Source organism: Gopherus evgoodei, chromosome 1 (genome assembly GCF_007399415.2).
Source record: "Gopherus evgoodei ecotype Sinaloan lineage chromosome 1, rGopEvg1_v1.p, whole genome shotgun sequence".
NCBI classification, from domain to species: domain Eukaryota; kingdom Metazoa; phylum Chordata; order Testudines; family Testudinidae; genus Gopherus; species Gopherus evgoodei.
Genome location: NC_044322.1, coordinates 177841933 through 177911612, shown reverse-complemented (window position 1 = coordinate 177911612; position 69680 = coordinate 177841933). Strand labels below are relative to the sequence as shown.

General features: G+C 42.0%; 1 protein-coding gene across 5 annotated transcripts; it reads right to left on the bottom strand.

The window, feature by feature from the left end:
* Window positions 1-10910: 10910 nt before the first annotated feature.
* Window positions 10911-37181, bottom strand: C1H21orf91 (chromosome 1 C21orf91 homolog). Of its 5 annotated transcripts, none has more exons than XM_030579825.1 (5): window positions 37063-37181; window positions 35868-35998; window positions 19779-20312; window positions 12323-12385; window positions 10911-11824 (listed from the first exon to the last, which is right to left on the bottom strand). In XM_030579825.1, exons 2-5 carry the CDS (start codon window positions 35989-35991, stop codon window positions 11664-11666), a joined length of 882 nt encoding a protein of 293 aa, XP_030435685.1. In that variant the 5' UTR covers window positions 35992-35998; window positions 37063-37181; the 3' UTR covers window positions 10911-11663. The 5 variants fall into 5 exon arrangements, with proteins under 5 accessions (XP_030435685.1, XP_030435655.1, XP_030435664.1 ...); XM_030579795.1 differs by lacking the exon at window positions 37063-37181 and adding an exon at window positions 36910-37002; XM_030579804.1 differs by lacking the exon at window positions 37063-37181 and adding an exon at window positions 36890-37000.
* Between the last annotated feature and the right edge of the window lie 32499 nt (window positions 37182-69680).

The window sequence follows — 69680 nt, the reverse complement described above, 5'->3', positions numbered from 1 at the left end:
CATCCAATCTCTGCCCCCTCCCCTCATGGCTTCTTGTTCCAGTCTCTTTGCCCAGCCATTCCTAATTCTCCTACTTGCACACCCCACACCTCTTTCTCCCACCCTGTTGGTTCTTAGTCCCAGTCTCCTTACCCAGCCAGTCTAAATCTCTACCTCTGGCTCCTTATCTAGTCTCAGTCCCTACTGTTTCCCTTCCCAGCTCCTGGTCACTTTGCCCAGCCAGTCCCAGTTTTCCTTTCCCATCCCCTCCATCCTCAGGATCCAGTCCCAGTTTTCTCTCCACTTGGCTTCTTTGGGCTAGATCCACAAATGGAAGCTGTCCCCTCTGTTTTCACTCAGACAAGAGCTGGATTTGCACATAAAACAGAACTACAATCGCTGTTTTACAATTTAACTCTGGAGTCAATAGGATTTGCCTTCATAATAATAATTTAAAGAATACTAAATTTGAGCAGATAAAAACAAGAACTGACCTTCAGTATTAAGGCAAAATGAAACACTCCCACTACTATTCCTTAACAGGGCCTGATAAAGTCTTGTTAAAGATGAGTATGAACTGTGAATTCCTTGTTGTTACCAGCCCGTGCCACTACTGAAACATTTTTGAAAAGCAACTTTGGCTGGTGAATGCAATTAATGTATGGTTGATGTTCATACATAGAAAACTTTATTCTATTCACATCCAAATGTTAACTATTAGTGAGTTTAAAATACTTTTTTTCTTAATGAGATAAGCAGAAGTTTTGTATCTCCTGTGCCTTATGGCAGCAAGAGAAAAATCATATAATACAAAGCATGAAGAGTTGTGAGTTCTGTTTTGAAGAAAATTACTGTAAGGATTATAAGAACAAAGGAAACAAAAAGAAATTAGGTTAGAACATGATGTACCAGTAGGCATGCATTGTTTATACCAAGAAGCACAAATTGTAGCTAACATTTTGAAACCTGAGTAACTAAAGTTAGGTAGCTAAATATGATATATGTACTATACAAAGGCACAACTGATTACAGGGCAGAACCAGAACCCAAGATTTCTGGCTACCACTCTTATGGTGCAACTGTTAAAAGACATACCATCACAGTACTGGTATTGATGATGGATGGGATTTTCACAAACATCTAAGTAACTGACATGTATGTGACTTTCAATGGGAGCTGTGCTCCTAAGTTACTGTGGCACTTTTGAAAAATCCCACACACTGTTCTGATCTAACACAATTCCAGTTACCTACATTGATGTAGCTGAATGTTCTTCTGTTCAACAAGAAAGTAGAAATTCTGCTACAAGATTCTTTTCTTGATGGTGATTTACCAGTGATCTGAATAGGATATTCTTTTCCTTTGGAGTGAGTGCATTTGCATAAACCATAGTCCAAAACTCAACTTCTTTTTAACTTTGATTTGTTCATTATTTTAACAAGTACAAAAATATATGACCGGGTCTCACACAAAAACCAAATTGCTTTGAGTATTTGTCATAATGAAGGCAAAAATAATTGGCCATGAACAATAGGGACAATAGTACGGATTTGTGCAGTCTCTCCATGGAAAATCTTAAGTGATTCAGCTGTTTCTTTTGGAGTGCTCAGTTGTTGTATATTTGAGATCTCAAATTCTGAGAGTTACTGTGTGGCTCTCATTTCACAGAAAAACACATCCTTATACATTGTGATTCATGTCTCCAGCCTTCCCTATGAGTAAATCCTTCAAAATGCAGCTGACGTTATTAGAGACAACACTTAAAGGCGATGAAATTCTCTGTGTACATGGCTGTCACCTGGAAGGAAATGTATGTCTTTGTGTTTAATTTTGAAACAATTGTTGTCTGGTATTGGGCAAGTTCTCTTTCTATGCCGAGTTATTTCAACTTAAGGTTATGTCTTCACTGCACAGTTATAGCAATGTAAAAACACACCTTGTTATCTCCATTTAAAATCCTAGTGGAGACAAGGGACAGTAATTTTTTCCTCAGTGTGTAGCTAGGAGAGGACAACGCTAATCCCCCCACTTTAGGTTGACTGTGACAAGCTACCTCAAGCTAAAACCTCTAAAGTGCCTTGTCTCCATTAGGATTTCACATCAAAATAGCTGTCTTGGGGTAAAAACACACTGTTTGTGCATTGAAGACAAAGCCTAACTGTTGAAGGCAGAGCGCGCTCTATTGGACTGTAGCTGAACCCTCTTTTTTTCCAGCTGTTACTACTGCATGTGGCAGCTCAGCGTCTGCAGAATTGTAGTTGCCCTTTCTCTCTGGTTTTGGTTACACAATAGGAATCAGGATTATGCACTAGGAGACAGTCTCAAGTTCCAGCACTCAGAGTTGGTCAAAAAACAGGAACATTTTACACACACACATTCACATGCACTTTTTTTAAAATGTTTTTGACCAGCTCCACTCTGACTCCCCAGTAACACAGGCTCTATAGAAATGCAAAAGCATCTTTTGATGTCATTTATAAAATAAGTGGCCCCCATACCATTTGGGTGAGCTTGAACTGCTGGTTGATCACATGCTGATGTGCAGCTTTGATTCTGCAGTATGACTGCTCAGCTATTTTAAAGCCTTTGCTTTTCAAATAGCTGCGGGCATGTGACTTTCACAGAGCTTGTCCATTACTCTTAGGGCTGACACTGGCAGCAGCCTAGAACAATGGAAACTGACAAGCCAGGAATATTCTTGGCTGTTGAGGATCAGGATAGAATCTCTGCTCCAGCAAGCCAAGCAGGAATTTTGTTGATGGCTGCAGCAGCTACTGGGAAGGCTCAGCTACAGCCATCTCCTGGTAGATGACGTAGTTATCATTAAACAGATGAAATGTTCAGTCTTTGCTTACATTAGGGCATTTCCCAGATGCCATTGGGAGGATTCGGACCTGCAGATCCAACAACATTGGTAGGGCTATTACCAAACTCCTCTAACCCTGGGGATTTTGCATGTTCCAAGGTTAAGTACTAATTCAAATTTACACAGCTTTCCCCCATTGAAAAAGACTTGGAAATTACCACCATCATTCCTAAGGCCCATCAGTGAAGCGCTTAACCACACACAGAACTTTAAGCAATGGGGCTGCTCATGTGCTTAAAGTTACAGGCTTGTCTGTTTTGCTAGATTGAAGCCTGAGGAAAGATGTGTTCAGTATTAGTCTCTGAAACCATCTTGGCAAGGAAGCTTTGTGTGTTTTATTGCAGAGTCACTGCACAGCTATAAACACAGTAAATTGCACTCCATGCTATTTTTAATTCAAAGTATGAACATTTTGGAATTTGAATTCTAATTAAAATAGCTACTGGAGTCCCATAAACTGCTAGGGAAGAAATGCTAGCACTGACTTTTAGTGAAAATCTGACAGTCCGTGCTAGACTTATTTTTTTAGCTTGAAGATTAGCATGAAAGGTGGGAAAATTGACTCTATTTCCCAATAATTTCTTCTTTCCTTGGAAGGAGGATTAGGAAATGTCTTATTTTATAAACTGGTATTTGCCTTTACAGTTTACTCATTTTTGTGCTGCATTAGAAAGCTGGAGAAACATTTTAAAGGGAAATCATTACACGGAGTGCTATTCTGCACAGGAATTTGTACCAAGCAAGAGTTACTAAAAGTTTAGAAGTTTGGCAAATTGCATCAACTCCTGGTCTGTTGAAATTCCAAATTAGCCACTGCCAATATAATATACTATTTAGTGCTTTGTAACATGAATTTGCTTTGACTATATATCCTTTTAGGTGACAATCACATATTAGTTGTGCTCCGGGAAAGACAGCAATACCAAGAATCATTAGAAATACTGGCTGCATATGCTCTTATTGAGGCACCCTCCCCATTCCCCGGCCTTTTAAGGCATCAAAAACATTGAACTGTGTGTTAGTCTTGTGTCTAAGGTCTCTCTAGCCCTCCTCCAAACATTTGGCCAAAAAAGGGAGGGGAGTAGCAAGTATTTAAATATTTTCCAATAGAGTACGTCATTTAATAAAGAGGAGTTAGAAAGAGATCTTCACCAACTTGCTGTATTTTCAAGCATGCTTGCACATGTATCTCACATTGTTAATATATAGGCACACACACCTCCACTCACACAAATGTGTTGGTAAGAGCCATGTGTTAAATTACAGAACCCATAACCAATACAAATGTAGCAGATGGCTCCAAAACGTATCATGTACCTTTATAGCACCACGTGCCTCTGCTCACTAATCTGTGTCCATGGGGCCTTCTTCCAGCATTCCACCCCACCTTTTAAAATAATTAACTATTATTCCTTTTAAACCTTCTTTTGTTAAAAAAAAAAATGGTACAAGAGCTGTAAGGCTGCATGGTTAAACACTCAAACGTTAGCCAATGTAAAAGTTAAGATCATACACTACACTAACTCTTCCCCTTCGTGTCTATGAACTGAGGACGTTGCCTTTAGTGATATGATCACATGCTATTGCAGATGAAGCATCATCATTTTTCTACAACCTGAGATGCAAGAGTGACATCTTGCAATTTTTATTCTTGTATATTTACATAGTTTTCATTATAATAGTCCAATGTATCCCTGCTGATAGATTTTTAAAGTAATTTCACGTTAGGATATATAGCACCTTCAACTATGAACTAATATACATTTTCTCACCAATCAGCAGCACAGCCTTCCCTTCTTATTTAAGTCTTATTGCAAATTTTGTGGCCTGAAGCTCCTTAGACAGCAGAGAGCTTATTGTTGACAACTGTTGAACAGGGAGAAGCCTGCTTAAGAGCTCCAGATGGACAGACTACATAGGTGAAGGGGATCTCTGCTGACATCTGTTGGTGAGCAAATGATTGAAAGGGCCAGGCCTTATTTGCATTTCTGTTATGTGACAATTTGGGGCATTTTGGTCAAAATTCTTTTTAAGTTAACTTTTTAAGTTTGGGGAACTAGAACATTATTATCCCTGTTGTGTAATGAAAGGGTATGAGACCCGCATCAACTGTGCAGGGGGAGAGGAGTCACCTTGACCAAAACGTCAGTCTGATATGGTTGGGTAGTAGTGTGTTTGTTTGTGCTTTGTGATAAAGTGTATTTCTAGTGGTAAAGACTTGATCTTATATGCCATTGCTCTCTGTCTGAAGGGTGTACGGACACATTTTCATGAACATGAAGGGGGTAATGGTGAAAAGGTGGTTTTTGCTGAATTTGCAAAGGGTAGCAGCTGAGTTCTGGTGTGGGTTCCATTCCTAGCAATCATAGCTGTAATCACTTCAGCTGGGCTAGGACCAGACAACACTCCTGTTTGGGGCTGGAAAGGGATCTGGCTGGAGTCTCCTAAGGCTGGAAAACAAACAGCGAGTGGCATTGCAGCAGAGGAGGGAAGTAGCTATTTCAGAAACATATTGCCTTATTGGATACTTACAGCGTGAGCGGAGGTCTGAGTTTAAAACTGTTGTCTAGACCAGTGGTTCTCAAAGCTGGTCGGCCACTTGTTCAGGGAAAGCTCCTGGAGGGCCGGGCTGGTTTGTTTACCTGCCGTGTCCGCAGGTTTGGCCAATCATGGCTCCCACTGGCCGCAGTTTGCTGCTCCAGGCCAATGGGTGCTGCAGGAAGCAGTGCAGGCTGAGGGATGTGCTAGCTGCTCTTCCCGCAGCTCCCATTGGTAATTCTAAACAGTGTTCCCTCCAATGTATGTCCAGGTGCAGAATTAATTTTATGTGCACCAATATGGAGGTGATGTGTGACACGTCAACTCCATATTGGTGCATTTAAGAAAATTCATGTGGTGGTGGTGGGACTGAGGGGGCACTGGGCCGGGGTGTGGAGGGAATGAGTGTTGTGGCTGGGGGTGCAGGCTCTGGGATGGGGATGAGGGGGTTGAGGTGTTGGAGGGGGCTCAGAGCTGGGTCAGGGGGCTGGGTGGGGAGAGGGGCTTTGGGGTGCAGGCTACACTGGGGCTGCAGTGGGGAGAGAGGACTCTTCACAGCCCTCTTGCTGCAGCAGATTGGGGCCAGGGGAGGGGCACCTCTCTGCTGCAGCCCTGAGTCCCTGTGCAGGGCTTAATAGCTGCATGGCCACGCAGCTTAGAGGAAACTTAGTGGTCGGCTAAAAGAGTCATAGTCTCCTCAATGCAAAACTGTCAAAACCTGATCGTCTCTTGCCAGAGTAGCCTGGACTGTGCTCCTCTTTGCTTGTTCACATGATACGTTGTAGTAGTATTGTCAGTAAATATGTAAACAACTAAGCCCCTGATATGGACCTGAATGGCTCCAAGCACCAGCATATTGATATGCAGCAAGGACTTCTGCTCTAACTACAGACTTGGTCTTTCAGCAATCTCCCCAGCCCATCACAAAAGCATTACAGTGGCACAGCTGCATCAAAGAAGAAAATGCTGATGGATGTGTTCCTATCCCCCTTTGTTGCCAAAGAATGGACACTTGACAGATGAATGCCAGTCAGTTTTGATGACAGATGGTTAGAGCTGTCAGTTTGTGCTTTGTCTTTGAGAAACACATTGTATTTAAAAATGGAAATTATGTTTATAACTCTTAATATGCATTTCATACATACATTACACAAGAATATTAATGATCAATGTGGTAGTTTTTGTAGGATACCTCACAAGGCATACCTTGCACAAGCATTAATGTGTAGAGTGTGAATACAGCAGTGCTTTCATATGAATCTAATTGTTTTTGGTAATGGGGAAAACAGGATTAAAGACAGACCAGACCTGGAAATAAGCATTCAAGCTATACAACATGCTATATAGGCTCATGGCTTCTTTCTGGTCCTTGCTGGATTCAGCACTGTGGTGATGAATTACGAGAAGGTAAAATCAATGAAACTGTTGTCTACTTACTGTGTGTGGAGCACTTACCCCAATGGGATCCATCTCTGGGCTGCTGCAGTACAAAACAAAGCAGCATCATAATTTTGAACTGCAATGAATTTAATCTGCCTGGAAGACCTGGCATCTTCCGGCCACACACCATTAGTCTCTCTTTCAGCTCTCCCTTTGATTTTTAACTGTTAAATAGTCTCAGCTTTTTAAATGTTGATTTTGTAAGACTTTACTAAGACAAATGTTTTATTGGTGCAACATGGAGTGAATAGAAGCATATACAGCCCACAAGCAATGAACAGAAACTAGAATTTTTAAAAAGATAATTAAATAAAAATTACTTCTTGTTTTTCTGAAACTGACATGCTCTTATAGTGATCTAATTTTGGTGACCTTCTGTGACACTTTCTAAGCACAAATTTTATATGTTTAAGAATTTCCCTTTGGGGAGAAACAATATGGTCTCATCTCAATTTTATGCAATGGGAGCCTGGAGTGGGTGCCCTTGCAGGCAACTACAGGTGCAGTTGCATTGAACTATGACCTGTACCAGTCCAGCAGCATCAAATACCTGACCAAAATATACCTGTTTGTGTGTCCTCTTTTGCTTCCCTCTCTACCAAGATCCAACATGGATTAGTGGAGGCAGCTTTGATTTTTGTAAAGTCTTTGGGGGTGACCACTGCAGTCTAAAGATAATTTTATTAGTGAGTGAGACATAATTGTTAGTTGAAGTTCACTTCTCTAACTTCTCATATTGCTCTAGTCCACCAGAGGGTGTGTTTGTGTGAAACTTATAGCCAGTCCTTTTTTTGGTTCATGACATCTGTATTAACTCTTGGGGGGGTTCATTTGAACCACATACAGCAATAACTGCCCACCTAGAGGAAATAAATAGTATAATACTCTACTAAGTTTGAGAAGGCCAGGTACTTCAGAAAGTGCAAGTACTTCCAGGCTGAATTCTGAGCAGAGCAGATGATGGCTTTGAGTATTTGCAGTGTAGTGAGATAGCAGTAAAGGGTGTGGTTTTTGTCCTCAGTTATTAATTAGCTATATATTATACGGCATTCCATTTAGTTTTACTACATTAACACGCTCAACCAAAGCAACTCTACTGAAGACTATTTCAGCAGCTAGGCCCAAATGTTCAAAGATAGTAAGGGACCTAACTTCCATTGAAATCAATGGGCATTCAGTGCCTAAATACCTTTGAGGCTCTAGGACCTAGCAATTACGCTACCAGATGTTCCTCTGAGTGGTATGATATTGCAGTTGGATTGATTTAATAAAGCTGTCCTGGTTAGGTATATAACAACCTGCAGCAAGAATCTTTGCATCACTGTTTATCAGTGAAATGAGCCTGTAACTTATACTGTTGATGGGTGGCCAAGATACACAACCTCGTCAAAGAATTCATTAAAGGCTTCCATATGGGCTGTGTGTTGCATGGGGAAGGGCATCTGCTTTGTATAATTCTGAATAAAAAATATGGAATTATTAATGTCCTCCATTGTTGTATGTATTTTTGAGCATTATTACTAGTAAGTGTATTTATCTGTAGATTTTTAGTTTCAGCTTCTATTGGAGGAAGTTGCCTACCCTTACCCCTGGACTCCAATCATCTTGTTTAAGATCTCTCCTTTCTACCAGGATTTTGTCAGGAGTGGGTTCTTTGGCATAGCCTTAGTCTAAATTTGTTTCTTAGGGAGAGTTTGTTAGCTATTTTCTATAGCTATATGTGGCTGATGAGGCTGCAGGACCATTAGTTTTGTGAAAGGGCTCCAGCTCATTGGTGAAATCCACAAAGGTGGCATTGGTCAGGAGCGAGATGTTAAGTTCCCATGCCTCTGTATGAGCCTGAGCAGAGAGCGGTTCAGCTCGTACATTCACCTGGTTTTGCAGGTGAGTGCTCTAACCATCAGACTATCAAGAAGTTTTCTTTCATGCTCTGACCCTCTGCATATTTAGAGTGAAAATATCTCTATAGCCTAACACCACTCATCTAAGAAGTAGGAGACAGATGAGAGAATTGGGTCACCTACATTTCTGGAGACTACCCTAACTCCTGGGCTAAAGGTTATGGGGGAGGCCTCTTTCTTCCCACTCCCAGGCATTTTGGATAAAGTTAAGGTTGTTTTGCCACTCTTCTTGCAGGAAAGGGTTCAGGGCTGTGAATCTCAGGCCCTTAAGTCCTAATGAGGGACAGAGCTTAGGACATACCCCTCTTAACACTGCCTGCTGTTGGCTATTGTAGATTTACTTCCTGTTCTAGCTTTTGTGGATCTCATTCTCAGACACCTATGTCTCCCCCCATATTGTGCACCCATCTCTGGGTTTGTGAATACAAATTAGATGTTGCAAGACTTAGCCCTTTAGAGTACAGATATGCAATGGCAAAGTGTGACTGCAGCTTGAACTGATGCAGCTTAGCTAGCTTGGGTCCCAGCATTGAAGTTGCCTTAGTGTAGGCTTGCCCTGCAAGCCCTTACACAGGGTTCCAGGTTGGCTTGCACAGCTCACACAGCCACAGCTTCACTGGGATCCAAGGTACCTAGACTAAAAGCTTGCCCTCAGCTATGTCAATTCAACCTGTATAGACATTCTAAATAGAGGCCAGAGCTCTCCTCCACCTGCTGTGAATCGGATGGGGAGGCCACAATTGGTTAGCACTGGTAAGGCTAACCATTTACAGCATCAACATGGGTACTAAGTGTGAGAGAGGAACAAAGAGGGCAACTGGAGTTAAGTTTTGGGCAGATGTAGGTATCCTTCACCTATTAACAACCCACAAACTGGGTTATATGTTAGACTGCAAATTAAAAAGCTGCTTGGCTTCTCAAGCAGACAACTTTTCTCTCTCTCAAGTACACAAGAAGCACATACATCTCAGAAGGAGCAACAGCCTACTTTCATAGTGGTTATTAATGCCTCTCAAATCTTCTCCATCGTGCTGATGAAATATTTCAGACTGGTCAGTCTATATCAGGGATTTGCAACCTTTAGCACACAGCTCAGCAGGGTAAGCCCCCTGGCAGGCATGGCTGGTTTGTTTACCTGCTGCATCTGCTTGATTGGGATTCCCAATGGCCACAATTCGCCACCCCATTGGCTTGGAGTGGTGAACTGCAGCCACTGGGAGCCGTGATCAGCCGAATATGCCAACACAGCAGGTAAACAAGGGGCTTACCCTGGTGAGCCATGGGCTGAAGGTTGCCAATCCCTGATATACATAAAACTAACTGCAAAACTACTGCTTTGATTTAGATGAAGGCATAGGCTAAAACTGTTGAATTTAGTCTGCTCTAAAAGGGGAAATATTCCAACATGTAAACAAGTTAAATAACCAGAGACCTTTATCAATACACTACCAAAAAATCCCCTTGCTGAACATCCTATTCATGTTTATAGTTCTCAATATTACATTAAAAGAAGGTTTAAAGTGATCTTGTCTATAGAGAAGCCATAGTACCTGGTAGTTTTAGATACTCATGGATTAGCTAATGCACCACTGTACTTCTGGGCCTCATTTTGCATGCAAGCCATGTGATATTACAGATCTTCCTCCTTCCAATCACAAAATACCCCAGTGACACTAAACAATTCATAAGTTCCTAATGTGTGGTGTTCAGATTTAGCAGTTCTTTTCTGACAGGTGAAGGCCTCTGAACTACATGCGACAGTCATATTAGTATTCAAACCCTAGAAAACAATACTGCCCTTGAGTTTGTTCTGACAAGTATTTTCTCCCACCTCTCTCCTTCGCCCACGTACATTACTTCTGACTATGAAAGCCAGCACCATGCCATCTTAAATATGTGTGCATCAGTTTCATTTATTTCAGCTCTGGGAACAGCCTTTACTAGTAACTTTTGCTCATTCTGTTGCTACTGAAAAAAACAAAACAAACCACTTCATGTTTAGATGTCTCAGAAGAAGGGATCTAATATCTAACATCTAGGTAAAGAGAGACTGTGCCTTTTTAATAGTGGTAAGCACAGTAGTATTGGTGCTCCCAGCACTAGTTCCTCTTTAAGATACACAGTTATACTACAACCAAGTCTCTTCATTCCTAGACTATTTAAAACACTAGTATTGAGACAGTTAATGAGGTATTTCAGGTTTATTCAGTTTCTTTGAAGCCATATACTTTTATTAAGCATTGAAAAATATTTCACATATACAAAAATCAACTCCATACACTAAAACCATAATATGGAATTTCAAAAAAGAGGTGCTGTGCTTAAGTTTATTCTACCGGAAGATACAATCCATGCCTGATGAAATCACTTTCTTGAATTATAAAGTTGCTAAAAAGTGATACACCATCACAATTTGTTTAATGGGAAATAAATTTGTCTTTAGAAAACAGGGTTTTTTTAAACATCTGCATCATGAAAGTACCATACACAAGGCATAAATGTTACACAGAATCATTCAAACATTTTATAAAGAGATTTGAAAAAGTACCTAAAATAGTAACTTTTGTTCAGTATAAAATTTCAATAATAAAATATTGCTCATAATAAATAAGGAATTTCATGAATACTGCTATCCTTGTAAAGCTCTCTTGGTCATTCTGTTATTGAACAAATATTTCTGTATCAGTAAGACATAACACCTGCTTCAGGGGACACTGCCAATTGTGCATGAAAAACTATGTCCAGAGTGAACGAAAGCAGTAGATTTTAACATCTAAACACTTGCATTTGTTAGCATCCAAAAGCTGTTGCATACAAATTTTATTTAAGTTTGAAGAAAAATTTTGTTCATCATTTCCCCAAAAGCTCCTAGAAGTCTGTGCAGCTTTATTTAATGGAACTGTTAAGGAAAGTTAATACTTGTAAATGGAATGAGGATCTTACATGGGGACATTTGATTTCATTCCTGCTCTTCCCACCTGTAGACATGGTAATTTGGAACAGTTCTTAAGCAGCTGCTCAATAGCAATGTGGCGGACGTTGAGTTCTGAGGCCAAAGAATCCTTTTCTTGCACTTCCCGAGTCAGCTCTTCAAAAACATCTGTAAGAAGGTTAACAGCTTAATTTAATGGACAGTTAGATTTAAAAGTCATTACCTGAAAATGTAGTATTAAACTTGGTTTTGGAATATAAAGTGTGATATTTTACAGGTGTACAATGGAGAGCATGTGAACTGGGAAAACATTCAAGTACTTTTAGCTACAATACTCCTTGGTGCACAACACCCCAGTAGATGTTAACATCTAAACACTTGCATTTGTTAAATAACCCCATTTAATGTATTTGTAATTTTATTTAAAGTTGAGCTAGATGAGCTTGTTACTTTAAAACAGTTTAAACTCTTTGCACAAATACCTTACGAGTAAATGAAGCAGTACATCTTCTAGGAGCTGTAACCTTTTATCAAGGGGTAAGTGCATTATAAAATGTAGAAGTGTCTTTCCTTTCTCTGCTCTGGAATTCAAGCTTATGTAGATTTCAAATGACATTTTGTGCACTATAAAAAAAAATCAATAAGTATTTAAAAATGCTCTCTCACCCTGGATTTGCTTGAGGAGTTTTTCATTCAGTTGCTCTACCTCTTCAGAAGTCATCATATTCACTGTAACATAAACAAAATCCATCACTATCACCGACACCAGGGATAACAAAAAAGCATCTATGAACTTTCCCAATCCTCAAGGTTTTTTATTTGTACCCTTTAATGTTAATAGCTGTGTTAATGTTGATTAGCAGCAATTTGTCATGTTTGAGATTTTTCTAGCATGATAACTGCACTATTAAGACAAACATCTATTTCATACAAAACCACTTAGTTCAATGCTAAAAGTTGAAGAGTCAAACGTTCAATGTTATGAAGTGCCAGAATTAAAGCTGCAAGAGTAGATATGCAGTTTTTAACTACATGATCACATTAACACTTCCCCCTCACACACACACACACACACACACACACACACACACACACACACACACACAGAGAAAAACAGAATTTTCATATTTTTAGGGACCTCCACAATTAGATGGTGAGCATGAATAGGAAGTGCTATGAAGTTTGTGACCCTGCAGAAACTGCCTCTGGCCATGATACCTTCAAGGTAGAAAGCATCTGTCAAGAGCCATGCTGGCCTATGATGTACACAAACAGCTCAATGGCAACATTTTTTCAACCTTTCAGGAACTCAGAACAATGTCATGTATTTCTTTCTCACAAGCACCTAAGACAAACCCTGTACCACCTTAGAGTCCTCTGAAGTGCCAGAAGGCTGTTAGTTTTCTATTATCTACCCAGCTTGCTTTTCAACTACCAGCACCATGATTATTTTTTCCATGTCTCTTCTTCCCTATGCAGCTTGACTGTCCTCAGGGAGAGGAGAGGGCATTACAAATAAAGGGAAGGGTTTTCAACAGTGCTCAGGTTTGCCAAACTCTGCTTCAACTGAAGTCAATAGAAGGAGAGCAAGGCCAAAGCTTAGTATTGTCTGAAAAGAAAAAGGAAAAAAAAACCTCACAAGAAAGTGTTTTATGTTGTCACAAGTGCAGAGCAGGCTGGGTAGGGGCTGCTGCTGCTGCTGCTCAGATTTCAGAGGCAGCAGAGTGAAAGTGACAAACCTTGTCATTAGCACAGATGCCCACAGGGTGCTGCATAGCAGCAGGACCAGAGTTGTTTACTGCAGACTTATCACTACACTATATACCCATTTAAAAGATTAAAAAAATTCTTGCACTTGTTTGAAGTCAAGTCAAAGTTAAAATCAACCTCGGCTGAATTTAATTTGCCTGAGAAGATGACTGTTATGCATCATAAGAAGATTTTTTTCTTGCCTCATTTCTAGTTAATGTCTTCTTCACAGTGCCCTGCCCATGAGGCCAAGTGAGGAGGCACAGGATATAGAGCAGGGCACACAGGGTTGCTGGTCTGTGTCTGGCACACAGACTGGGGTTTAGAAGGGCTAATGGTGGGAGGGGGTCACAGAGGTAATGGGGTGACATTGAGCCAGAAGCTGAACAGGGGTGGGGGGTGGGGTGCAGGGACAAATAGGGACAGGGTCAGATATGCCTGACTGAATGGAAGAGGCTAGGGGTCAGATAGGTCTGCATGTGGAAGGCTCCCTAAATCCTCCTCCCCACCCCCCGCAAAAACTCCTGTTCTATACTTCTCCCATCCACACCCAACCCCCACTCCTCCACTTTACTCTCTGGCTCCTTCCCAGCAATTACTTCCCTCTCTTTCCGTTCCTCTGTTACCCCTGACTCCCTCAAGTCTTTGCACTGTGGGAAGTATGTTTCTGTATTGTAATTTAAATGAATTAACAACCTTCAGTAATATGCCCAGTAAGAAATCTATTTGTCAAAACATTTCTTGAATCTTTTTGGTCTTCTGTATTGTTACTGACATACTTGCTGACAGCTATTTTGAAATGAATGACCAAAATAACTGAAATTGATTGTTATTATATTGTGTTATTTTGACAAATAAAATATTCAGAATTTTAAAAGTGTGCACAGAATTTTTAGGCACAGAATTTCCCCAGGAATAAATTTTAAGAAAGCTACTAGCCAGAAGCAGACAGGAGAATCCCTAAACAGACTCCAGGTACAGCAATGTTGTAGAAATCTAACTCCTTCCCAGTAGCTGGTGACAGGCTTCTCACATGGACCTTGCTAGTGGTATTTCAACAACCCCTCCCACCTCCCCATTTTTGTCTCTACCCTCTATGCTAGCAGCTGGAGTCCAATGGCTGGTAAATTTTGTTAACATTTTCGAGCCCCATCTGTAATAGCCCAATAATGTCCATAACAAACATATCATACTGCAGAAAAAACTAGGAGAAAAGTTAGTTGGGAGTGACAGTATTCTTATGTAATCCATATCTGAAATAACAGTGAAAAACATACTGGCCAAGCAACCTGTATTTATAAATCCACAAAAAAGAAATCTGTAGTAGGAGTGCAGACAGACGTAGCTATATTGCTACTAGAAGGGCACGTGACCCTCTGAGACCAGCATACTTCAATTTTGACAGACGGCATTTATTTTTTTAACAAAATGTTTAGATTTAATTACATTCATATCTACTAAAGTGACACAATTAACATGCAACCTCAAAACAACTGGTGACTTACAAGCCAACAGTAAATTGTGAGTATGGAAATTTTGTTGCAAATGGAAAATTAGATTTTAGTATTAATTTTCTTACAGTTTAAAGCCTTTTTAAGCCTCTTGCTACACAGAGCCATCAGGAAGTAAGCTATTTTTAACACAAGAACTGCTTCATACCTTTGGTTTTGTTTCAGCAGTAGAAGGTCAGACATGTAAGTCTCAAGATGACTAACTTCAGCCAGACTAACCCACAGGCCAGGTCACACTTTATATAATTCCTTATTTGCTGTAAATTGTCAATTTGGTATTAAGTGAATCAGGATTCCAAAACACAGGTGGGTCAAATAGATTATTGCCTGCTTTGAGATTTGTTGCTTCATTAGATATCAGCAATATGACACACTGCAACAGTTAGGATTATATACTGGAATCCATGTCTGAAATTCAGAACTTCATGAGCATTGTGCTTAATTTATTCACATTTAATACTGTGAAGAATACTTTCAGTTTTAAGGGGAAGGTTTTGTTTGGATTTCTTGGAGAGCAGTAGCCCAAAGAAAGATACCATCTCCCCTTACAGCCAGACCTTGATATGAAGACTCATATCTGTGTCCACTCCTTCCATTTTGAATTCTACCTCTGTCCTCTCCCTTTGTTTTCTTCAGTTCTCTTGCACACACTTAGCTAATCTCTTCTTTCACCACACCTTCCCAAGAGCCAAAAACCTTCCCCACTATTTCATTAGTCCTCAAGAGGGTAGTCAGTATATCAGATCCTAGCGAGCATCCCCTTCCAGCAGTCCTAGCGAGCAATCCAAACTTCTGACACTCTGGACCTGGCGGTGTTTCCAGCTCCCGAAGCTGGAACAGAATCCAGTCACTGCCCCAATCTCAGGGTCTGGAGGCAACCTCTCAGGACACAGACGAACTTGGTACCCACTTTGAGTGCTGGAACCTCCTATCCAGCTGCCTAGTCCCTCTGGGCATAGTACCCTTCAGAGTCTGTTGTTTAGATATGCCCCCATCCCACAACTCATGCAAAAAGTGTGAAGTTTCTGGTTTACAGTTCAACTCTCTCAGGGGCAATGTGGTGATTATGAGTGCTTAACACATACCAGTAGATAGACTTGCACCAATTCTAGCATCACTGCTCTTTCCTGAAGAGAGAAAGCAAGGAATACAGATCACTCAGAAAACACCAAATGTCCCATGTGCAAAGTCCCTCTCTAGCTCACTCTTCCACTGGGGAAAGGGACAGGAAGGGTAATCAACTGTGTTGCATCAGGCAAGCAAGATCCATCCCCTTGTTCACCCTGCAACAGCTTCCCCTCATATTAACTCATGGTGGAGACAGGTATGCACACACTTTTACCATGACATTAATCTCATGCTGCAATTTCATAATATCTGCAATTCAGAAGTAGTAAAGACAGAACCTCCAAATTATCTCAAGGACTAAATACTGCTCCTTGTTCTCAATGGAAGCAGTACTCTGACTGCGGAAGTCATACCTTGTACTGCTTCCCAGTGAATCCCCTGCAAATATGTTCTACTTAGGCTGAAGCAGCAGCATCAATAGATACCAGAGGGATCTATATCCAGCCTTCCATGCATTAGGGGCCTCTGAACTATCCCTTCCCTCTTTTTGTTTTCCTGTGCTTGTAATGCCTTCAGGGTCAGCTTAGTCACCTATGCCAGCATAGACAGGAACAATTCTCCATACATCTTAATTTTAGAATTCAAGTGACATGGGAAAAATCAATGCTAATTAGATCATAGAGTGAGTGAAAAATGAGACTCATTTTTAGGAAGCAAAATTCCATTTTTCAAAGGGCATTTTCTTCAGTTCATTCCCAAGCATACTTTCAGACAGTTCAGATTGTCCTTTCCACATCCATTTAAACAATTAGCAGTGATAAGTGTTAGATGGTAGCAATGACCTACATTCACCATAAGTAAGGCTACAATTTAGTCAGATATTTTTAGTAAAAGTCATGGACAGGTCACAGGCAATAAACAAAAATTCATGGCTGGTGACCTATCCATGACTTATTTAGTCATAAGAACGTCCATACTGGGTTAGACCAAAGGTCCATCAAGCCCAGTATCTTGTCCTGACAGTGGCCAATGGCAGGTGCCCCAAAGGGAATGAACAGACAGGTTATCATCAAGGTAATCCATGCCCTGTCACCAATCCCAGCTTCTGGCAAACAGAGGCTAGGGACACCATTCCTGCCCATGAATCTATCTAGCTCCCTTTTGAACCCTGTTATAGCATTGGCCTTCACAACACCCTCTGGAAAGGAATGGGGTCATCCACACTGGCCACTGCAGAAGTCAGAGTCCATTACTTCCATGACCTCTGTGACAAAAACAGTGCCCTAGCTATAAGCATTAACTTAAAGCTGCACAAAGCTTTCACCTGTCCACTCTGGACTCAGCATTTCTCTCCCTGTCCTATAAGCAGCCATTAAAAAAAGTCCTCTTCTGCTAGAAAGTGAGAGTGCTCAGGTTTCTTCCACATCAATGCAATGGAAGATTTCTATATAGTTACACAAACCTGAAGTGATACTGAGCAATATGCCAACATTAACAACCTTATTTAGGCACCTGAATTATATCATCTGCTGATATTGCATAGTATACGGAGCACCATCAAGAGAGAAAACCTGAGGCATTCATATTATACTGTGTGGTCACACTGTGTATGTACCACTCGACCAGAATACTACAGCCAGAGTTCTTGCTGTTCACTTCTGATTTGACTAGATCAATCAGAAGCACAAATTAGCATTTCTCTACACTACAAGAATGACAAGAATTATACTGCAGTTGATTAAAAGGCTCTAGTCAGAGACTCCTTTTAAATAAAGTACCGTCCCTCCCCAATAAACTGGCCATAGTGTAGTGTTATAACTATATAGCAGTGTTTCTCGAACTGGGGTCGCCGCATGTGTAGGGAAAGCCCCTCGTGGGCAGGGCCAGTTTGTTTACCTGCCCTGTCTGCAGGTCCTGCTGACAGCAGCTCCCACTGGCCACAGTTCACTGCTCCAGGCCAATGGGGGCTGCTGGAAGTGGTGCAGGCCGAGAGACTTGCTGGCCGCCGCTTCCAGCAGCCCCCATTGGCCTGCAGCAGGCGACCCGAGTTTGAGAAAAACTGCTATATAATAGAGTGCTTGTGTGAATTTACCAGATTACTTCCTATGCATATAAGAGTTATAGATCTTATGCTGGAAGTTAACTTCACTCTCCTAATCAATATGCCTTTGAATAAGACCAGTTCCAAAGTCCAAGGGTGTTTGAAAGCTTTAGTGCATAAGGGCTTCTGTATATACCTATGTCATAAACGGATAGTTAAGAGTTAATGGAACAGAAGTACTTCATCTCTCTTTTGCCTGTAAAGGGTTAAAAAGATCAGTGAGCCAGGCTGTCACCTGACCAGAGGACCAATCAGGGGACAGGATACTTTCAAATCTTGAGGGAGGGAAGTTTGTATGTGTGCTGTTAAATTTTGGTTGTTGTTCACTCTGGGGGCTCAGAGGGACCAGACGTGCAACCAGGTTTCTCTCCAATCTCTCCGATACAGGCTCTTATAAGTTCAGAATAGTGAGTACTAGGTCAATAAAGCGAGTTAGGCTTATATTTGGTTGGAAGGAGTTCAAATGTGTATTTGGCTGGAAGGAGTTCAAATTTATATTTTGCTGAAAGGATTTTAATTTGTACTTGAATACTTAGGCTGGGAGGGTATTCCCAGTCTCTATAGCTGAAAGACCCTGTACCTATTCCATTTTAAATTTACAAAGATAATTTTTACTGTTTTTCCCTCTTTAATTAAAAGCTTGTCTTGTTTAAGAACCTGATTGTTTTTTTATTCTGGTGAGACCCCAGGGGACTGGGTCTGGATTCACCAGGGAATTGGTGGGGAGAAAGGAGGGAAGGGGGAGAGAGAGGCTAATTTCTCTCTGTATTAGGATTACTGTCTCTCTCAGGGAGAATCTGGGAGGGGAAGAGAAGGAGGGGGAAGGTGGATTTTCCTCTCTGTTTTAAGATTCAAGGGGTTTGAATCACAGTGATCTTCAAGGGTAACCCAGGGAGCGGAAGCCTGGGAGAGGCAACGGTGAGGGGAAGGGTTTGCTTTCCTTGTGTTAAGATCCAGAGGGACTGGGTCTTGGGGGTCCATGGGCAAAGTTTTGGGGGGACCAGAGTGTATACCAGGCACTGGAATTCCTGGTTGGTGGCAGCGCTACAGGTTCTAAGCTGATAATTGAGCTTAGAGGAATTCATGCTGGTACCCCATCTTTTGGATGCTAAGGTTCAGAGTGGGGAATTATACCACGACAATCTATAATCGTTACCTGTATATAATTAAAGTACTTTGGGATACTTAGAGTGTAATCTCAACTATTTTACTTTGCACATTATTTTGATTTCTATGCAAAGATTTCACTAGTTTCCACAAATTCAAATTCGTTCTACCATTCAAGGCTGTTTGGTCTCTGAATTACATATTTTAGGAACAATAATGAGAAAAAGTCACTGTCAGAAATCTGCTAATAACCTCCACTGGCAGGATTGTGTGTCATTGTCATGTCTGAAACATGAAGAATAAGCGAAGAACTTTCCTCAAATAAGCTTAGGAGACACATGATATGTGATGGTTGGGTTAAGACTAGCATGGAAATATAAAGTGAACACATCACAAAGATTCACTTGGTTGTGTAGACTCCTGAAAGCTAGTTTTTATAGATATAAAATAACTGTTTCAGTAGGTTAGACACTTATAGCTGGTATGTGGGAGAACGTAACTGTTAAGAGACTACAGATGGTTTTACAGAATATACAGACCATAGTGAGAAGTAGAAGTGTACCCACCTAATTCCCCCTCTACTTACATTCGTCCCTGCTGTATCGGGGATGTTGTCTTTGGGCATTGGCATCTGAATCACTTTTAGCTTTTTCTGTCTTCGATGCTTGGTTGCAACTAGGCCATAAAACACTCTTGCAACAGAATGTAGCTCCTGTTTCTTGCAACATATCAAGTCTGAAATCAGTAGATTCTTTTTGTTCCAAAATACTTTGCGAACACTTTGAGATACTCCCAGAACTTCCATCTATCCATTTTGCAGAGTATCTGGGTACTTGGGAGTCAAATTGTGGAAGCAGTTTTCTGTCTGTCTGATGTCTGACGTTAAAAAGCTGGTGTTGAGAAGTTTTTGTGCTGTCTGAATCAGAATCCAAATCTTTGTTTTGTGCATACTGTATAATCCTGTTAATTTTTTTGCTCAAGATACTTTTTACTTCTGCATAGGTACTTTTGGAGAGTTTTGACCGCGGGCAGTCCTGATTTGCTATTAAATGGAATTTTTCAAAGCAGTCTCTGTGCCCCCTTAATGATCTTGTGTGTAGAAGACTGGACTTTGGTACCCCTATAAAGACAGAAATTTAAATGTAAATTGTGTTATTCCATAATACCGTTAATACTTAGAAAGCAAATGCTTACATTTTAGAAGTTAAATTTGTGGTTCTATAATATTGTTTCCAGGACTCTCATACAAAATGTGTTGGCAGTTTTCCATGTAAGTGGATCTGAAGACAACTGAGGCTTCAATGAGCACAAAAAGGCCATAAGTATATGCTGCATCAACACTTAAGTATCAGAGTATTAGACTTACTGTTTTTGTTTTGGAGAGAAGGTGAGTGGTGTAATATCTGTTATTGGATGAGCTTCTGTTGGTGAAACAGACATGTTTTTGAGCTAAACAAAACTCTTCTTTAAATAGTTTTTACCACAAGGCTTGAGAAAGCTTATTACCTATTCATCTTTGGTGAGTGGAAAGGCTGAGTGCTCTACATCAACTTCTGCAGAATCCAAACTTTTACTCAAAACTAAGTTTCTAGCCCTTACAGTTTCAAAGATAATCTTCTAAACATGAAGCTAGTGCACAACAATGCACTGGTTTCACTCTTAGTCCCTTTATTGCCAGTTAGAGATTCCCAAGCTGCAGCAGAATTAAATTAACAAGACTCAAGTTAGTTTTATTTCTGATTTTGAACTTTCGGGACAGCAGGGAAACTTAAGAGTGTCAGTTTCATACTGTGGCTTAAGAAAGCATGTCCTGCTGAAACAGTTTATGAGGAGAGAGTAACCAAAAGAACAGAAAGCTAGGGAGAAAAATGAGCAATGGAGACCTTCTCTTCCTTTTTTTCTTTTCAGCAGCCAGAAGGCTCTGGTGGAGGAGAAACAAAATTTCTCACCTTCCAGGAGCTACATAGGTTAAAAAGACACTACTAGCCAGATACAGGAAAGACTGACCTTCCAAGTAAGGTCCAAGGACAGATCCCTACCCAGCAGCTACAGGTTGGGCTTCTCACCAAGATACTGCCTCAACTCTTCACTGACATCTTTCCACCCTCCATGTTTCATATCTACCACTGGCTAGTATGTGGCAGAAGACAGTTTTGTTTTTTTTCCTGAGCTCTGGTTTAGCTACTCTATAGTCTTCTAGTGTAAACCAGAGAAAGGCAAACTATTTTTCTTTTCAGGGCTTTCCAATATAATTTAAATATAGCAAATCTGCTTAACTCAAGAGGCAACAAGCCTTTCTTGCAAGTCATTAGATCTTTAAGTCATCGGGGAATAAAAAGATCTGTAAGTCAAAGTTACAGTGAATACACTGCTTAAAAGCCACCACGTTTTTTTGAGATTGATTTTTTCAATACAGCCCCCCTCCCCTGCCCCTTTTCAGCACGAAATGCTGATGTTATTTTATGCTTATAAAAACTTCAAGTCTCTCATATCTTTAAGGGAAAGTATTATACAGGTAACTGTATTTTAAGACTCTCTCTTTGGCCAACAGTGCTACACAGAAAAGAAGCTACTAATGATTTGGATAGGAAGCAGAATGCACAATGAAGTCTGTTCCTTTTGTTGGCTGGACAAAAAACGTCCAAAGCAGCAGTAAGGAAGGATGCCCTGAAGGTCTTGTGCAAGAAATGGGGAGGGAAGACAGAAAATGTTTTATCATTAAGTTCAGAATAAATGCAAGTTTCAGTATACAATGTCACTAAGTGATTAAGTTTTTGCCTAGTACCCATACATGGTGACTGTAAAATGGAATGATCAGTTTAAAGAGTTATGCCAATACTTACAATATACTCATTTGTTTCCTCCCTTGCAAAACAAGAAAGTCATTAGTCGATAGAGGATGAATTTCTTGTCGCCTTCCCCACAAAGTTAGTTTCTTAACTATGGTTGTTCGGGGGGTGGGTAGGATGGATGAAAGGAATTTTAAAACCACAGCTTGATGTCCCAAATCTATTTAGATAATACTTTTAAAAACGAAACAACATCATGTGGTCCGCACCAAGGCTGAAAAAAGTCTCCCAGACACAGACTAACTACAGGATTTTTGAGTAAGGACATCAGTCCTCCAAAGTAGTTAATGTGACTGAGGGCTTGGCTACACTCGAAACTCCAAAGCGCTGCCGCGGCAGCACTTTGAAGTGCGAGTGTGGTCGCTGCGCCAGCGCTGAGAGAGAGCTCTCCCAGCGCTGCAGGTACTCCACCTCCCCGTGGGGATTAGCTTACAGCGCTGGGAGCCACACTCTCAGCGCTGCGGCACTGTTTACACTGGCACTTTACAGCACTGTAACTTGCTGCACTCAGGGGGGTGTTTTTTCACACCCGAGTGAGAAAGCTGCAGCGCTGTAAAGCGCCAGTGTTGCCAAGGCCTCCATCTCACACAAAAGATTCCAGATTAGGCAGCAGACTCCATCAATTTGCTCACATATGGCCACAGACTAGGTTGCACAAATGGATTTGGATACTGTCCAGAAAAAGCTATTCCTTAAAACTGCTCAAATATTTAAGTGACAAACTTATGTCCATAACCTCCAGAAATCCTCACAAGAGCGCTAACATGAGAACAGTCAAACATCTGCTGCAAATAGGGATAGAATCCTTCACTCAGAAAAAGCCAGGGCATATGCTATTTTCTTTCCCAAAAGACAGAGAAAGAGATATGGGGTGGGGGTGAGGGGTGTAGAGACCATGCTGTACCTCAGGGGTTATCAAACTGGGGGTCAGGACCCACAGGGGATCGCAAAATTATTACATGGGGAGTCACGAGCTGTCAACCTCCTCCCAAAACCCCACTTTGTCTCCAGCATTTATAATGGTGTTAAATAAAAAAAAACCTCACATGCTTTTTAATTTATAAGGGGGAGGGGAGGATGTCGCACTAAGAGAAGTGTGTCACAGACCATGAGATCTGGTCTTTTGTGAACTTTTACCATATACACCTCTACCCCGTTATAATGCCACCCAAAATAACACGAATTTGGATACAATGAAGTAAAACAGTGCTCCAGGTGGGTGGGGTGGTGAGCTCCAGCGGGACAAATCCATTCAATATAACACAGTTTCACCTATAATGCAGTAAGATTTTTTGGCTCTGAGGACAGCATTATATTGAGGTACAGGAGTACTATACAGATTTCATGAGAGAAGCCAGCATTTCTCAAACTGAGTGTCCTGACCCAAAGATGGGTTGCTAGGGGAATGCAAGGTTATTTTAGGAGGGTTGCAGTATTGCCACCCTTACGTCTGTGCTGCCTTCAGAGCTGGGCAGCTGAAGAGCGGCAGCTGTTGCCCGGGTGCTCAGCTCTGAAGGCAGCACCCTGCCAGCAGGAGAGCAGAAGTAAGGGTGGCAATACCATGCCATGCCATACTTACTTCTGCACTGCTGCTGGCAACCACTCTGCCTTCAGAGCTGGGCTCCTGGCCAGCAGCCGCTGCTCGCAGCCACCCAGCTCTGAAGGCAGCACCGCCAGGAGTACTACAACCCCACTACAATAATCTTGCAACCCTTCAAAAACTCCTTTTTCTGTCAGGACCCCTACAATTACACCACCATGAAGTTTCAGATTTAAAATAGCCAAAATCCTGAAATTTATGATTTTTAAAATTCTATGACTTCTTGATCAAAATGGACTGTGAATTTGGTAGGACCCTATTCAACAAGTAGTTTAGGAATGGTCACTACGCCTAACTTTCAGGGGTCTGGGATTCCCAAAGCCTGAGTTTGTCAACTATGCTACATATACAATGAAGGGGGACAGATAGGTGCATTAGAATGCGATTCATAAAAGTCAGCACACTAGGTGGTTCTCCACTTAAATTACTCAATAGGAGATCCCAAGTTAAGTGTGTGCACTAAGCCCTTGGCCTGTCTCAGAGAGAGGTGCCTATGTCCATGCTGCAGGGAAGTGCCTCTATCTGCTTCTAATTCTCAGCTGCAAACCCTTCTTTAGCATTAAGTTGTTTTTGTAAGAAGCTAGAGTAAAGAAGGATGACTTCTCTCACACACTAACCTAACCAATGTGGTAAAAGTTATTTGCCTGGAACGTGAGACACCTGGTTCAAAACTCGCCTCTGCCTGAGGGAGAGAAGGGATTTGAACAGGGCTCTGCCATCTCTCAGGTCAGTGCCCTTGTTACTGGGCTATGGGACAGTCTGAGGCGGGTCTCCTTCAGTCTCCCCTGCTGAAGCGGTTCCACTGTAGATATACCATTAAAAAATTCACTGGAGCAGGGGAACTGGTTCCTGGGTCTCCCGCTTTCCAAGTGAGTGTTCAAGTCACTAGGCTACAGAATCTCATGCTTGCTTCCCCCCCCTCCCCTCCAGCCAAAGTATTTACCCTCTGGAACAGCTTCAATATCAGGCCAGAGAGTGCACATAAGCATGAGAATGACCCTAGTTCCATCATTTTATATAGTCAATTCAGTTAGGCTATTGCAACAACCTTCCAGGCTGATAACTTTACTATTCCAACAAATACAATCTTATGCATTACTGATTTTCTTGCTCTGGACTTAAAATAACTATCACACTGACCAAATGTATCTATTCTGTGTCAGAGTATGATATTAGAAGTTGTAAGTTCAGACAATTGTTATATAAGCAGAAATTAAAGAGAAGAATTCAGAATGTGTTCTGCACTATGTCAGTTGTGAAACCACATAATTTTAAACCATATGATCATTTATTTCTGTAATAAATTACAGAACTGTTTGTTTTTCGCAAGCACAACGTTGTCTATGAAAAAGCCAAAGACAGACAAAATTTAAATTTCTTATGTCAGTTAAAAACTTTTTTTAAAATTTGGAATTTGAAGTAGTGTTTATACAACAAAACAGAAAAAAAAAAGTGCACAAATCATTTGAGGTCACCTTTAAGCTACATAAATGCTTTGCATTCCAAGATTTCACACATCCACACTCCCAATCTTGCTACATGATTTTGGTGCAACAGTTTCTAACGATCTTTTTAATCAGTTAAGTGATAAGTTGTGCTTTCCTTCACAGCAGCTCTGTCTAAGGTCTAGACCTGATGTTCTTTGGCATTTTCGACTGAAAACTCAGAACTTACAATTGCCAGCCAACACAGGCTACCAACAGACACTCATCCAGAATCAGGCCTACAGAAAAAAGTACTCTCCTTGCAATAGATATTGTAGTCCACACCACTGGCCATCTGCTTTATATGGCAACTGGAATGCCACTCTTGGAAACACACATTCCACACAGATCCTTAAGATTTATTTTTTCCTTTTATGGTATTTCATCAAAAACTTTTTGCAAACTGAAGAATGCCATGGACCAAGCAGCTTAGTCAGTTTTATCAAGAAGACAGGTACTCGGTCCAGGTAGCAATTAAATTAGTTCTTCCTCCACTCTATGGAAAGGGACAAATAAGCAAGCAAAGCAAGGCTCATCAAGGTAAAGGTAAATTACAGCATAAGTTTATCTTGCAATGATGCAATATTCACTAGCCAACTTTTTAACCAGAGTTTCCCTGGCTAACCTTGTCCCGGGGTTTCTTTATTTTACTGTTTAAAATATTAGTCCTTGTGCCTCAAAATTCCTACATGCTAGCCTGCTGCACTTTTGCCCCCAGCACGACTTGGCTAGTCTAGTCTTTAGTGGCCAGCTATCCATCAGTAGTTGCTTTTACATGTATATGTATTACACTTGCCTATCTGCCCTTTCTCCAGTTTTCTGGGAAGGAAGGAATGCTGTAGCAATTAACACAGAATACTAGTAGCCAAACCCCATGCTATCACAGGTATAATTCATTAAGTTGTACATTTAAAAACAGCCAAAAATGGCTGACAACTTAAAACCAAGGCAGTAACAGATCACAAGCCCCTGTGATGATTAAACTTGGTGATAATCTAAACAAAAAGAGCTCTCAGCCATGTTTGCAGGTGTTTTGATCACTTCACCTAGAGGGGGGAACAGTCATCCAAAATTCAAAGGATGCAAAATTAAATCCATTCAACAGGTGCAAATGCTGAACACACAACAGGGTGCTTTTGAACACCAAGACTATTTCACATGCCTACATGACCAAGTTTCAGTGATCAGCAGCCTGCTTTGCTTAACTTCTGTTGCATTTTACTTTGTTAGGTAGCTGTTAAGACACTTTGGTCTTCCCACTCTATCAATTTAAATTAATGTAACAGAATAAGCTACTGCCATTACCGTCAGATCCCAGCAAGCATCTAATAGGACTTCTCGGTTCTAATTGCTTTTACAACTGTGAACATCAATTTATTTCATCAGTAGCTGGAAAGGAAGGAACTTTTTAGTCATAAAATGCACTTTTCAGATACATGAATGCTATAAAGCTCACTAATCCAGTTAATGAAGGCCTGTACTGCAATGTTTCTTCATTAAAATGTTTACTATAAGGTTAGTAAGTTTGGCACTCGCCTCCACTGAAAAATTAAATTTACAGGTGTAAATTATAAGTGATAATTTAGTTACAAATCAATTTAAAGATGTCCACACACTTAAAGTATTAATGGAGACTGTTTGAAAGCACTTTGTTAATTAAACTTTAATACTCCTGAGGGAATTCTGCACCCTCTGCGTGAGTGCAGAATTCATGTCCCCCGCAGAAAAATGACTTTCTGACAGGGAAGCAAAGGGAAGCTGCAAGAGCAGTCATGCACCACTCCCTAGAAGTGCAGGTACATCGTTTCAGGTTCCTCCCCTGCTTCCTGCCCTATCGCTCTTCAGCTGTGGACAGAGGGGTCCCTGTGTGGGGAGCTACTCCCTCATCTGCCCAAGCCCTATGCACCTGGGCTTCCCATACCCAGACATCCCCCCAAAACCTTACCCATAGACCCAGAACCCACCCTAGCCCTCCATACCCAAACCCCACCCCACTGAACTCAACCCCTGCATCTGGAGCCCCCCACACCTAGCCACCCTGCCTCCAGATCCCCGACCCCTGCACCCAGACCACCTCCCATGAGTTCCCTGCACGTAAACCCCCACAGATGATCCTCACCTCCCCTGCACCATCCTCATCCCCACATCCAGACCTCCATGCCACTGACCCCCCAATTAGCTGCACCCAGACCCCCCCCCAAGCTCCATTCCCCCAGCATCCAGACTCCCCTGTTGAGCCCCTCACACCCAGACCCCTCTGCTGAGCCCCAAACTTCTTCACCTGGAACCCCCTGCAGAGTCCCACTGTCCCTGCCGCCCCCCCAAAATGAGCCTCTGTGCATTCAGATCCCCCCTACCTAGACCCCCCCACACACACTGAGATGCCTGCGCTGATTGTCCCACACAGAACCTTCTCACCTCACACCTGGATCCCCCCTTCATACTTGGATCCTGCCTGCCCCACATATGGTGCACCTGGCACAGAGGGGCAGATCTCCAGGGTGTTTCCAGGGCAGGCCCAGTCCGTGTCCCGGGGTGGGTGGTGAGATGCTGTAGGGTGATCTCACACCATCATGCAGCCAGCAGCCTGTGCTCCCCACTGTCATACTGGAGCCTCTGCATTCATTTATTGACAAATAAAACTTGCAGAACTTTAAAATATTGTGCACAGAATTTATTTTTTTGGTGCAGAACGCCCCCAAGAATATTAAACTGATGCAGTTTAGTGTGTAGACCAGGCCTAAGATCTAAAGAACCAAGGGAGGGAGTATAAGACACTACTATCTGGGTATAGTGCTGGTGCCTGTCCTATCCCCAACTTCCATTAATTCAGGATTTTGGGGTGAGGTTACTTATCCACAAAAGTGTAGGAAGGAGGGAAACTGCATTCCATGGTCTTCTGGATACACTGGGACAGTGCTGGGACACCTGTGTTACCATCCCATTAATCCAGTACTCTGGAGCACCCAATCCTTCCTACCTCGCCTATTAGTTGGCACTCCTTTCTGTTCACAGCTGTCGAGATGCTTCAGTCACTTAACAGCTGGTCTGCTTCTGCCTTCCCTGGGAGATCTAGCCCTAGCTATGACATCCATGGGATAGCCAACTTATACTGAAGTTCAATCCATATAGCACTGCGCTGTGTAAACATAACACTTGAAATATATGTTAAATTGGTTTAACTACATCAATGTAACTATTCCCATGTAGCTTAAACAAGAACTAATGTGTTGAGGCCAAAAGCCAGCCATTACTCAATATCTAGTTTTCCTGGGCTGGTGATGAAGCTACAAGTAAAGTGCATAAAATTATTTTAGATAAATCCCTACATATAGTCTTCTCTAGGAGGAGAAAAAAACTGGCAAGAGTGGATGAAGGAAACTTTCACTGCACATGTCCTGTGGTTAAGTAACAAATTTCAATCTGATGCTGTCAGATTTTATATTTTATAATGTAATATGGTATAGCTTTTATTTAAGACATTTTTTATTTTTAAAAACAGACTTGTCAAATGTATTCAATAATTCTGCATTAACGAGATTTTAAGTTAGTACATCTTGAACAGTTATTGTCCCTTCCACCAAAACATATCAAGTGATAGGAGCATACAATGGACTACCTTGCTGGCAAGAAGTAAAAGCTTTTTTGAATTACACCAGAACACCACACCTATTTTTGTATTGCTTGTCTTTAAAAAAAAAACAAAAACCCACATCCAACTTCTGGAGGAAAAATGCTGGAAGAGACCTTTATTGCCAAATCTGATCTCTTAATAAGCGCATGCAGATGTCTTACGCTTCTGATATTAGAAGGTTCCCACGAGCATCCATCAGAGAGGCAAAGCAGAGCTCAGTAGTAAAGTAGTCTCCAAACTAGTTTACAGAGGATGTGTCTGGATGGATGGGAAGCAACTCAGATCATGCAGGGTTTCTGCTAAAGTTAAAGATCCAGGCTAGCTAATGGGTAATACTGAAGAGTTCAGTTAGCTTCCCTTCCTATCCTACAACCAACACAGAGTTATAAAGCGAGGGCGAAGGGTGGGGGCTGGGGGGGAGAAAGTCTGTAGAACTGAGATAGCCAGGAAATTACGACTTAAGTAATCTAACCCTTATAAGCTAGAAACAGGAAATCCATTTTGAGCTTAGTACAATCCATAAATCTTCTGTTTCCTGTAGTTGTGAAAAAGCACTAAATTGTGTGTGTGTGTGGTTGAGCTGTTGGTTTTTCTTCTTTTTAAAGCCATAGAAAAGTTGATATTCAACACCCAGTGAGGATCTACATGAACAGAATTCACCTTTTATAGTTTTCACAGACATTGTTCAGCATAACTAACATTACATGGTTTTAAATGTTATCAGATGTCTATTTTGAAGTAAGTGTTATGGGACACTATCGGTTACTTCAAGCACAAAATTCAGAATTTACAAAAAACTTTTAAAAATAAAAATGGTTTATATATAGCTAAATACACCTCTTTCCCCTAAAGAAGAGTTTCGGATACAAAGATTCCCTTACAGTGCACATTAACACATAAGAACTAGAAAGTGAATCTGACTACACAAACTGAGCAAAGTGTAAGACAGGTGAACAAATGATGTGAGATTATATTAAAATGGAAATAATGTTTGAAATTTACCAATACTTTAGCACAAGTATAGAAAAATTAAGCTGTGACTTAGTCCAAGTTTTTCTTTAAATAATGATGGTTTATAACCCTCTTCCCTTCAAATAAATTATATAGGTAGGTATCAAGAAACAGGGACAATCAAAGCTGCAAATGTAATATTTTGCATATGTTATATGTCTATTCCTGTGTCTTCTGTGTTTTGGTCCAACCCTGCCAAGAGCTCAAAGCAGGTAGACCCCAAAACCTAAGTGGATCCCTACTGATTTAGACCACAAGCTTTTCATGAGACTGACCATGGATGAAATTCTGGTTCCATTGAAATCAATAGCAAAACTCTCCTTGCCTTCATATGCATTTATACAGGACCTAGTCAATGGTCTGAGCCTGATTTAGTGCTTATGGTATTAACTCAATACAAATATTGACCAACAGTTTAGACAAAGCATGCATTTATATTTCACTCAAAGGCTAAAATCCCTAGTAGTTCAAAGGAATTCTTTTAAATGAGTAAAAATGCCATTTAATATGAACAAGAACAGTGACTGGGGAGGGGCGCAGAATAACTCGCCTGCTCACTCACAAAAGGTTGTGAACGACATTTAAAATTTGAGTACAGATATCCTTATGATTATGTACTGCCATCTGAGCTAATGTCCAAACATGCTAATAAACATTTAACTCCTAAAAACAGCCTCAGAAAAGCAGAAGTTGAAACGTACTGAAACCCTAACACCAATCCAGGAAACAACCTAATGACAGACTGGAAAGTTCCCAGCCTACGAGCTAGATGAAAACAAACTACCTTTTTAATTCTACTTAACTAAGGCCCAAGGATGCAGTCATTATCCATGCAAATGAACTCCTATGGTTGTTTGGAATCTCATTTCAGTTTTAGGGCTCTGCATGAGTATAATGTTCCATCCATACTAACCAACTGGTTTATGGTTAATTAAAAAGTCAGCCTAGCTATCTGTACTTTCTGTATTATTTAATCTACATACATTTGATGTTCTACAATAATTCTGATTTTCTTATTGTTTTAATCTCATGCCAAATAAGTTTAGTTTTGCTTAAGATGTGTGGAATTGGTACAGGCAGTTTTAGGAAAAAATGCTGTCAAATACTCCCCAGGGAAGACAGACCTCTGACCTTAAAGTAGACCAAGTCAAGCGAGAAAGCTTGGGTCCTTTGTGAAATATGAGGGAAATGAAAACTCATTTCCAGAAAGTGTTGAGGGGAAGCTGACACGGGCTACTGTGGACACTGGAAATGCTTATTACCTTGCAAAGGTACTAAGCACAGTTACATGTATTGAAAGTTTGTTTTAAAATACAAGTGGCTTATTTGTTTTATTGAGAGGGAACAGTTTATACGTAAACTGCTTATCTAAATATAAATTCAGATATTAAGTTAAACCAAACATATACAATAGTTAGAACAAATATCTCTTTCCTAGCTATCAGTTTCGTTTCTGAAGAACTGTAAAAGTGCTTGCTTACTTTCCATGCTGAATAGCTAACACTCACATAGAAAAAAACACCCAATAAACTAAGTCTTTGCAAGTTTAAATCTGAGTGCCTGATGCCATCCAGTTCAAATAAAAAGCAGCAACTAAATTTTAAAAAAAAGTCTTGACATTTCTGACATTCTGCATCTCATAATTTATAACGATTCAGTGCAAGAAAATTAGCAATTACAAATGATTGCTGATTTCTTGTGCAAGTAGTGACTGAGGACAGAATGATACAAATGTAAAACTAGTATGAAAATTCCAGATGCATTTTGTTTTACAGAAGTTTGTGGATTACTCAATGTGTTCCCCTCCCAAGTCTTGAACAACTGAAGACCACTACTATTTGCCTACATTCCAAATGTCAGACTGTTCTGAAAGCCAATGGTCTAAGAAGTGGTAGTGAAAGTAACTTAATATCACTTCAAGGTAGAAAACATCTAGTGATCAGGGCACTGGGCTGGGACTCAGGATACCAGGATTCATTTTCTGGCTCAGCCACAGACTTTCAGTGAGGCTTCAGAAAAAAAATCACTTATTTTATTTTGTGCCTCAGTTCAGCTTCCCCTCTGTAAATATGTATAGTACTTCCCAAATTCATAGGGGCATACTGAGGGCAAAAGGCAGTAGTTATGAAGTCCTCAGATTCTATGGTGATAAGGGCATCAACACTTAAATAAATATTTCTAGATTGATAAGTATATGAACCTAAACACATCACACTTACCTTAAACAAAAAATAGTTTTAAGTAGCTGTTTCTTTAGGCTTGTTGTAAAACAAATCTTAAAAAGAAAGGCTATATATAACAAAGACTTTTGTGCAGCAATCTTAGTAACTCTAATATTATTCAAAATTACCAGAAATAAATGCATGTTGTTGCAATCATATTAAATGAGTGTTTTTATAAAGATATATTTATCCACTACTGTGTCAGATTCAAGCTCACCTGCTCAAAACAAAGCATAGAGACACAAGTGCATACAGTAATCTCACAATAAAAGCAGAAACATTTTTATATCAAGGCTCCTACCAGCAAGAAGCAAGCGTCTGAATATCAAAGTCATTTATGTTCACAAGTCATGCACAGCAGTTACACTGCAACAGAAGCACTGAACTGCAAATAAAAGTATTTGGTGGATTATGGCACCAGGTTTTCTTTAATCCTAAAGTGCAGGTGGTGGCATTAAAATATAACCAGAAAGAGAAATCTAAGTCTATCAGTTATTTTAAAAACTATGAAAAAAATCCAAGTTTTAAAGTACACTGACAATATCCTTTAATTCAAAGCAACTGTCCAGTTTCATCACCAGAAGATGAAGCTACAGTAGGAAGCCTTTTCCACATAAAAAGGGAAGGCAGATGGTGCAGTGCTACTGAAGTATTAAACACAAGTGCTTGCTAGATTAAGATGTGTACTACATTTTTTACTGAATGAGTGACAACATTAAAAGCTGTTTTATTTTAATTTTTACCAAAATGAGTTGAGAGTAAGTACATTAAAGCGACACAGACTGACCAATATATTTTCTGGATTCTAAGAGATAGGAGTACAACTGCCATTCTTTAGTATTATGTATGTATTAAAACTACAATTAGAACTGGAAACAGAGCGTATTTTTATATACGCCGCTACCTCGATATAACACAAATTTGGATATAACGCAATAAAACAGTGCTGGGGGGGCCACATTCCAGTGGGTCAAAGCAAGGTTAATATAACATGGTTTCATCTATAACGCGGTAAGATTTTTTGGCTCCCAAGGACAACATTATATTGAGGTAGAGGTGTATAATTATAGACAGCAAGCAGTCACACCAGTTTCACTCTTCTGGCATTCAATAAATCTTGAGGAACAGCAAAGGCATTGGAGACCTTGATCTCAACTTCAACAGTGCTCCTTGACTCTCCCAAAAACCCCTCTAAGGCCTTTACAAGCTCGGTCAAAAACTCAACAGCATTTCTTTGTAATGTGGTAACTTTTGAATGCAGCATCTGACTAATTCAAATATTTCAGGGAACATTCTACGCAGACTGGAACAAGATTGATTTAGGATAAACTGCAAGACAAATGGGAAACACATGAAGCTGCTGCCAGCTCGAAAGCAAATCTTCAATCACCTCTACAATTGTCTATAGCAGGGATCAGCAACTGTCGGCCTGCGGCTCACCAGGGTAAGCCCCCTGGCGGGTTGGGTCGGTTTGTTTACCTGTGCAAGCGGCAGGTAATCAAACCAGCCCAGCCCACCAAGGGGCTTACTCTGGCACACTGCATGCCAAAGGTTGCCGATCCCTAGTCTATAGATTAAAAAAAAAACTCTGGTTGATAGCATCCATCAACGTCTTCCAAAATAACAATACCCTATTTCATCTCCGCTCAGCATCCCAATAGTTTAACTCATTGATACCATGAATGACTTATCACCCAGACAGAAATAAGAAAGGGGGGGGGGGGGGGAGGAATGGATGCATATGGAGGCATGTGCACACAGTCCTTCATCTGAGTGGAGAACGGGGACCCAGGTATGGGGCAGCAGAAAGTGCCCCTCGCATGGGGGAAGAGGGAAAATGAGCGTTTATTATATACAGCCCTTGCTATCTAGGGAGGAGGAAATGGGAAGCACACCACTAGCCATCGTAGGGCAAATGGGGAACTCACAGAACCTCTGGTGGGGGGAGGAGATTGGAGAGGTGCAGGGAGTCCCTGAAAGTGAGACCAGGAATATGGCACACTGGGATTTTTGAAGTACATAAGCTATGAAGTTTGTGACCCTCCACCCCTCCTTAATGTTAAATGCAATCGATTAGTTCCTTCCTATATCAAAAAGAAAGATGAAGGACAAGATGCTACTACTTAGTGTGCCCTTCGTGCTGTTCTAACTTCATACATTGCATACCAATGAACTTGTTCCCTTTCAGTCGCCCATGGCTGATGCAGGCCAGATCTACACTAGACTTCTGCCGGCATAGCTATATTGGTCATCAGCTTGGCATGCTGTAATCCCTGACCAACATCGCTGTGCCAGCAAAAGCCCACACTGTAGAAGCAGCTTTACTGGAAAATCTGCACTTTTACAGGCATAGCGTGTTTCACTCTTTGGGGATTGCTTTATTGTACCAGTACTAAGTGCACCTTTGCCAATACAGCTGCATCCAGACCAGGAGCACTTCGCCAGCATTGTATAATGGTATTCTTATACTAGTAAAGTACTCCTAATGCAGGCATGGCCTGGGATCACCCCTGCTAAACAAGTACTTCTGGGATGGGTAGATCTATCCATTATATAATCAGACTGGATTACTTTTGTTGTTCAAGTCTGTCAGCAATGTGATGCTACAAAGCATTTATGGTGTATCAAAATGGAAGAGTTCTAATTTGCAGCACTCTCTTTTGTGGTGCAATTTAATTCATACACAGAAGAGTACAATAAAGTAAAACTTGACACTTTAAAACAAGGCTGTTCAGTCCCACAAAAACATCCACATACGTGGAACCTTGAAGCTGCAGGCAATGTCCCTGCCCTCAATGTGGTTGTTTAGATTATTCCTATGAAATCTGATGTTTTAACCTATCAGGAAATGTGTTGTGCTTACACTTTACAATCTGATAATTATGTAATTATGTTAGTTCATTTGTAAACTCTTAGAGGAACAGAGTATACGTTCTGAAGTACACGTCTGTACAGTGCCAAACACATGAGATTGAACAAATACTATTGCAATGGTTTGGACACCTGTCCACAATGAACTCGGAAAAGATAACATACATGGTGATACATACCAGAGGACAAGGAACTAGAAATAGATGAAGACCAAAGATGTGCTGGATAGACACAGTGAATGACAGGGAACAAAAAGGTTTAAAGATGAACAAAGCCATGAAGCCACAAAAAGACAGGAAGTGGTGGAAAGATTTAATTCAGCCCAATCACTGCTGCTGAGCTCACGGGCAGGAATCAAAGAAAATCAAAGAAGAAAAGACCATGCTTAGCATAGGTGGCCACCCATCTCTGACTGGGAACTTGAGGTGCTACCACTTTACAAATATACTTTCCCAAAATAAATAGAAAAACATCCATTATACAATTTCTCTCGGTATTCTGAAAAGCATTTCCTGTTATTAGATATTATTTATCACTGCAAGTATAAAATATTATTCAGAAAAATTGATTGTATACTAAATTTTTGTTTATCCAAAAGCCTAGCCAAGCTGATTTTTATAGTACATAAAGAAATCTAATTGAAACATGAAAAACAAAGGGTAATAATGGAAGTTATCTACTCAGGAAGAAGTTATTTAGAATGGCAAAAAGTATGTTAAATATTCAGGGTTTGGAAGCCTTGAGGAAGTATGTCCATAAAATTATCACACAGTTACTTAGAAATAGTGTAAAATTATGCATTACATCTACAAATTTGCTGATAACTATTTATGCACGAAGGGATACAGACAAGAGTTTGTTTCTCACTGGCTTCAAGCCACCAAGTCACTTCCCTTTTTTAAATTTTGTGTTGGAACTTTCTTTTTCTCTAACTCAATGCAAGGTACTCTGGGACATTTAGAATGAAGTACACTTTATTGAGCTAAGTTGTACTGATTTCTTACCTTCAATGTTTAACTCAAAACAGACGTGGCAAAATGAAAGTGTTTCTTTTTCTGTTCCCAGTTTACACACGCTGCAAACATTATCATCATTCAAGTCAATGTTAACAAACTGCTCTTCATTCATAGTGCCCCTAGGAGAAAGGCAAAGGTGATAGCATTATTTCAGAACATTATACTATCCCTTTTGTCAAAATGGGAAAGAAATATATTCTGCATTTCTTGACAAGATAACAAAACCCAATATTCAGTCAATATGAATCCACATTTACTACAGAAACCCTGTGGTTCCTGAAAGTGGTTTGAGTTCTGAACACAGATGCACTTAAGAAAATAAAGGCTACAAACTAATTTATGCAGTATTATTGTTTTATGCATCAGAGTGTAACTTCCAAAAGCAATATAAGCAATCAGATGTCTGTCCCTTTTCATATTTTGTGTGTTCACATAATTTAAACAACATGAACACACTGGAAGGACTAAAGTGGTTTCTATATGCGTTCTGTTAACTCCACTGTATAAACATTTTAATGAAACTAGATAAATTTAAATAAATCACGTCCTTCTTCGTAACTCTCTAGTCAGACACTAGACAACAACAAAGCATTTCCAACCACACGCGATGGTGTCCTCCCCACCCACGGTGTCCGATGGCACAGCGAGTTCACGCAGGTTTCCTCTGGCAGCCCCGGCAGATGCTGCAGCCAGGAGCCTGCCGGGACAGAGACGATCACGAGCCCCGGCTCTGAAACCAGCGCCTGGAAACTTTACAGAGATTCCCAGCAGCAGGAAACGGACCTGCGGGCAGCACCCGCGGGTGAGGCAGGCAGGGAGCGACCCCCCAGGCAGCGAAGTGGCCGGCACGGGGCGCAGCAGGTTCCCAGAGCCGAGCCCCAGGGCCCCGGCTGGACTCGCGGGGGCGGCAGAGGAACGGGGCCAGGCCCGCCGAGCGCGGCCGGGACAGACAGACAGACAGACAGAGCCAGCCCGCCCGCCGCCTCCTCGCCCCCGTACGGACCCCGCCCCGCCGCGCAGAGCCCCTCACCGCTGCGCTGCTCCCCGCGTCTCTCGGGCCGGCAGCTCCCCGCCCCTCTCCCCTATTGTTAGCGGCGCGGCGGGCGGGCTCCCCGAGGCCTCGCCCGCGCGCTTCCGGGAGAGACCATCGCTCTACAGAGAAAGGGGGGAGAGGGTCGATTACCGTGGTCCCAGCTCTCTACCTGGCTCCCGTCACGCCCGCCCCGGGCGGGTTCGAGGACAAAAAGCCCCTCCCCTGCCCTTCTCTCTCGCGGGCCAGGTATAATGTGGAATAATGCTCCCCGTGTGCAGCAGTTGGACTCGCCCAGCACATTGTGACGTTGCTTCCCACACACGGGAGAAACCAGGACGAGGGGGAGCGCAAACTGTCTGACTGCAGACTGTACCAGTCAGTGTGGGTGCTAGGACTGGCCCAGGGCAACCTTAACGCTGCCCTTCCCCTATGCACACTGGTGGCATGGCTCCCATTTATAGGGCTAGCAGCATTTTGTTCCCAAAGTTGCCTGTGTCTTATACACATCACATCTCCCTTCACTTTAGTGATTAGAAGTTATCTACATCAGAGCTAGCCCTTGGGGAAGTTGAAGTTGCAGAAAAGGCATGTATTGTCTGTGAAGGGGTGACTCCCACAGTCTTCTCAGTTTCCTTTGTGATGTTTCTGTGTCCCTCGTTTTGGGGTTTTGTCACATATTGTGTTGAAACACACTTAGGCCCCCGCAGGTTGAACATTGGCAAGACAAAGTGGGTGAGATGTTATATTTTATTGGGCCAACTTCTATCAGTGAAAGAGACAACATGGTTACAACACCACTGCAAACATCCCTGCATTGGGGTCATTCCTCTAGTCTGGAATTATATTGTTATGTCTTATTTCTGGAGGACACAGTGTGCTAAGTGAACAGGTTGGAGGGTGATTCAAATGGGGAGAGAATCCATACAATTCCAGTCTCAAGTGGGGCCTAATGCCATATGTAATTACCACAGTCTAAATTTGCATTTGGCTTACGGAAATTACTGCTCTTATTCCAATGATACACCAGTGTAACTGAGAACACATTTGGGACTCCCCTTGATTAGGCCAGTAGCTCACAACCTTTCCAGACTACTGTATGCCTTTCAGGAGTCTGATTTGACTTGTGTACCCCCAAGTTTCACCTCACTTAAAATCTACTTGCTAACAAAAACAGACATAAAAATACCAGTGTCACAGCACACTATTACTGAAAAAATTGCTTACTTTCTCATTTTTACAATATAATTATAAAATAATGAGAATATAAATATTGTACTTACATTACAGCATATAGTATATAAAGCAGCAGAAACAAGTCGTATGAAATTTTAGTTTGTACTGACTTCGCTAGTGCTTTTTATGTAGCTTGTTGTAAAACTAGGCAACTATCTAGATGAGTTAATGTACCCCCTGGAATAACTCTGTGTACCCCCAGGGGTATACGTACCCCTGGTTGAGAACAACTGAAGTAGGATGGGTAGTAAATACAGCAGTTGTATATAGGGAAGGAGGCAGGGGTCAACTTGTTGAACATTGAGAAGAAAAATAAACAGAGCTCAGCTGCCTTAACCATTTGTGAAATTAGTAACTCTGTAGTTTATGCACGAGTTGTCCCATAGATTCCCCTGAAGTCAACAGCACTATAGGCATGTGTTCAAGTACTTTGGTGGGTCAGGGCCAGCATGCCCTGCCACTTGCAGAATTAAGCTTTTTGGAAGCAAAATTTGGTCCTTTACAAGGTTGTTATTTTCACAACAGCACCTCGTGAAGTTAAGGAAGGAAGGGTGTTTTTACTAAAGAGAGGTAAAAAAAAAATGTTTACGTGGAATGTGAAGAAGTGAGGCAAAACAGTGAGAGAGGACGGTAGGGTTGAGAGGGAGTAGGAGGGTTAGATAAGGCGGGGAGGAGGAGGAGGGCGACAGGGTGGAAAATGCCAAATATGGGTTGTGTGATCCAAACTGAAAGGAAAACCAGGTCTGCTCTGTACTTGTACTTAACCTGAGTGAGTTAAACTGTTAGGCATAGATTATATCTTTCAGAAGTTTCCACAGTTCAAAAAAGCTATGTACGTCACAGTGGCTGTATGTCAAAGCGGGATTTTGTCTACCCACACTCATCACCAAGAAAGAGGCTTAATATTATAGAAAGATATTTGCTGCATCATACTTCCTCCTTAGAAACACTTGTTTCTACAGTACTTAAATTATGTTTATTATATTTTTTCACTGCATTTTTTGTGGGGAATCTGATTCCATGCTGTCAAGAATAAAAATTACAAGGAACCTAAACCCGTATTACCACATTAGATTATAATAGTGAAAGATTTTTTTAAAATGTCATTTACTTTATTATCTGTATAATTGATAGTAGAACTGATAGTTGCCTAACACTTTACACTATAAAGCCCTGTATTCAGTTTCTCCTAACTTTGCTAAACTTAACATGTTTTGAGATAAAATTTTCCTTGCATTTTGCCTGCCACAGGCTGATTTATTTTTATTAAAGTTTCAATAAAAACATCTTAGCTGTTTGCAAGAATAAGATTAAGGAACAATTGCCTATGTTATATTCTTATAGTGAGGTGCTCTAGTAACTCCATGTTTTGGAGCAGACACTTGAAATTTGGTGTCAGGGATATGCTTTTTGCTGTTCCTGTGAACATCCACTCAAATGTGGCCATGTTATGAACACTGAAAAATTGGTTCATAGCTGCTCAGTAGAGGTTTGTTAGAGGATTGCAGTATTATTCTTCAGAGATTCACTCTGTACTGAGCATGCACCCAGTGCCGGCTCTAGGCACCAGCATGTGCTTGGGGCGGCACATGGCACTTTTTAAGGGGCGGCACTCCTGTCCTTTTTTTTTCTTTTTTTTTGCTTCGGTGGCATTACTCTGGCTTTTTTTATTATTATTTTTGCTTTGACTTTTTTTTTTGCTTGGGCAGCAAAAAACCTGGAGCCAGCCCTGCATGCACCACCATTCCCCTCACATCTCCTATGCTCCGGCCAGACTTCACATGCATTAACATCACAATGCATGTGTAATCCACACACTTCCTGGGTGTGGTGTTCTGTCCCATCTAGTGGCACCAAGACCACTTAGCGAGAGAGATAAAAAATGAGTCTGCTCTACAGGCTTAGCTAACAGCCAGCTGGCTTTTAGCTCATGTGGTAGAGCAGGGGAGGGCAAACTTTTTGGCCCGAGGGCCACATCAGGGTTGCAAAACGGTATGGAGGGCCAGCTAAGGAATGCTGTCCCTCCCCAAACAGCCTGTCCCCCGGCCCCTGTCCACCCCTCCTACTTCCCACCCCCTTACTGCCCCCCTCAGAGCCCCTGATTCATCCAACCCCCCCACACCTTGTCCACTGACTGCCCCCTTCTAGGACCTCCCGCCCCTAACCATCCCCCAGGACCCCATCCCCTATCCAATCCCCCAGGCCTTTTTCGGGATGTGGTCCTGCGAACATGGGCGGAGAACTTAGGAGGGGCAGAGGCAGCTGTGCAGCGGGAGAGAAGCAGCGGTTTCCCCTTCAAAGGACCACTTCTCTCCATCTGGCTGCGTGGCCGCCCGGTGCTCCTACTCAGTCCTCCGCTCATTTCTGGAACCTGCTCTCCTGAGGCTGCAGGAGAACCTCCCTCCCTGCTCCCCCCCCGCGGGAGGGTGCGCCAGTGCTGAGCTGCCCGGAGGTGCAGTGAGGGGGAACAGCAGGGGAGAGGCCGGAGGTGAGCCTCCCTGGCCAGGAGCTCAGGGGCCCACCTCTGCGGTAGAGGCTCATGCACTAAGCTTCCAGGTTTGATCCTGCCTGCTGCCAACCAGGGTCTGTCAGTGTTATACATGCTCCAGCCTAGGGCTGTAGTAAATGCAGGACTTTTCCTAGAATTGCTCTGCTGTGGTGGCAGGCACTGGAACAAAGGAGGGAGACTGTCTCTTCTATGCTTTCAGTGCTCCTCTTGCTGACACCTGTACCACATGGTGGTGGAGGGGGAATTGCCTGACTTGAATGGAAAGGGGATAGGAGCAGAGGGAGACATGAGTCTGGGGTAGTGTGTAGGGGAGCTGAGAATGAGGGAACAGCCTGGGGAAAAAGGGGTAGAAGGGTCTATGACTACTAGAGAACGCTCCCCTCAGAACCTGAAATAGGACCTAGGAGTCCAGAGTCTCAACATTTCATGGGCAGTGTATCTCAACAACTGAGAAACCTATTGGCAAAATATGTTTCTCTTCTGCTGCTAGTGGCTGGTCCCCATAGAGGGCAACAGTCTATTATCGCAAACAGCTGTTCAGTTAGCTCAAGCAGTAGGTGTGGCTCTGCTGTGGCTCTAAAGATCCAAACCCTGCTGATGAGCTGTCATGGTATAATCCCCACTCTGAACCTTAGCGTCCAAGAGATGGGGTACCAGCATGAATTCCTCTAAGCTCAATTACCAGCTTAGTACTTGTAGCGCTGCCACCAACCAGGAATTCCAGTGCCTGGTACATTCTGGTCCCTCCAAAACCTTGCCCGGGGACCCCCAAGACCCAGTCCCTCTGGATCTTAACACAAGGAAAGTAAACCCTTTCCCTCACCGTTGCCTCTCCCTGGGTTACCCTGGAAGATCACTGTGATTCAAACTCCTTGAATCTTAAAATAGAGAGGAAAGTTCACCTTCCCCCTCCTTCTCTCTCCCCCTCCCAGACTCTTCCTGAGAGAGAAAGTAATCCTAACACAGAGAGAAAATAACCTTTCTCTCCCCCTTCCCTCCTTTCTCCCCACCAATTCCCTGGTGGATCCAGACCCAGTCCCCTGGGGTCTCACTAGAATAAAAAAAAATCAAGTTCTTAAACAAGAAAAGCTTTTAATTAAAGAAAGAAAAAACAGTAAAAATTATCTTTGTAAATTTAAGATGGAATATGTTACAGGGTCTTTCAGCTATAGACACTAGGAACACCCTCCCAGCCTAAATATACAAATTAAAATCCTTTCAGCAAAATACAAATTTGAACTCCTTCCAGCCAAATACCCATTTGCAAATAAAGAAAACAAACATAAGCCTAACTCGCTTTATCTACCTAGTACTCACTATTCTGGACATATAAGAGACTGTATCAGAGAGATTGGAGAGAAACCTGGTTGCATGTCCGGTCACTCTCAGAACCCAGAGAGAACCACCACCAAACACTAACAGCACACACAAAAACTTCCCTCCCTCAAGATTTGAAAGTATCCTGTCCCCTGATTGGTTCTCTGGTCAGGTGACAGCCAGGCTCACTGAACTTGTTAACCCTTTACAGTCAAGAGAGACATGAAATACTCCTGTTCTATTAACCCTTAACTATTTGTTTATGACATGAGCCATGCGGGAGTCAATATGGTTGTGCACTATGGATTTTTTTTCCAGTTGGCTTTATTAAAAAAAAGGAAATTACATAAAAATCTGTTAGAAAGGCAAGGAGGCTGAGGTAATATCTTTTACTGAACCAACTTCTGTTGGTGAGAGAGACAAGTGTTCAAGGCACACAGAGCTCTTCTTTGGGTCTGGGACAGGTTCTCAGGGCATCACAGCTAAATGCAAGGGGGAGCAGATTGTTTAGCATAAGTAGTTAGCACATATTCCAAGGGACCATTCCAGGTAGAGTGGCCCGTTAACACCCCTCTATTTATAGGACAGAAAGAGGGAGGGAGTGGGTTACAGATTGTTGTAATAAGCCATAAATCCAATGTATCTATTCAGTTCATGATTTTTAGAGTCGAGCAGAGTTATGAATTTAAGCTCCAAGGTTCAGCTTTTGAAAGTGCTGTGCAGGCTTCCTTTGAGCATGAGGACTGAGGTTAGACATAGACCACTAAGTTCTGTAATGAACTGGAGGCACACAGGACCTGCGCTTCCATTTAGATCACCTATGCGGTCACCTAGGGCACCAGGATTTGGGGGGGTGGCATTTTGCCACCCTCGGCAGCAATTTGGCAGCCGGGGATCCTGCCGCGCTCCAGGTCTTTGGCGGCAATTCTGCTGCGGGTCCTTCACTAGCTCTGGGACCCGCAGCTGAAGTACCCCGAAGACTGGGAGCGCAGAAGGACCAACCCCCGCCGCAGAATTGCTGCCAACTGGGAGCGCAGAAGGACCCTCGCCTATGGTGCCAAAAACCCTGGCGCCGCTCCTGGAGGGACATTAAAAGGAAGAAATTAATCGTTAACTTCAGTGCCATTGACCTTATTGACAGGGCCGGCTCCAGGGACCAGCTTAGCAAGCAGGTGCTTGGAGCGGTCACTCCGGAGAGGGGCGGCAGGTCCAGCTATTCAGTGGCAATTCGGCGGAGGGTCCCTCACTCCCGGTCGGAGCGAAGGACCTCCCGTGGAATTGCCACAGATCGCGATCGGCTTTTTTTTTTTTTTTGGCTGCTTGGGGTGGCAAAACCCCTGGAGCCGGCCCTGCTTATTGACAGTGTCATCATCTCGCTATTAAATACAAAATTTTAGTAGCGGGGGGGGGGGTTGTTTGTTTTTTTACTTTAGGATTTCATCTGAATTTCAACATCCAGCAGATTTTTAAAAAAAATGTGTGTGGTAGCCTGGAAACAGATATTCTCCTGAAGTAAAAAGTGAATCCACAAGCTTGTACATCCATCCAGTGGGTCACAGAAGTGAGATAGCTAAGCCAACCTGCAATTACTCCTCTGAGTCATATAGGACTGGGGTGGAGCAGCAGCTACTCCATTGTGTCATAGTAGCGAGAGGGTGGCAGGTATTACAGTGGATTAGAGACATGATGAAACAAAGTGGAGTTATGGCTACTCCAGCAGCTGCGGATGTGAGGCAGAGGAGTGGAATGATTCTACTTCCTTCCAAATTCTCGTAAAACATTGTTCCAATAACCTAATTAAGAAAATTACCTGAGCAGTCTCAATGTTTACTAGTTTACCTAGTTCTCTGTTTTTCCAGGAAAAACTTTGAAAATTCCTGACTCCTATGAGTAAGATTCTAGTTTTTAATAATAAGTCTTAGCTCTTGAGCAGTGCTTATGCAGCATTTTTCATTTATAGATCTTAACATCCTTTACAAAGCCACTGCCACTTCTAATTAATTGTACTTGCTGTCTAAAACTGCTGCTTTGAGTTTCTCACTTCCAGCTCCATCCTTGACCCCCAACAATCTAGTTTCCACTCTGTCCAAACTAATGAAACTGTTCTCACTAAAGTCTAATGATCTTCTCCCAGCCAAATTCCAGGGCTTCTATTCTATCCTTTTCCTCTTTGATCTTTCAGAGGCTTTTGATGTGACAAGCCACTCTCTGTTTCTTAAAACCATGTCCTCATATTGGTTTTTGTGACTGTGCTTTCCTGAATCACCTCTGACCTTTCACCTATCTCTGCTTCAGTATCTGGTTTAGTGAGTCCTCTTCCTCCTCACTCCCTTTTTCATTGTGCATCCCCTCAAAACTCTCTCCTTAGCCCCTCACCTCACTCTGTGTCCTATCTCTAGGTATTCTTATCCACAAACTTGTCATTGACTATTATCTTTATGCGAATGACTCACAAATCTACCTTTCTACTGCTGATCTATCTCCCTCCATCCAATCCAGCACCTCAGCTTGTCTTTCTGACATCTCCTAGTCACCCACTTACATTTAGCATGGCCAGAATTGAGCTGATCTTGCCCTCAGTAGCCTTCCCTCGCCCCGTTTTCACTATACTGTGGATACCACATCATCCTCTCAGTCACTCAGGCCTGTGATCTAGGTATCATCTTCAGCTTGGTTCTCTCTCTAGATTAGCACATTCAGGCTGTATCTAGATGCTGCTGCTTCTTTGTATAACATTTCAAAGATCCAGCCTTTTCTGACTGTCATAGCTTTTGTCTAGGCCCTTATTTCATGCCTCAATTAATGTAAACTCTTCCCTTTAACCATGATTACTGCAATTCTCCTAAAGATCATTCAGAATGCTGCTGATAGGATCATCTTCCTAGATGGTCATTCTGACCATGTTATCCTCCTTCATCTTTGTGGCTTTCCCCCAGTGAGTTCTTCCTCTCCAGTGCACAAGCTTGTCGTTCTCTTCTTCAAGGACCATCGTTATTTGGCTCTACTCTATCTATCAGTTTTATTCTCTTAGCAAGCAATCAACTCCCACTTTCTCTCTGCTGCTAATGTTGGTCTTTACTCCTTTACATTACTTCTCCCACAATCACCTTTGTGCTTTCTACCAGTCTGCTTCTTCTATATGGGAAAAACTGTAAAGCCATTTTTTGTCCTCTTTTAATCCCTCCCATAGTCTTATTTCTGCCATGCTGCCTACAGAGCACTGTCACATGATGACTGGGCAATTGTGACCCGAGACTACTGCTTAGTATAACATGCTTATTTTACTCATACTTTGACCTTCCACCATGCCCATTTGTCCATTTCCTCTACCCGTTGTGTCTTATTGTAAACCTGCATTGTAAACTCTAGTCTTTTCATCACTTGTGTATACAGTACTTAGCACAATGGAGCCCTGATCTCTGATTGGGAGCCACTAAGTGCTATTGTAATACAAATAAATTATAACCACAGCAATGACAATGTGGTAGAGCTAAACTAAAAGATGCACAACCTTTCATTTATAGCATCATGAAACTGCAGTGCCCTTTCAGAGATCCGAAAGAGCTATGTAAGCCAAAGGCAAATACTCTCCCTTCACCCTGAAAATGCAAAACTAGACTGATGTCCATTTTAACGAGAAAGGAAGCTTTAATGACATGCCAGTGTCTTTCCACGATAAACATCTGAAAGACTTTTTTTCTTTTATGTGCAGAATTCCCCTGAAACCACATACAAATCTGAAAGAGCATTCTGACAGATGTGCCACTGCTGAACTATGTGGGTGTCTAGGCTCTTAGCAAATGCGCTGCATTTACCTGGAAAACTGATAACACAAGCTGCACCAACAGAATATAAAGTAGACTATGCCTGTCTTTATAGTACTGCCTCATGTGACAGGCTTCAAAGCTGTAATGTAGTGTGCTCCTGGCTCCTTATGTGCTCCTGTGCACATTGACACGATATCAGCAGGGGCTCATCTGTTCCATTGTAATTATTTCATCTTTTCCTAAAGAAAAAAAACAAAACAACAGAGACGCAAACAATCAAAAAATCTTAACACTTACTAAAAATGCTTTAATTTGTTTACCCTGTAGAAAGAGAGAGCCACATCCTCCATATGCCCTTATTTAAACTAGTGCTACTCTACACCCTTGACATCACACCAATAGTTAAGTTATTCTGATCCTGCTGTGTCTCTCATATTGAGGGGCATGAGGTCATTGTGGGGCTAGTACTGGCATCCTGGTACATGTGCATGAGTCAAAGTGCACTGATAGAGCACTGTGATGCTAGTTCTGACTGCTAGCATCGTGGCTTATTGTTTATATATGCAGTCATCCCGTAGCACCAAGAGTCAGCACTTGTGCCATATCACAGTGTGACAGACTGACAATATCCTGGATAAACCTTCTGGAATTAAAATAAACATTATTCTCTTAAATTAAACCTGATTAAATTAGGGTTAATACCTTTGGCGGTCCATTGTATTAAAAATGTTATTGTGTGTGTTATTGTGAAATTCTATGTACCTTCTCTAGGAGGAGAATGATGTTAATGTACTTCCTCTGTTACCAGCCCTTTGAAGCCATCCTCATGAAGAGGTGCACATATACTGGTTCAAACTGGATTCTCCAGAGACCAACAGACAAAGAATGGAGTTTTGAATAAATAGCTCAGTTTTAAACTGGCTCAGGGCTTCTTTCTGATCCAGCAAATGGACAGGACTTCTCATCACCGGAGGGCCCCAATCCTTAGAGAAGAGTTGGAACATCTTGGCCTACTGAGGCCCCATAAGACTATGTGCTTGTTCTGGGTTGGAGCTGTGATGAACTTGTATCACAAAGAAAGACTTCTCTTGCCAGAGTCCATGTTAGAGTTGGAATGGTGTCTGGTAAGCTTATTAGCATGCGTCCAGGTTCTTTCATTGTTTTTAGTATGCTTTCTTTGTAGTGCTTTTACCTTAAGAATAAAATAGGCTTGCAAGGAAAGAGCTGTGTGGTAATTTATAACTATTGACAATCACTCTGTTATCAATCTCTGAAGCAAAACAAGCAGGTGTACTTAAGCAGCCTGTCTCTCCTGGGAATATCACAGTGAAGCCAGGGAACTGTGTAGCCTGGAAATATGCTGGTCAGAAGGAAGAGGGATGAGGGTTTGCACCCAAGAAAGGCACCAGCTGGAAGCCTGAGACTGGGTGCCTTTGCGGACCACTGAGGAGAAATACAGAGGCAGTTGCCCCGAACGGTACAATATTACCAGATACCACTGTGAGGAAACACAGTTTCAATGCTGAGCTGCAGTAGGCAATGGAGAGAGAGAGAGAGAGAGATGCCTTATGAAGATGGACAGTTCCTATAAAATATGTTGTTTTTTTGAGCTTGGGGATCCTAAGGGGCACAGTATAAATACATACTCCAACATTTCTAAACAAAAATGTGCTACATTTCTAGCCATTTTATAGAAACCATCATATAGAACCAATTTTTCATTATGTAAAAGCTGCAGACAGTGCCATGTTCAACTGCTAAATACATGTGTTTTCTATACTGAACTAAATGAATAGTAAAGACTGTGTTTAGCTCTGCTTTTTACTTAATTAAAGCTAAAAGGACACATCAATGTATGTGCAAGCGGAGCCTTAATCTTTAAAGACTGTCAGAAAGTATTAGGCTTATTGTTGACAAAGGCCTAGTTTCCACTGATGGATTCATTAAAAGTTTTAGCTAGCAAAGTCAGGAAAAAGTACTGACTGACAGTCCTGAATTAAATTCAGAAAGAGCCACCCTGTTTTGTTAATCCATTCCGGGTACTTGAAAACAACTCAGCAGGATAGGGAACTAATCCTATTTCATTTCAAATCCTGCTGGTTCCATGTAATGAGCATCATGTCTGGTTCTTTTTTAATCCGAAATAACACTTAAAAAAATATTTTGAGTCACCTTTTTGGAAAGTGAAAGTCTGGAGATACTTAGGGCCTGAATGTCACCTTCGTTTGGATTAGTGGAGGGCTTCCAAAGAAAGTGCAAATGGGATGTGTAGTGGGAGGGGAGAAGTAAATGGTCTCCCCTTCTCCAGATCCCGTGGAAGCTCTGCTGTAGACACATTGTGGACTTGGAGTCCAGATACAGGAGTAGGGGCTGTGAGTGAGTGAGCTGTAGAGAGAGATGACTGCTCTTCTCAGCATCACTCCACTTCATAGCAGAGAAGTATTTGCCAGGTGAGAGAGTACTGACTCTTATACTGCTTACTCCTTTGCACATTGGAATGTGCCCAGATGAGGAGAAGAGGCTGAGCATTTGGAGTGCAGCCCATCTCCTGAGAGAGCCACACTGTCATGGTGGGAAAGGGGCCCAGAGATTAATTCCAAGGTAGTGCATCTCCATAAAAATACTCTTGTCTCCCACAAGTATTGTGAGATCTGTGAAATTTCCTTGTGGGTCTCAGAACATATGAGGAATAGGTGGGTCACATGCCTGCCAGTTTTAGTGGACCAAACCCCAGGCCCCTATGACAGAGCAATCTGAAGGGAACCCCACTAGTTTCACTGTGCTAGCTTTCACAGTTTTCCTACACAACAGGTGATAGAGGAGCCTTTAGAATGCACTATAACTCCCAGTTGATAAGGACTGAGGAAATCACAGTAAATACCACAGTGAACTCAATTTTTAGTTGAAGGGTGGGAAAATCATAAAGAGATAATATCACACAGGAGCAAACTTGGAAAAAACAACATTAATAGAAAATGTAGTATAGTCAGTATTTTTCTGTTACTTCTGATAGTATCAAAACTATCTGTGCTCCATTAAGCTCTCCCTCAAGCCTATTCCGGCCTTCTGTTCTACTATAGCCAACCGTGGTATCACAGTCTAGTGTGTGACATAGTAGTGCTATGGAAATTATGTCTCCATTTGAACATAATCTCCCTCTAGGATCATCTAAAACAAAAAAAGTGTTAAAAGGGTGAAAACTATTCTTTAAACATGGGGTCCCAGATCTTTTAGTGCAGTGTTTCCCAAACTTGGGATGCCGCTTGTGTTGGGAAAGCCCCTGGCAATTTGTATAGTGCGGCTGCTGAGAGCCATTGAGCCAAACTGCAAACCCAATATATGATGGAAACCACTTCAAGCCGGGCGTGCAATAGCACCTACAGTACCCCTAGTTCCAGCATCTATGGCTCATGCTGAAGAAATCTTTGCCCCAAAGGCCTGTTTTTTAAAATGGGCAGGCTATGACACTGAGCCAGCTTCTCCTAGCTGAAACAAAATCTCCACAACCAAATATTCCTTTCTCCCCAGGCATGTCTGCTGTTTCTCCAACACTACAGTTTGGAGACAGAGTCAAACAGCTCCATGTTATTCTCTCTTGCCTGGAAGAGGTTAGCAGGCAGCCCTCTTCCAACATGTGTCTCCCTCCTAGCAGGAAAGAGATGGAACATTTTCTGTTCTTCTTTCCAGAACTTGTCCTGATTAGCTGAGGGGGAGTTCTGCCCCATCCTACATTACAAGACTCCTTCTTGGTTCCAGGCCCTAAAGAGAGCAATTGCCTTGGGTTTTTCTAGACCCCTAGCTGTTACCCTGGTACCACTTATCTTCTCAAAACATTTGTCAGTCATTTCCTAGATTTCTGTTTGCTGCAGAATTCCTGGAATGAGCAGCCTGGCTCCTGAGACTTCTCCTTCTGGCCGTAAAGGTCCATATACCCCATTACAAGTATGTTAAAAATGGGAAAAGACTAAGTTTTCATAAAATATATTTTCATCTTTAGCAAGACCTCTATGTACCTATCTCTGTCTAGGGGAATAAGTATGTCCTCAGCAATGGCTGGTTCAATGTCCTCCTCCTCCTCTGTTGCTACATTTCTCGAGACCTCCAGTATTGGGCAGACTCTTCACACACACCCACAGAGCCAAAATACCTGTTCTGGTGCCATGCTGACTACAGCCTTGGATTGTTGTAGCAACAGAATTGCAGCTATCTGATGTCACAGTTACATTCCATGTTGACACAAGTGGAAAATTTGAGTCCCTGACTCAAATGAGGTGCTTTGCAATCACAGCACAATTCTATAAGGACAGTGCACAAAATCACTTTCCCCTATAATTCTAAGAATAAAACAATTATTAACAAATATGTAAAGTTAACTTTTCATGACTTGTATTTTTTCATACATTTTATACTTCCTATGATGTCCCTGGCAAATTATCCATATTATCAGTTCAAGACAGTTATGCATCATAATCCCAATCACTGCTATTCCTACGTGTTACATAGTTCGAGGCATAAAGACAATGTCAGTGACCACAATTACCTCCCATTCACTGACAATAGTCCTATATCCCTATTGCATACAGAGCAATATGCCATTCGCAGTGTAAATTCTGCAAAAATCACATCAGCTAAGAAGAAAAGACATATAACACACATAACAACATCACACTATTTACTTCATATCCCTATTCATAAATAATAACTGAAAGTTTAAACAGCAAGTAATTAAGTCATCCAATTTCTGATGGTCAAACAAAAACATTCACACATATAACATTAAGAAAAAATATCCAAAGCCTGTAAATACTGTCATGTCACAGTTTTCAAAACTATTTTCTCAGATATAAACTGGGCACACAGGAAAGAAAGCCAGAACTCTAGTAGATTACTTCCCCTGTAACAGATTAACAGATTGCAACCATCTAACTTTTACATTATCATTCAGGAAACAAATAAAAACATGAATCTGTTGCAACTAAATTCCTTTTGAGTGAAAATGTGAAGTGCTTCGTTAATCAATTTGTAATCTGAAACTTAAAACTGACCATATACATGTTATTGCAATTCAGTTATTACATACAATTAGATTTAACTACATCCAGTGAGGCCACCTTTTACGAATCACAGAATGATGCTGTGACAAACGCTATGTAATCATGGAATATTCAAAGACTATTATATTAATTTTATAAATGTTATATGTATCTGTAAGGTCTTGCTAGTGATTATACTCCTGGCTAAATGGGTAAAACAAACAGTGCTTCCTGCAGGAACTAAAGACAATAGGAGGTAATTAATGCAAATCCTCAATACAGAAACAATGCAAGTAACATGTCTTTTTAAACTCCTCACCTCTTCGTCCCCAACAAAGCACAGAGAATGCTTTGGTCTGATGGTTCAAAGAACTAAGAAAACAAAGAACTCAAAGATGCATAAAATGACAGCCTGTACCTGGGAGACACACCATCTGTGAGTGTATAAGCATTAAACAATGATCAACAGAAACAGGCCCTGTGGAAGGACTGGAAATATTTTAAATCTGCCAGGGTCTTCATGTGGAAGATGTGTGACTATCTTGGAAAGCGGGACATGCATACAAACTATTTATTGTTTTAAGACATGTTTCTCTACAGTGCAAATTTCTGCCTTGTATAAGGAAAAGGAACAGTGATATCTGAGATTCTTCTGTACTTTTCAGATGTCCTCCAGACTTTGGGGAAATTTGGATCTTCATCTAGATCGGACCTTCATGACCTTGGCTCATCTCTAAACTTTAGGCTATAATTGAGGCACGGGTCCATCTAACTTTTAGGGTCTAATGGCAGATATGTATGAAAACTCTGCATTTTCTACAGCCTTGTTACTGACTGTGATGTAATCTAAACACAAAGTTCAGCAAATGTAGTGTTAACATGAAGTAGAGGCTGCATGACTTGAATACTGAATGTTAATGAAACTGAGTTGTGTCATATTACCCTCATTTGCTTCCCATATGTTTACTCTCCTTTCCTCCTCAGAAGCAGCAACTCCACATTCATCTTCATTTGTATACCCCAAATGCAGCCAACTTAATTACCACTTATAACCGTACTCATTTAAAAACAAAATCAAGTGGAAACAACTCCAAAAAGTGTCTCCCTTGAGGAGAACTAAAAACTTCGTGTTAATTTTCTTCACATATTTTGATTAGTATAAAGCACTGTGTAGCTTAGAAGTTAATCTCCCCAAATGGTGTTAATTTTAAATCAAGGTGACACACTGATCCTTCTGGAAAGAAAGTCAGATCAATACTTCAGCCTCCTTCTCCTCCTTCACTCCTGATCTGACATGAAAACACATTCCTTCACAGGAGACTGACAAAGCAGCACTATTGTAACCTGCTCAGCAGGCAGCCTTTTATTTATTTCCACCATTTCTTGACTTATTGTTTTCCTGCCTGGCCTTTGTTATTTCTTCAGGTTTAGAAGTCCCTACAAACAGGCTTGTTGGTTTATCCTAAGTGTAATTTCTCCATCTCATGTGAAACAAGAGCTCCATCAACTTCGTAGAAGGCATATTAACTGCTGGGTTTGATATATTTGAGACCTCCACACAAAGCATTTTTCCAGCAGTGCAAGTGAATGTTACAAAACCTATCTACTGATTTTACAGCAGAAGACCTGAAAAAGAGAGGCCCTGCTGTCTGATAGAGTGTGTGCTCCCTCTGCATTTCTCAAGATATGGCCCCTCTCCTTTTTGGGAGCTCTGCACTGGCAATGGCATGAGGGATCACTCCTGCAATGAACTCAGCATTCTTTCAGGTGCTGATCAATTTCCTCAATGTGATTTGAGCGCTCAATGCCTTCTAAGGTCAAGTCTTGGAAGCACAACAATCAGGATAGTGCTCAAACCGTGCACAAGGGTTGGGGAGGAGGAAAGGCTTTTTGTCCCCCGCACCTGGCCTTGTATCCCCCAAATGACTTAAGACACAATTGTCCCTGTGAATGCAATTAACTATCCTCATCTTATTTTCCTGCAACTCTACTCTCATTCATACATAAGGCTGGTCTACATTACAATGTTAGGTCATCTTAATTGCCTTGCTCAGGGCTGTACATTTTTTTCAAGGTCTATGCAATGTAATTAAACCAATCTAAGCCCCAATATACACAATGCTAGGTCAATGGAAGAATTCTCCATCAACCTAGCTTCTACCTCTGGGAGAAGTGGATTTACTACTATGACAGAAGAACCCCTTCCATTGCTGTAGTGTCTACTGTATAGTGCTATAATGTGTTGCAACTGTACTGCTGTAGTATTTCTAGAGTAGGCATAGTAGCCTACATCTTCCACCAAATACTGCAGAACACAGGGACATAAATTATGGACGTGGCATTCCTGGAATAATAAAAAGTTAATTGCCTCAGAAATGCCATAAGTGATTAGATCAAAATACTTCTGTTAAAATAACCTTTAATTTAAATCCTCAGATTTCAAGGAAATTCAGAGCTGAAGTTTAATCCTACCAATACAATTTATTTATTAATCTGATTTTGCCACGAGGGATAAATTCATACTAAATAGCATGAGTAAAAAGGCAAATAGATTCAGCAAAACAGATTTGCTGCCCAGTACAACTCAGAATCAGTCATTAATTTACAGTTCATGAGCACCCATCAGACATCATACGGTAAGTTATAGCAGCATCTGGAACAATTCCCACCACATTTCTCCTTCTAAATGGGGAAGTGTGGTCTAGTGGACTGGGACTGAGACAAAGGAGGCCCAAAATCCTATTCTGACTCATTGTGTGACCTTGGGCAAGATATTGAACCACTCTCCACCTCACCTTCCCCACCTGTAAAACAGGGCTTTTTGGAGCCCTGGAAGCAGAGAATAGACAAAGTACAAAGGAGGGGACTTTGGGGGTATATTGGAGATACTGCCAATCTGCTCCCTACACAGAGGGCTGAGACTAGGGCATTGTAGAACCTTTAAGACAGTTCAAAATAGGCAAGGAAGGTCCTCTATGTAGGGTGGGGAGGTTTGCATGGGGGCCATTTTCTCCCCTTTGGGGCTCCTTTACACTACCACAGCATCATAAAGAGGCTTCAGTATAACTGAAAATCAGGCCTACTGTTTCAAGCTGTCTGTTTTCAGAGTAGGGAGAATTAAGACTAAATCAGTTAATACTTGGTTCACATTTTGGAATCTTTCTTCACAGCCTGGAGGGCTAGAAATTTAATTTCTCTTTGATGAAAGCTTAGATGCTGATTCCTGATTCCGTAGTAGGGAGTGAAAGCTTCAGCAAACATCATTGCTGCTGAAGTTTAGGAAGCATGGGGTCCTGTCTTTTTAAAAAAGGCATAATCCATTTTCCCCTTCCCCCATGGCAACATAAAATTTACATTTCAACAGATAATAAACTAGACCTTCCTGCTGACCCACCCTGTAGGGACTCCTCATAGCTTCAGTGTTATTATTCCTTCCATCTGCTCAACATGGAGCTTGGGTAAGCTGTTCGGCGTGTCTTATGCAGATAACCCTTTCTTGAAAGCAAAGGCATTTTTCATTTTCTTTTTTAAATAGGAAAGAGCTTATTACTTAGACACACCTGTCATATCTTCTTGACCGGCGATATCATTACTGCTGCTTTTAACTGGCTGTTTATTAGTTTCCAAAATCCAAATTGTCATGGTCCATGGGAAGCTAGCACCTGTTTTGAATGTAATATAGTATCAGAAAAGGTTATTCACATTTCACAAAAGCCCCTGAAAAGCACAGTCTGGGATATTTAGCAAATTAAAATGGTTGCAGGGTCAATTTTTTTTATTCTAACAGCTACATTTATTTCCTGTTTCTCAGCTCATAAATACACTCCTGTTAGAGCATGAAATAAACCACCTAAAATATTCTTTATTCTCCCACTTCCCTGCCCGCAGAGAGCTCCCCTCAGTCAATCCCCTAGATTTCAGCTGCATGAAGAGTTTGTACAATAGTCAAACTCTGTAAAACATTAGGATGACATCTTTATTAAGGACTGTAACTGTTCTCTCCTCCACTTGTGGAAATAGGGTGGGTAAGAAATCAATGGCATACAGCTATGTGGCCTGTTCAGAGATCTCTCCAAGGGCCTGGACATCCACAAACAGGCAGGAGTGGATAGTACAGCGGAGGTGATCCTGATTGGGGCCTGTTAGCCCAACAAAAATAAGGGATGAGGTAGGTTGCGGAGATCCGTCATGCTTTGCCACAAAGTTTTATCACCATAGCTCTTAGCTCTCTTTTATTATAGAAGACACTCTTGTTTTTAGGCGCAAGCTAACCTTCCACCCACACTAGTGTTAATTCATTTCTCTTATTGTAAATTACCTTCTTTAAATGCAGCATCATGGAGAGAAAGTGTGATTTACACAAAAGATGTTTAATTCTGCCTCCCTTTAATTTTCATTTTCATAGGAACCTGCAGGGGCTACATACTTACTGTATGCAGTCTATCAGCCTGATCTAAAACCCATTCAAGTTAAGGGAGTTTTCCCATTGACTACAGTGGGCTTTGAATCAGGTTCTATGTAGGCAGAAGCTCAAAGTTCATCATCACAAGATAGCCTTTTTGTTTACAATACAGACTGCATGGATCAAATTTTGTGCAGAAAATTCATCTCTATTTTCATTAAGGACAAAAGTCCATGGAAATCAGTGGGAGCTTTTCCAATAGCTTCAGGGGACTCTGGATCAGGCTCTAATTGCTTGTATGAGATGAGTCTTTTTATTTTGACATATGAAAATAGTTCTGTGATTCTTAAATATAATGTAGTGGCAACTAACGAGACATTACAGCAAGGATGTTGAAGAAAAGACTTTTTTTCTGAAGTGCTGGTGAGTGCTCCAATTACTATAATTTTTGTAATATTTGTTTCCCTCTTGAAACTGAAGTGGGAACAGGGAGAGAAAAACTCAGAGCAAGGATAAAACTCTCTCCTTACATCTGCAAGATGATCCCATAGCCACACGTTGGATCTGAGGGGAGAATTTTGCTCCAAAACTAGAAATGACATTGGAAACATGTATAACTTTATGCTACAGTAGATGGAAATGGAGGATATCTAATAGAAATCTTGGACATTGGTACCTATCAGAAGTCAGTTGCAGAATCAGGACCTGAGTCTATAACCTCCTGCAATGGCAGGGTAATGGGTCTCATTTAGCCAATGATTTCAATAGCAGCAGGCTAGGCTCATAGGCCCTCGGCAGAAATAGATATTTCTAGCATTATCTCAGCTACACAGCTTCAATAGTTTCTAACAGGGATAATCTTTCATTCAAGAAAAGTCTTTGTATGAATATAAATACTTCTCCATGATATTTTAGTGTGGGAAAGGTTAATGATACACACACAAACTTAATCAATCTGTTTTTTAATTATAAGAGGTCTGATTCTACTCTCACCTGTACTGGTATAAATCAGAAATTGCACCATTGCAGAACTGCTAGAAATGAGAGACTGGACCTGATTCTCCTCTCTATGGAATTGGTTTACATAAAGCAGTGTATTTATAGTATTATTGCTCTTTAGGGTGGAATGTTGTTTGCCTGCTGCTGATAGGACTAAATCATATATCAGCTACTCAGGTTCCTTATATATCCACTGTGGCCTGTCATCCAGTAATATGTAGGAGCTAATAATAATTAAAATATCTACAATTTGGGGATTAATGTTCACTTTCTCTAAAAGGCATTACGGACTGTGCACTTGTTAAAAACAAATGGCTTTGTTACTGCTAACTAGGGGATATGAAACAACCCATATGGTCCCAATTTGCATTGGGCATGACTAATATTTTCTGTACCTATATAAGTATTAATTTGTGGTTCTACTGGTAGAAATGGGCAATAGGAAACAGTTCTACAATTATGCTATATTTACATCTAATTGTGTTCTTTGGGTATTTAATTTTAAAATGAACTTTGTATTATTAGACTTGTGCCCACAAACCCCTAGTAAGGTTACGGTCCCGTTGAGATAGATTCTATAGAAACATAGGATACTCTACCTTCCCCAAAGAGTTTACAACCTAGATGTGCAAGACAGACATACGATGGTGAAAAGGGATGCATCTTTTTTGATACCATGGAGATCAGCAGCATCTGCATACTGGAGGTGAAACTCCCATTGACTTCAGTAATGTCAGTAGCACCTCAGAAGCAGAGACAGAGGAATGTTGAAGAAAAGTGACTATCAGTTCAGAAGCAAGTGTAATTACACCAATGCAGGCTGCTTAGGCTCTTGCTTGCACTAACTCAGATGCATCTGGAAGTTTACTCACTGCTGTAAATTAGCTCTGAGTGCACCTTGCTGTGTCATTTTTGGCCTATTTTCATATATCATCCAGAATACTGTGGTCAATGCTAGTCACCTCATAAAAAAACAAAAAAACTCAACAACACAGCAGAGATAGACAGGTACTGAAAGGCAAAAGAAATGATCAAAGGAATGATGACCTCTGCATGAAGAGACACTAACAAGATGCAGAGGAAATGAATATGAGAGGTCAGAAAAGAGATATATGAAATAATAGTGTAGGGTACATAGAAAGTAAATCAGGCACAGGGATCTCCCCCTCTCAGAATTCAAGAAAGAGGGTACAGTCAATTACATGCAAAGGCAAGACATTTAAAACTGCTAGATGGAAACAGATCTCTCACAGAGTGCATAACTAACTTGTGAAACTCATTGCCATAAGACAATTGTGACCAAGGGCTTACCAGGATTCAACAAAGGAACAGACATTTGTATGAATAATTAGGAGATGTACAGTTACATTGGATAGGATGAAAAAAAAGCCACCCTTTTTATATGGGATATAAAAGTTCATGCTTCAGTTTATTAATGACCACTAACTGCCTGGAGTTAGAAACCTCCTCTATGGAGAAGTAACTCATGACCATGCATTACAGGGATTCCTCTGAAACCTCTGGTACCAAGCACTGTCAGAGAGAGGTCATCATACTAGACGGACACTAACCTGATCTAGGATGGCAGTTCGTATGTACCTGAAGCTATGCACTGACATTGTGATATAAACCCTGGGGAGATTTTGGTTGGCTGTTTTAATGAAAGCATCAGCTTTCACATATGCCAGAGTGCACAGCAAGTACTGGACAAACAATCTTTGACTTCTTTATGGACTAATTAGAAAGGCTCTGTGCTCCTCAAGCTAAGCTTGTTGCATTTTCCACTGTCAATGTACCTTCAAATGTTGTTGTCCAAACTAAGAGATATGTGCTGCCTGCAGCAAGATTGGGATTAATGGTGTCTCACCACCAGTTAGTATGCATCAGAAATTAATACTCTGCTAGTTTTCTTCTAGTTCACAGGCAAAAAAAAACTTCTCAAAGGTTATGTTGTGATGGTGCAGAGCCACTGAAAAAAAAAATAGAAATCTATTCCTACAACGGGACCAAATCTGCAGAATAATAAAGCAAATTGCAGGACACCTCACACACAAGCAACAATCTTTGACTATCACAGCGGAACTTCTGCATCAGCAGCTACAAAATGAATCCTGAGCAGTGTTCATATTCCTGAGCTTTGCACTGGATCCTCTGTTAGTATAATATAAACAAGTAAGTAAGGGAAACTTAGATGATGACTCTGCATACTGAATTATGAAAGAGAGTTCAGCTTTTTTCTTGCATGTTGCTGAAGCCTTTGAAAAATGCTGTAGTTAGAAAAATTATCTTTGATGTTAAAGGATCAAGAATTATTTTTGCCATCAAAATAAGATGTGTGTTGGGTCTGAGTGGAAGACTGCTTCATGAACTATAAGGAAGGCACAACTGGCATGTTAATTGAAACAATGCACATAATCCCTGCCTTGATTGTTCTAAGCAAATTTATTAAACGATTATCACTAATAGGTTGTTTCTGAACCATTTTACCATGCTTGAACTGTCAGCCAAAGCTAAAGCCAATCTGGCTTTCTACTTGTGAATAAAGAAGCTTGTTAATGAATGGATGAGTTCTCCATATTCCAGATTGAAAGTAAGGATGATTTTACAGCTGAATGATCAAAGGGCTGGAATTCTGCAGAATTTATTACTCTTTTGGACATGACACTTTGAAAGTGACTTTAAGGCCTGTACTGCATTTCAGTGCTGGGCCGGAATAGGCTGTAAGAATGGTAAATTAAGGACCTGCAACAGACATAAAAACCTTGGAGACTTTCCCTGTTTGCCATAAAGATTAAAAAATTCTGTCCCAGACTGTACTGAAACATTGCAACCTAACAGAGTCCTGAATTGCAACTATGGACATGTGAAAGCTCACAGCTCCTCCTTGTTTACAGCTCCTATGTCTATTCCAGTCCAGTCCACACTCACTTTAGAAATATATTGTTGATATAGAACAATACTTCATTTCTAGCACTTGTTTTACTGTACACTTCCTGACAAATGAGCTGTTGACAAATGAGCTGAAATGTTGCAATATCAGTCTCTTCATGAGGATTTCAGTACTTTAAAGCCTTTGGGGTTCATACAAGCACGTAACAGTGTGTGTTTCCTTTATACATTGATATGGATGAGAGAGAATGACATAACCTTATTCCCAGATTCTGGACCTTAGCGTCCAAAATTTGGGGGTTAGCATGAAAACCTCCAAGCTTAGTTACCAGCTTGGACCTGGTACTGCTGCCACCACCCAAAAAATTAGAGTGTTTTGGGGCACTCTGGTCCCCCTGAAAAACCTTCCCTGGGGACCACAAGACCCAAATCCCTTGAGTCTCACAACAAAGGGAAATAATCCTGATTCCCTTCCCCCCTCCAGGTGCTCCTGGAGAGATACACAGACACAAGCTCTGTGAAACTACGCAGAGTGAGTCCCCCTCTCCGTTCCCAATCCTGGAACAAAAGCACTTTCCTCTTCACCCAGAGGAAATGCAAAATCAGGCTAGCAATCCAACACACAGCTCTCCCCTTGATTTCTTCCTCCCACCAATTCCCTGGTGAGTACAGACTTAATTTCCCTGAAGTAAAGAAAAACTCCAACAGGTCTTAAAAGAAAACTTTATATAAAAAGAAAGAAAAAATACAAATGTTCTCTCTGTATTAAGATGATACAACACAGGGTCAATTGCTTAAAAGAATATTGAATAAACAGCCTTATTCAAAAAGAATACAAATCAAAGCATTTCCAGCACTTATATTCATGCAAATACCAAAGAAAAGAAACCATAGAACTTACTATCTGATCTCTTTGTCCTTACACTTAGAAACAGAAGACTAGAAAATAGAACTACTTCTCCAAAGCTCAGAGGAAACAGGCAGACAGACAAAAGACTCAGAGACACACTTCCCTCCACCCAAGGTTGAAAAAATCCGGTTTCCTGATTGGTTCTCTGGTCAGGTGTTTCAGGTGAAAGAGACATTAACCCTTAGCTATCTGTTTATGACACGCCCCCCAAATTGCAGACAGTGGGGAAGCTCACTGGCGGCAATTTCCTTCTAGAACTTGAAAATAAACAGATTAATACAACACATGCACCTTTACATATACTACTAAGTATATAACTAACAGACTTTTACATTTTAAGAACACTTTTTAACTACTGGATTCTGGGAAACTCTCACGGGAGAGTGCATCAGCAACTTTGTTAGAAGCTCCTGTGATGTGTTGAATTTCAAAATCAAAATCTTGGAGAGCTAAACTCCAACGAAGAAGTTTCTTGTTGTTCCCCTTGGCGGTATGAAGCCACTTTAGTGCAGCATGGTCAGTTTGTAGTTGGAACCGCCGTCCCCAAACATATGGGCGTAGCTTTTCCAGGGCGTACACAATGGCATAGCATTCCTTTTCACTGACTGACCAGTGACTTTCCCTCTCAGACAGTTTCTTGCTGAGAAACACGACAGGATGGAAGTTGTGATCTGTTGCTTCCTGCATGAGCACTGCTCCTATACCACGCTCAGATGCATCTGTGGTTACTAGGAATGGTTTGTCAAAATCCGGGGCCCTGAGTACAGGGTCAGACATGAGCGTTGCCTTAAGCTGGGTAAAGGCTTTTTGACACTCATTAGTCCACTTAACGGCATTTGGCTGGGTCTTTTTGGTTAGGTCGGTCAATGGGGCAGCGATTTGGCTGTAGTGTGGTACAAATCGCCTGTAGTATCCGGCCAAGCCTAAGAAGGATTGGACCTGTTTTTTTGACCTTGGGACAGGCCACTTTTGGATAGCATCCACCTTGGCCTGTAGGGGGTTTATGGTTCCTCGACCCACCTGGTGCCCCAGGTAAGTCACTCTGTTTTGGCCTATTTGACACTTTTTGGCCTTAACAGTTAGTCCTGCCTGCCTGATGCGCTCAAAGACCTTTTCCAGGTGTAGTAGGTGTTCTGGCCAGGAGTCTGAAAAAATGGCCACATCATCGAGGTAGGCAACTGCGAATTCTCCCAGTTCAGCTAGTAGACCATCTACCAGCCTCTGGAAGGTGGCGGGCGCATTTCGAAGGCCGAAAGGAAGGACATTGAATTCATACACCCCCGCATGGGTGACGAATGCTGACCTCTCCTTGGCGGGTTCATCTAGCGGTACTTGCCAGTACCCCTTGGTTAAGTCTATTGTAGAGATGAACTGGGCACGTCCCAACTTTTCCAATAGCTCATCAGTGCGTGGCATTGGATAGTTGTCCGGACGAGTTACCACATTTAGCTTACGGTAGTCCACGCAAAAGCGTATTTCCCCATCTGGTTTGGGTACCAGAACCACTGGAGATGCCCATGCACTGGTAGATGAGCGGATTATACCCATCTGTAGCATGTTCTGGATCTCCCGTTCTATAGCAGCTTGGGCATGAGGAGACACCCGGTAGGGTGGGGTTCTGATTGGGTGAGCATTACCTGTATCAATGGAGTGGTATGCCCGTTCAGTCCGTCCTGGGGTGGCTGAGAACAATGGGGCGAAGCTAGTGCACAGCTCCTTGATTTGTTGCCGCTGCAGACGTTCCAGGGTGGTTGAGAGGTTCACCTCTTCCACGCCACCGTCTTTTTTCCCGTCGTAGTAGACACCGTCAGGCCACTCAGCATCATCTCCCTGGACTGTAAACTGACAAACCTGTAAGTCTCTGGAATAGAAAGGCTTGAGAGAATTAACATGGTACACTTTAGGCTTTAGTGAGGAATTGGGAAATGCTATGAGGTAGTTTACAGCTCCCAGGCGCTCTTGGACCGTGAATGGCCCTTCCCATGATGCTTCCATCTTATGGGCCTGTTGCGCCTTCAAGACCATAACCTGGTCTCCTACCTTGAAGGAACGTTCTCTGGCATGTCTGTCATACCAGGCCTTTTGCTCTTCTTGAGCATCCTTTAGGTTCTCTCTAGCAAGGGCTAAAGAGTGTCGGAGGGTGCTTTGTAGGTTGCTTACAAAGTCCAGAATGTTAGTTCCTGGAGAAGGCGTAAACCCCTCCCATTGCTGCTTCACCAACTGTAATGGCCCCTTAACCTCGTGACCATACACAAGTTCAAATGGTGAAAACCCTAAACTGGGATGTGGTACAGCCCTGTAGGCAAACAGCAACTGCTGCAACACTAGGTCCCAATTATTGGAGAATTCGTTGATGAATTTTCTTATCATGGCCCCCAAAGTTCCATTGAACCTTTCCACCAGGCCATTGGTTTGATGGTGGTACGGGGTGGCAACCAAGTGATTCACCCCATGAGTTTCCCACAGTTTTTTCCATGGTCCCTGCCAGGAAATTAGACCCTGAATCTGTAAGGATGTCAGAGGGCCAACCTACCCTGGCAAAGATGTCTGTTAGGGCCAGGCACACAGTGTTAGCCCTGGTGTTGCCTAGAGCTACTGCTTCTGGCCATCGGGTAGCAAAGTCCACTAAAGTCAGTACATACTGCTTTCCTCTGGGCGTCTTTTTTGGGAAAGGGCCCAGAATATCCACAGCTACTCGCTGAAATGGGACCTCAATTATGGGGAGTGGCTGGAGAGGGGCCTTGACCTGGTCTTGAGGCTTACCTACTCTTTGGCATACCTCACAAGACCGGACATACTTGGCAACATCCTTGCCCATCCCCTCCCAGTGGAAGGACTTCCCCAACCGGTCCTTGGTTCTGTTCACCCCAGCATGGCCACTGGGATGATCATGGGCTAAGCTTAAGAGCTTCTCCCGGTACTTAGTTGGGACCACCAACTGTTTGTGCGGCTGCCATTCTTCCCGGTGTCCACCAGAAAGAATTTCCTTGTATAAAAGTCCTTGGTCTATAACAAACCGGGATCGATTAGAAGAGCTGAGAGGCGGTGGGGTGCTCCGTGCCGCCGCCCACGCTTTCTGAAGGCTGTCATCTGCTTCCTGCTCAGCCTGGAACTGTTCCCTTGAGGCTGGGGTCACCAGTTCTTCCTCAGACTGTGGACTTGGGCTTGGTCCCTCTGGAAGCGATGTAGGTGATGGGGTTGGTTCCGTTGCTGGTGAACCGCTCTCCGCTGGTGCACCTGAGGGTATTTCAGGCTCTGGCTGAGCCTTTTGGGTATGGCTGTCGTGTGCTTCTGCCAGTTCTGGCTCGCTGGCGCCCTCTGGCGTTGAGTTTGAAGATGTGGTTGCACTTGCTGGTGCTGGTTGCTGTTCCAGTTCCGGGCCTGGGACTGGAGATGCTGTGGCTGTTTCAGTGGTAGGCATGGAATCCGGGTCCACTACCTCTGTCTGGGTCTCTGGTAACACAGACGGGGCTTCTGTGGACGGCTCAGGAACAGGAATGGGTCTGGAAGCTTGCCTGGTTTGGCTACGGGTAACCATTCCCACTCTCTTGGCCCGCCTCACCTGGTTGGCCAAGTCTTCCCCCAGTAGCATGGGGATAGGATAATTGTCATAGACTGCAAAAGTCCACATTCCTGACCAGCCTTTGTACTGGACAGGCAGTTGAGCTGTAGGCAAGTCTACAGCTTGTGACATGAAGGGGTAAATTGTAACTTTGGCCTTTGGGTTGATGAATTTGGGGTCAACGAAGGATTGGTGGATAGCTGACACTTGTGCCCCCGTGTCTCTCCACGCAGTAACCTTCTTTCCGCCCACTCTCAAATTTTCCCTTCGCTCCAAGGGTATTTGAGAGGCATCCGGGCCTGGGGATCTTTGGTGTGATGGTGGTGTAATGAATTGCACTCGCATGGTGTTCTTGGGACAGTTGGCCTTGATATGTCCCGGTTCATTACACTTAAAGCATCTTCCATCTGATGGTTCACTGGGCCGAGGTGAGTTACTGGAGACTGGTGAGGTTGAAGAGTAGGGTATCTGTGGCTTTACTTGGGTGGTATGGAGGGTCTTTGGCTGTCCTCGGTTGTAGGGTTTATGGTCTGTGTGCCCCCTGGGGTAATCGTTCCCCTTGACAGTAGCTTTTTTGCTTTCTGCCAGTTCCATCCATTTGGCTCCAATCTCCCCCGCCTCAGCGATAGTTTTGGGATTTCTATCTTGTATGTACCGTGTGATGTCTTCAGGAACACCATCCAAGAACTGCTCCATTTGTATGAGGAGGTTCACTTCTTCCAAGGTTTGAATGTTGTTTCCTGTTAACCAGGCCTCATAGTTTTTTGCAATGTAGTAGGCGTGTTTGGGAAATGACACCTCTGGTTTCCATTTTTGGGTTCTGAAGCGCCGACGGGCATGATCTGGGGTTATCCCCATCCTGTATCTGGCCTTGGTTTGAAAAAGTTTATAGTCATTCATTTGCGGCTTGGGCATTTCAGCTGCCACCTCTGCTAAAGGTCCACTGAGGTGTGGCCTTAATTCTACCATGTACTGGTCTTCGGGGATGCTGTACCCAAGACAGGCTCTTTCAAAATTTTCCAAGAAGGCCTCGGTGTCATCACCTGCCTTGTAGGTGGGAAATTTCCTGTGCTGGGGAGCAATAATTGGCGCCGGGTTCTTAGGGTTGGCTGGCACATGCAGCCCAGCTTTTGCCATCTCCAGTTCATGTTTTCTCTGTTTTTCCTTCTCTTCATTCTCTTTTTGTTGTTTTTCCATTTCTTTTTGTTGTTTTTCCATTTCTTTTTGGTGCTTTTCCATTTCTTTTTGGTGCTTTTCCATTTCTTTTTGGTGCTTTTCCATTTCTCGGCGGTGGGCTGCCTCATCTTCTGCTTGTTTCCTTCGGTAGGCCACCTCTTCTTCTTCTAGTTTTCTTTTGTGTGCTGCCTCTTGGGCTGCCTGTTCTCTTTGGAAGGCTGCCAGTTTGAGGCTTTCTTCCTTTTCTTTCATCTCCATCTGTCGCCTGTGTTCAGCGTCTTTGATTTGTTCTTCGGCGTCAATCCTTGCCTTAGAAGTCATGGTTCCTGTTTTCTTGTGTTGGAGTGCCCTCCGATGTTTATCTTCTGAACTGCAGGCTCTCTGTTGCCTCCTGAAGTCTGCCTAGCAACAGTGCTTTTTTCCTTTTCTCTCTCTAGCTAATGTTCAATGAAGGGAAACCAGAAAAACCACTTTATCTGCATGCATATAAGTGCTGGTATTTGCCTCCTAATGGGAGGGCTATTGCATGACAAAAGACCCTTAACAGTCTTCTCGCTTAATATGTAAACCACAAACTGCTAGAGAGCAGAAAAAAAAAATTCTCTCTGGTTCCCTTTTAAAACCAAACTGTTTCTCTCTGCTAAAAAGCCCTTAGCAGAGAAAAGAAAAATATAATATTCCTACTGGCTTCTGGATTCTGTCTATCTCCCGCCGCTGCCACCATGACATAACCTTATTCCCAGATTCTGGACCTTAGCGTCCAAAATTTGGGGGTTAGCATGAAAACCTCCAAGCTTAGTTACCAGCTTGGACCTGGTACTGCTGCCACCACCCAAAAAATTAGAGTGTTTTGGGGCACTCTGGTCCCCCTGAAAAACCTTCCCTGGGGACCACAAGACCCAAATCCCTTGAGTCTCACAACAAAGGGAAATAATCCTGATTCCCTTCCCCCCTCCAGGTGCTCCTGGAGAGATACACAGACACAAGCTCTGTGAAACTACGCAGAGTGAGTCCCCCTCTCCGTTCCCAATCCTGGAACAAAAGCACTTTCCTCTTCACCCAGAGGAAATGCAAAATCAGGCTAGCAATCCAACACACAGCTCTCCCCTTGATTTCTTCCTCCCACCAATTCCCTGGTGAGTACAGACTTAATTTCCCTGAAGTAAAGAAAAACTCCAACAGGTCTTAAAAGAAAACTTTATATAAAAAAGAAAGAAAAAATACAAATGTTCTCTCTGTATTAAGATGATACAACACAGGGTCAATTGCTTAAAAGAATATTGAATAAACAGCCTTATTCAAAAAGAATACAAATCAAAGCATTTCCAGCACTTATATTCATGCAAATACCAAAGAAAAGAAACCATAGAACTTACTATCTGATCTCTTTGTCCTTACACTTAGAAACAGAAGACTAGAAAATAGAACTACTTCTCCAAAGCTCAGAGGAAACAGGCAGACAGACAAAAGACTCAGAGACACACTTCCCTCCACCCAAGGTTGAAAAAATCCGGTTTCCTGATTGGTTCTCTGGTCAGGTGTTTCAGGTGAAAGAGACATTAACCCTTAGCTATCTGTTTATGACAGGGGTTCATACAAGCACGTAACAGTGTGTGTTTCCTTTATACATTGATATGGATGAGAGAGAATAATGCTTGAAAGCTGACCTTGCCATACTAAGGAACAGCCCACCACATCATAACCCAACTACCACATGGTGTTGTAACTACTTTTCCATTAAATGATACTACATAAAAACAAAAATTATATGTACTAGGCAATGACTAGAAGTTTGAACCGAACACATACAAATAAGAAATATTAGACAGGCATGGGATTAAGTACATAGATTTTTAGTAGAAGATTCTATAATCCTGGAGAGATGAAACCATTGTGACTCTCAGCTGTGTTAACAAATAATGAGTGAGTTGTAAGGCAAATGCTAACAGCTCAGAATTTATGCTGGGATTTTCAACTGACTTCAAAGGAGCTAGACACCCAGTTCCCATTGATTTTTAATAGGAGTTGCGCTTGTAAAATCCTTACATGCTCTGGAAAATCTCCCCACTATTGTCTGTAGCCTGCTTTCCGCAGGGTGAATGCCCCTGCTGGCACAGCAGCCCCTATAGCATGTGGTGAATCAAGCTCTATAGGCTTAAACATTTTACTCATACTTGAAGGTTACTGGGTTCTCATTTCTGCTTAAAAGAGACTGGGGGGAAAAAAGATGAAGAGAGGATAGAAAAACTGACATGAAGAATAAAATCTAGTATATTTCCTGTATACAGAAGGTCTATTTATATCAAACTAGTTTTTTGGGAGTGAACATCTGATTTGTTGCACCTAATTTGAAACATTTCATTGAGGTTGATTTTACATTAAGCTGCATTTGCTTGAGCTGCTGCAATGCCTCATGGAAGTTATAGTCTGGGTGCCTTGTGCCCCAATTATCCTCTGTGGGCCAGGCTCCCTAGCTACACTACATCTCCTATGATGTACCATAGTCTCTCCTGTGATGATGCATCATGGGAGAAGTAGCCAAGATGCCCAGCCCATAGAAGAGAATGAGGGCCTGAGATATCTGAACTACAATTCCCATGTCCTGATGATTGCTCAGGGGGACTGTAATGGGGTGTGCTCCCCACACTCACCTGGGAAGGGTTAAAGTAGGTCAGATAGACCAATTAACCTATATAGATACAAACTGGGGGTATTTAGGCTGAGAGGAGAGCCCTAATTAAGGGAAGCTGGACTGTGCAGGAACACGCAGGGCTTCTATAAACCAGGCAGAGGGTAACAGAAAGTGGGCTGCAGTCACTGCCCCTGGGACAAGGAAGAGAAAGAGATTGTAACCAAGAGGAAGGGTTTGTCCAGCAGACCCAGGAAATAGGGGTTTAGCCAGAAGGGTGGAGAATGAGAGAATGGGATAGACAAGTAGAGCAGGGAGCGTCAGGAAGGTACATGGTAGTACAGACCGCAGCTGCTAGACTGAGGGTCCCTGGACTGGAACCCAGTGTAGGGGTGCTTCTGGGTTCCCCTACCAGCCACTGAATGAGTGACACAATCTGGGAAGTGAACTTGGAGACTGTCTGAGACCATTCATTCTAGTCACTAACTGAGTGGCTCAGTCAGGACAGTGGACTTAAGGACTGCCTGGGACAGCGTGGAAGAATTTGATAGTACTGCAGAAGGGATGGACTATTAGCTGGTGGGCTAATACACAAAGATGAGGTGTGGCAGCTACTGAGGAACAAGAGAGGGGCTGCAGGGCGACAGAGTGAGACAACAGGCTGAGAAAGAAGAAGGTATCAGGCTGGCAGAGCTAATCCCAACACATGGCCAGAAGGAGGCACTCCAGCAGTGAGATGAGAGAACCCCGTGACAGGGACAAAGATTAATTTTGAACCAAGCCAAAATGGAATATTTCAACATTTCCAAACCAAGTTTTTCTGATGTTTCCATTCTGCAAAAAATTTCAATACTGTTCACTCTGATTTGAGATGAAAACAAATCATACAACTGGGATTTCCCAGGAAGGAATTTTAGATTTTCTACCAGCTCAATCTGCAATTTTAAATATACTTATCCGCTCTCTAATTTTATACTTTATGCTGCCCCCAGGGGAGGGAGGGAGGAAATAAAATGAATACTACTTTAAAAAACAAGAAAACTTGAAAAGTAATTTTCTTTTACTGCCCTAGCCAAAGGCAAGTCTTGAAGTTAAGTTACAGAACTGATAGTCGGTGGCCCAGGTTCTAATCTTGTTCTGCAAAAAAAGTTGAACCTTGGGCATACTATTTTAACCTCTCTCACATACCTCATCTGTAAAATGTAGATTATAGTTAAGTAGCTCAGAGGGGTGGTTGTGAAGTTATGTTTATAATGTACTTGGAGATCCTCAGATAGAAAGCACTATAGAAATGCAAAGCGTTTGTATGGTGAAAACTGGAAGTTGGGCCAATTTGGTGGTCTTGTAACAACTCATTGCACTACGAGAGGTGGGCCTTAGCTCCTACGCTAGAAGGAGGTAACATATAAAGCTCTGGAATGAAGGAAATGCCTTTAAGGTACATTTGGGAGCAGCACAGATGGATGCTGTAGGAGTTATTTTCAGTTCTTCTTTGTTGCCTTCATGACAGAGGATGGATGAGTGAATAAAAATACCCACACATGGGCTCTCTGAAGCTCAGAAAGATGCTCAGAACACCTGTCACATCATCTTGTCACCAGTGGATGAAAGAGGAAAGCAAGCTGCAAGTTATGGGCCAAAACTAATAAAAAAAAACCCAGCAAAATCAAACCCAGTTAAAACCTTAAATTAGAGTGCATAAATGAAGACTCGGCACACCACTTCTGAAAGGTTGCCTACCCCTGCCCTAAAACCACAACCCTACATTTATTTCTCACCTTCCAGAGTGATACATGACAGGCAGCATCAATCACATTGTACTGCATTATGTGATCAGACAGGAGTATCACATAATTGGGATGATCTGTCCACATTGCCACACAAGGCAGCACTTATGAAATTAAGAAGAGTTTTTCTCAAAATTGTGACCCCTCCCCTCGGAATAATAAGGGATAGTTTCAAAGTGCCTCAGGGGCTTAGGAGCACAAGTCCTGCTATAAAGCCAATGGAATTTGTGCTCCTAAATCTGTTGGGCACTTTTGAATGTCTCCTTTAAAGGGGACAGATTCTCAGCTGGCAGAAGCTGATGTAGCTATACTGAAGACCATGGAAATACATCAGTTTATATTAGCTGAAGATCTTACCCAAGAAGTTTAATCATCTGTTTTTAACAGAGATGGGCCTGACCCTAAGCCCAGGATCTGCACAGTTCTGATGGGAAATTTGGGCCCCATTGAAGTTCATGGGAATTTTATCATGGACTTCAATGGGACCAAGATTTCACCCCTGTATCTGAACTTCAAAAATCTGGAGCCAAACTGACTTATCCCTTGTATTATATT

Excerpts from the sequence above, each read along its gene's own strand:
- C1H21orf91 (XM_030579825.1), bottom strand. The coding sequence starts at position 35,991 with ATGAATGAAGAGCAGTTTGTTAACATTGACTTGAATGATGATAATGTT. Across the intron at positions 20,313-35,867 it reads TTTTGAGTTAAACATTGAAG|GGGTACCAAAGTCCAGTCTT; the intron begins GTAAGAAATCAG and ends CTGTCTTTATAG. Across the intron at positions 11,825-12,322 it reads ACTCCTCAAGCAAATCCAGG|ATGTTTTTGAAGAGCTGACT; the intron begins GTGAGAGAGCAT and ends ACCTTCTTACAG.